General features: G+C 44.6%; 2 protein-coding genes across 3 annotated transcripts; one reads left to right on the forward strand and one right to left on the reverse strand.

Moving 5' to 3' along the window:
• Positions 1 to 11303: 11303 nt before the first annotated feature.
• On the forward strand, positions 11304 to 39052 carry SIDT1 (SID1 transmembrane family member 1). The gene is made up of 25 exons (XM_018074758.1): positions 11304 to 11419; positions 12386 to 12556; positions 12757 to 12802; positions 15610 to 15711; positions 16828 to 16911; positions 17505 to 17598; positions 18242 to 18313; positions 18686 to 18779; positions 20214 to 20257; positions 24137 to 24208; positions 25788 to 25936; positions 26571 to 26644; positions 27185 to 27251; positions 27896 to 27969; positions 28550 to 28673; positions 29728 to 29845; positions 30717 to 30853; positions 32556 to 32664; positions 33061 to 33075; positions 33823 to 33899; positions 35019 to 35065; positions 35800 to 35905; positions 36197 to 36307; positions 37029 to 37142; positions 37538 to 39052. Exons 2-25 carry the CDS (start codon positions 12495 to 12497, stop codon positions 37598 to 37600), a joined length of 2055 nt encoding a protein of 684 aa, XP_017930247.1. The 5' UTR covers positions 11304 to 11419; positions 12386 to 12494; the 3' UTR covers positions 37601 to 39052.
• Positions 39053 to 43140: 4088 nt separating this feature from the next.
• Positions 43141 to 65976, reverse strand: USF3 (upstream transcription factor family member 3). Of its 2 annotated transcripts, XM_018074676.2 has the most exons (8): positions 65793 to 65976; positions 64682 to 64812; positions 63760 to 63824; positions 61808 to 61836; positions 59497 to 59579; positions 57998 to 58094; positions 50375 to 56935; positions 43141 to 46017 (listed from the first exon to the last, which is right to left on the reverse strand). In XM_018074676.2, exons 3-7 carry the CDS (start codon positions 63804 to 63806, stop codon positions 50472 to 50474), a joined length of 6720 nt encoding a protein of 2239 aa, XP_017930165.2. In that variant the 5' UTR covers positions 63807 to 63824; positions 64682 to 64812; positions 65793 to 65976; the 3' UTR covers positions 43141 to 46017; positions 50375 to 50471. The 2 variants fall into 2 exon arrangements, with proteins under 2 accessions (XP_017930165.2, XP_008920786.3); XM_008922538.3 differs by lacking the exon at positions 64682 to 64812.
• Positions 65977 to 70570: the final 4594 nt, after the last annotated feature.

Below are 70570 nucleotides of genomic sequence, written 5' to 3' on the forward strand. Positions count from 1 at the left end.
TTTAGCCTCGAACTCCTAGCGAGTGCAGCATTACCCAGTGTTTGCCAGTTGCCTGCCACTTGTGAGCTTTCTGCTCTTCCTGGTCTTTTCAGTCTCTTCCTGTCTCTGTGCTGATGGCAGTTCAGCCAGAAGCCTCTGAAACCTCGAGGCAGATACCACATGGACTATTAACCTTAGTTACAGGAAAGTTAATTGAATAAAAAGAGCATTTTCCATGTGGAAGGGCTGCAGTGGGTGAGTTTAATTGCTTTCCCTCTGAAGCAAAGTCAGGTCTGGAGTGGTCTGTCTCTGAAGACAGACTTTTTTTTTGTGATGCTGTGAATTCTGGTATTTTCCCCTCTCTCCTACTCTCTCTCATGAGGGCAGACCTACAGAGCAAGGGAAAACTTGGGGCCAAGGACAGGGCATGAGGCTGGCTTGTAACCCGTCAGCCCTCTGTAAGTGTTCTGATTGCTCACGTTTTATGGCTGCCCAGGCACATCTGAAAATGTAGCTGAATAGAGCAGTGCTTGAATGATGGATGAGGGAAAGGAAGGAGCAAGACTATTACTCATATTTGGTGCTTTAAAGACTTCCTGCTTTCTGAAAAGTGTTGTGCTTGCCTGATCTCAGAGGATGTTCTTCATCCACATAATCTTCCTTACTCCTTGGGATACAGGGATGCTTGCATGAGGGGAGAGGTACAGCAAGTCCTATGAGAATACTCACAGGCAGCTGTATACAAGATAAAGAAAGTACAACTCAGGCCTCTGGAGCAGAGCTTTTTTGAGATGGGCAAGTGACTTCTCTTCTGTGCAACTGATCGGTAAAATGAAAATAAGGATACTTACATGCTGACAAAATCATCTAGTTGAAACTTTTATGCGTATATATAATACCAGGTCTCTTCTCTTTGCCTGTGGAGGGGGAAAAACCCTCTTAAGTGCTGTGCAGAAACACTTCACCTTGTGTTTTGAGGCAGGAGAGCTGTCAGACTTTTGTGTGCGAGGATTTAGGCCTTAATTCCTGAAGTGGAACTGTAAAAGTAAAGCTCTGCTGAGGAGAAGCACAGCCACCTCTGCTGCAAGGGTCTTCTAGAGATGGCCCGTGAGCAGAGGGACATGACAAACTCCTTCCTTGTTGTGAAAAGTCTTTGTTTGTAATGGGGTAGTCTTATTGCTTTTTGAATTCCCCTTTCCTCCTTCTAGCTGCTCTTTAAAATTTTCTGCTCTATACAGCTGTTTGTTTAATGTTTAACTGTGAGTGTAAAAAATATAGAATAAAACCAGCTGTTGCAGTTGTTACTATGCTGTCATGCTCTAACAGCAAAGGCAGATGTGCACTGTTAGAAGTCTGGTAAACAATTAGTTGGGCAAACAGGATTATCTTATTTTAGGATTGTTTCAGCTGGAGACATCCAGGAGGGGTGAAAAAAATGAGCACACTCTTGAGCATCTCCAATTCCACATATTCAATATGTTCCTACTTGTGAAGGAGAAAGGAAGGAGAATTGATTTGCTGGAGCTAGCTGTGCAGTGTGTTCCTACCCAGAAGACTGAAAAAGAGTTGTAAAATGTTTCTACTGGATTTATCATTGACTAGAGAAGGCTTTATGTGTGAAGTGAGAGAACATGCTTAGTTCCATGATTGCAATAGTACAGAGGCTTTCAAACAGAGAAGTGTGTGGGAGTACTGAAGTAATTCAAAGTGAGTGACTCCTTCCACTGCTGTAAGCTCTGGCAGTTGCTGATGGTTAATTTGCTGAAAACACAAATTACACTAATACTGTGCACGTGGGTATGTCCTGTACCAGGTCCTAAGCAGTCCAGGAGAATATCAGGAGGAAGAAGACAACGGAAGTTCTTTTTCCTAATTGGAGCTCAGATCAGCTGAATGTATGATTTGGGAGATACTTGGGCTATATTTATAAAACCAAGTATGTCTCAGGAGAACAAGTTTCCAGCTTTCAATATGTAGGAAAGCTGCTGCAATCCAGACACAGCTCTTGGACATTCACGTTGGTTGTGATGAGCTCAAAAGCTGAGCAGTGGGATGCACCTATATGATGAGCTCAAAAGCTGAGTAGTGCACTGTACCTATTTCAGGAGAAAGAGTGGGTGATATTTTCCTCCTCCTCCCTTGCCAGGAGTAGGAACAGAGCCCCAGTCTCAGTTCCCATATGGCCCAGCTTACTGTAAGTTGTGATTGGCAGTAGATTTAGCTGTGGCTTCTCTGCTGAGCAGTTGTGCAGTGTGAGGACGTGTAGCCCTGGAGTGACTGTTTAGTATGTGAAGTTTATCTGAAGGGTGATGAGTAAAAAATTACCCTCAGTCAATGAGTGAGAGGGGCTGTGTGCCACTAGGAAGTGTTGCTGCCATCATTACCATTCCTTTTTTTTGTAGTTGCAGATGGGAGAAAGTTTACTGACCTAAGGGGGGAAGAGGGATATCAACATTAGCAGAATGATCAGAAGTCTTTCAGTTGTAACCTTGTGACCAAGTGCCTTTTCCAGCCCAAAGAGCGTGATGCACTTGTGTTCCTCTGTCCCCTAGTGAACGGGTCTCTTGGATTCTAGGTGTGGATGGCACTTGCACTTGCTTTTTCCTATGCAAGGAGCCAGAACTGGAATTCACCCGTATGTTCCTCTGGGATTCTGTGATGAGTCACTTGCTCAGACCAAAGCCATCTGTCCTGGCTGCAGGGAAACTCCTTGATCTGCTACACAGGGCAACCTGGTTTAATCAGAGGCAGTGATCAAGTCTGTGTTCGCTGTTCTCTGCTGTTTGACACGCGAGTGTAGGTTCTGCTCCAGCAGCACCCATGTCTATTTTAACAACTCTAGGAGCAATTTTTTCACCACTTGTTTCTGAGCTGGTTTTGGATTTCACATGTAGGACCCGTCATGCTGGAACTAAGCTGCCTCAAAGTAGTCCCATGGTCTCCTGCACATATTCTTCATAGTGTTAGTCTTGGCTCCAGCCCAATTTCCGGTCCACAGCTACACCATGCATGCAATAAAACTATAGTCTACTGTTTAGAGAAGGCTGAACCTGAGCTATAGTGAGGGGAATAGGTTAGGTTCTGTCTTTCCTTAATGCTGAGTGGAAGCCCACCAGTTTAGCCACAAAGATTCAGGTAAAAACCGAAGAAACTAGGAAGACTATTTGGATGAGATCTCCTGAGGTCAGTAGAGCTGCTGTTATTGCAGGATCTCCAGGGCCTCAGCACTGTTGCTTTTTGGTTGCTGGCTCTAGTCTGTTCACCACAGTACACTGGAAGGGCCTCAGCATACCATTTCTGGAACCTAATAGTGAGTGCCTTATGAGACAGGAATGTAGGCACAATGTCAAATCCAGAAAAATCAAAGCAAGTTATAGTATATGATGTCTGAAGCCAAGCAAGATTCAACAGAATCCCTTTGGACTAATTTGTGTATTTAATTTATCTTTTTTAAAGAAAATAACCAACCCTAGGAGGTGACAGTGTAGGCAGTGTAGAGCACACAGCACTTGGAATGTGCTTGCTGCTTCTCAGTGGGTTCTCTTGACCACTCTTCACCCTGCCCAGTCACATGGAAAGCCCTTGCTTACAGGGGAAAACAAAAATAAACTATGAGAGAAGTGGTGTGGGGATCTGCTGAAAACACAAGCTTGGCCATTGTTTTTTGCATCAGAAAATACAGTATTGAAAACTGTCTCTGACAAAAGTGGGATATCCTAAGTGAAAGAATGGCGTGGGAGGTGGCTTTGCTTTGAGCTGGGGTTAGGAACATGTGTTCAACTGAGATCCCTTTGAATTTAAATTATTCTTTATCTTTCTAGGATTTTGCTCTCTGTAGGTTTCCCTTCCTAGAGGGGCGAAACAAAGTACATCTTGACACAGGCTATCAGTTTGCAGGCTTTAGGAAAAAAGCCTGAAAGCTGCTCTGGTTTCCTGCAGGGTAACCTGCAGACCTTCAGGTGGTGGCTACAGTACTGGCAAGAATTTTATTTTTATTTCTGATGTGTAACCTAATGCTGTCAAGCTCGATAACTTGTCCTTGAATTAAAGCATCTCTTTTGAATTTGCATGTCGTTCTAAATCTTAAAATCACTCCCTTCTTGTTGGGCTGTCCTGTTGTTTAAAATCAATGCTGATCAGGTTTTGTTGTTCCCCCTGCTGCCCCCTCCCCATCCCTAAGATGTTTAGATTAAAAAAGAAAACAAATTCTGAAGAAGAGTAACTTCATCAAATTGCCTCTCCTCAGTTTGAACTTTCCAAGAACAGTGCAACAATTTATTATACATTTGCATTATAAGTAGAGGCTGAAATGTCCTTAAATAACTTGTGCAGAATTTGTTGGGTAAGGAGGTATGATTTTCCTATATGGACCTCATCTGCTATTTCAGGGGATATTTAAGGAATGAAAATCCAGACCTTAGAAGGTATATTGCAAGGGTGTGCCATCTGCTCAGTTTGAAAATATAGTTTAGTATATTTGCATAAGCAAACATAATTTCCTACTGTGTATACTTGGAGAACCACAGAGGACTTCAGAAATAACCTTCCTTACTTTTTTTAAACTGATGTTTTCCTTTGGGCATAGAAATAGCTACTTCAGTGTGGTTTAAAACAAATGAGAAATGGTTAAAAAAAAAAGACAACATTAATTACAACACGTAATTGAATCCATATCCAAGATGTTACTGAGGTGAGGAACTTGGGAACCAAGAGAGAACCGGGTATCCATGTTCTGACAGCAGTCCCTGAAGTTATTGCTATGAGCTTGGGGTTGCAGCGAATTTGGAAAGGTTATAAATCTATTTGGTTCAAGAGTTGTCCTGGTTCAGAGTACCAGCTGCTGTGGGTTAGGAAGATGCAATTATTGGAGAGTAGTTTGTTCCTTAACTGCCTGTTAAAAAAGGATTTGTTTATTTTTAACATCTTCCTGAAGCATGAGGGTGTTCAGAAACAGGTACCTATTTCATCTGGCATGGCAACGCCGTGTTTTTCTTTCTGACTGTCCTGGAGACTCCCTACTGGCTTTGGTCAGAGGACAAAATTTCAAAATTGGAAAAAGATAAATATTATCATGCTTTGTATTTGTCTTACTTCCATTTCTGCTTCACAGATACTGTTGCAAACAAGTGAACTCACGGGAAAATCCGTGCCAGACTGTAAGGCCACACAGCATGTTTGCACAAAGTGAGACATTTAAATGAAAAATACTAATTCTGGAACAATTACGTTAATGTGTCTGAGGCTGTGCTTGACATACCCAGAGTGTGTTGCTTAGTTTATGCTGCTTTGGGTATTTAATACTCCTGGCAGAAATGCTGGAAGAAAACTGCAGGCTAAGATTATTGGACAGATTGCTTTTGGCAATTAAGACTTATTGACATTGGAGCACGCAGTTAGACAGAGAGGCTAAAAGGGAATGATCCTCTGAGCTCCAGTTATTTTGTTGCCAGACAGGAGTACTGTTTATAGCTCATAAGAGGGCAGAAAAGAGAACTTGTCGCTGTCTCATAACTATTTTCTGTCAGGGTCTCAGCTTCCCCCGGTTGCATTATCAGTGGGAAGAGCAGCCAAGTTCAGCATGGACAGGTACGTGCTTCAGTGTCTCGGTCGCTCCAGCCCATCTGGCTGAATCCTACTTCACTTAATTTCAGGGTTCACATAAATATGAAGTGCCTCTTTCTTGTGCAGCAGCAGGCAGCAGCAGTTCGGTGGCTTTTGTACACATACCCTGCGCTGAGACCTTTCCTTGTGACTGCAGCTGGTGTGTTTGCTTGCCGGATGTGTTCCCTGCCCACTGGCTTGGCTTGGTGCCTCGTCAGGCCCACGACCAAGTGCTGTCGCAACGTGGACTGATAATCCCCAGCGGCCTCGCAAGGAGCGGCTTGTATGTGGGTGTGGTGGAGAACGTGGTGGAGCCCTGGTGTGATTCAAAGGCTTTGCCTAGCAAGAAGTTTTGAAAAGGAACCCACAGTGAAGCTCTTGGAAACCTTTGCTTGCAGCAGAAACTGTTGTTGCAACCTCCTGCCTGCCCTTAAATTCACATACCCACAGCCTTAAACTGGTGTGCAATCTCTGTGGGAAATGCGGATTTAATAATCAGTCCAAGGACTCTTTCATGTCAACAAGAGCCTGGTTTATTTTGCTTAATGTTTGCAGCCATGTTGGTTCTGTTCAACTGTGTGAATTTGGGACCGGCTCCTTTCTCCTGTTCCCATCTAGAGAATAAAATTCAGTTGTACTTTTTTTCCTTTCTTTTTTTTTCCCTCCCCCTGTCTCCATGGTGGTGGTGGAGCTGAAGTACAAATATTTGTCTTTCCTGGTGTAACGTTTTTATATAGTGCTGAGAGCTCTCTCTTTATTCAGCTGTCTTACTGCTCTGTCCACCTTGAAATACAGAAGAAACCTCAAGGTCATTCGTCTGAGAAACAAAACTATCATGATCTTGTTTGGTGAATAGCCTCTGCACATGGCAGAGGCTTGGCGTTGGGAAGGAATGTGAGGAGCAGAAGTCTCTGAAGCAGTCCTGACCCTGCCTCAGCCCCACAGTGCAAAAGGCAGCAGTATGGTTAGTGATGGCAAATATTTGTGCAGGGCCTGGCTGTCAAAGGGAGAATTTGATACACAAGGTTGTTTCCCAAGATCCAGCCTGGACTATCGAGGCTGCGGGGATTTCAGCTTGGAAGGTACAGATGAAATCTAGCACCATATTATAGTACCAATATAGACAGCCTCCTTCTCTGTGTGTACAAGGAAGGGGAAAGTGCAACTAGCTTTCTGTGATGCTGGGAATGGTCTGCTCCAAAATGAAGTCCCTCAGCATGGTAGAGATGCAGGAGTGACAACAGCCTGGTTGACCCTCTTACTGCCCAGGCAAAACTTCCTCCTCATTTCACCAGTGCTGAGTGAGTGAGGATGGATGCAGAGGAGGCTCATAGTCTTCGTGATGATTATAATTTTAAATAAAATTATATAATACTTTTTAGCTGGGGTTTCTCTTGTCTCTACATACGAGATCTCATTTATGTGATGAGAGCCATAGTTCTGTAGCAAGGAGGGGTTCTTGCATTAGAACTGCCTGTTTTTAAAACCTTTGGAAAGGTGTGGAGGGGAAAACATGTTTGAAGTAAATAAATCACCTTTTTTTCCTTCACTTCCTGATTTTTTTCCACTCTTTTAAAAATACTTTGCTTGAGGCAAATGCCAGATGCTGACTTTCAAAGGGGAAGATGGGACTACTAACGCTGGCTCAGAAGTGAATTCATTATATCTGTTGTGTGAAAATGTATATATTGTCTATCAAGATAAGAGAATCTAGAGGCAAAACATGGATTAAAAGTTCAAGGTAGGTTAATTAGAGAAGGCCTGAAAAACCACAAACATCAGTTCATAGGTGTTACATTTTTATCCCTGTTCCTTTTGATGCTCCTGCTAGACAGTACATCGTGCCAGGGAAAATGGGTTTCTCCGAGATACTAATTAGGGTTCCTTCCACTCTGTAGCACTAAATTGGAGAACGAGTGACTGCAGACGAGAGAAGCCCTGTTTGCAGTTAAGTGGTAATCCTTTCTCCACTTTCCCGAGCTTCCTTGTAATTGCACTTAGATTCTGCTGAACTTTGTTGCTCTGAAATCTCTGAGCTCATTTACAAGTGCTGAGAAGGATCTGGGGGGACCATCAGTTGGCAGCTTCTTGCGCTGGCTTGGCCAACAGGCAAATCCCACCTGTTTTATTGCTGTGTTTTTAAGGAATAGCTTTTGTGTCAGAAAGAGGCCCATCAACCAAAGCTTTATGCTGCTGGCAGCTGCTGCTGCTGTATCCCTGAGACCTGAGGGGGAGAGTGGAAGTGCATCCTAAGACTGAATCTGGCCCCTCCACTGGAAGTGCAGGATCTGCTCACAAGAGGCCCTGTGTTACTGTGGTGATGGCAGCAGGGTAAATAACTGGGTGAACTGGAACCTCAATCACCATCTGTCCAACTTCTCAATCACCCTGTTAGTTTCTTGGACTTTATAATAAAGATTTTGGTGGGTTTAGGGTGTGTGATGCTCCTGATTGGTCTGGGTATGTGCAAATGCAGGAGAAGCAGAGGTTATTCGCTGCAAGTGAATTGTTGATATATCGACATGAAATTTAAAGTACACAGGATTCTTCTTAATGAGCTGCTCTGTAAATGCTGCTTCTGACTTTCTGATGTTCCTCTCTGAGGCACCCTATTTGAACGTAGCCTGAGAAGCAGCTTTGCCTGTGTAGAGTACAGAGAGAAAGGTGAGATGGATGAAAGTAATGGGATCACACCTGTGATATCATACTTAGGCTATAGGTGGTCCTGCCTTGATGCAGCTGGATGCTGCCCCAGATATTATCAGACCAAAAAGAGCTCAAGGCCCTTGAATATGGGCTTTCATTGGAACAGGTCAAAGGAGCTCTAACCAGCTGTTCCAGGCAGCAAAGACAGTGCTGAACACAACAGAGAAGTCATGTATAGTAGTAATATAGCATATACGAATTTTTATGTGGGTAAGTGCTTAGATTTAAAAGAATATTGAGGCTTGAGAATCTTGCCTCCCTCCTAGTAATCCTATTTCTTACTGGTATTATAAGATAATGGAATTGGCAGCAAAGCTGAGTAAGTGTTGTAGATGGTGTATAGTCAGCTTAGCTTTGTGGAGAGAGGGAAACCAAATGAGGAATCTGACTACTGGATCACAGCAGAGGGAAAGGACCTTCTCTCCCCTCTCAGGCTTTTCCCTGTCAAAGCATTAATCACAAATGCTCTTTTTTTCCTTCCGTTGTCTTTCTCTGGGATAGATGAGGAAACTTTTTCTTACTGAGAGTGGTCAGTCACCATAACAGGTCTCCCAGAGAGGTTGTAGAGTCTCCATCCATGGTCAGCTGGCTCTAGGTGATCGTGCTTGTGCCAAATTCTGGTCTTCCCAGAACAAGACAAGCATGGACTTGCTGGAGTGATTCCAGTGCAGAGTCACAAAGCCGATGAAGGCACTGGAGCACCTCCCCTATAAGGAGAGACTGAGAGGATTGGGAGTGAATTGTACTCATTTAATGTACTTATACTCCTATACAATTAAATAAACCTGACTATCTGCCACATATGCATAACCCATGTTATGGATTATGTTCTGTATTCGTGAAATCAGTGAAGAAGAGAATTTCCCAATGTCTATCTTGTATTCATATGTAGTTGAGGATGTATAACCCAGTAGTGCTATTTGCTGTGAGCTCCCTGTTGCATTGAGCTGATGTGCTGAGCCCTGGAGGGTTCACAGACTGGTGTTTAACCAGAGGCAGTGAGAATGACTTCACCTGTAGAGGTGGGTGTGCTTTGACTGTTTCATGGGCAAAAAGCTGCTGGGTGCTGAAATGTGTCTTTTCTGCAATGATAGTTGGTTTTCCTGTGGATGGAGAATGGCTCCTTGCAGAACTCTGACTTGACCGTCGTTTCTTCCAGCTCCTTAGATTTGTTTTCTTGTTCAGTTTAGACGTTGCTTCGTTTGTGTCCCTGTTCACAATGACTACAGCAAACACTGACAAACAAACAGCAGCTTGTTCAGCCCAGTCCTGTGTTTCCCAGTTATACCAGCGTGTGCTGGCACGGCTCCCCCAACTGAGCAGGGCTGGGGGAAGACTAAGACACAGAGACTAAGGAAGCCACCAAATATCCCTTCAATGCTGTCTGTTTGTGGTGCCTTCTTGTGTTGATACCTTTAGGTGTTCCTTGTGCATTTTGCTTTGTGATGGTGTTTTTCTTAACTTCATTTTAGCACCCTATGGCGAAATTTACTTGGAAACAAAATCGCGTGTGTGGTTTTTGTAACCAGAAGAAAAAACTGGAAGGCGTGCCAAAGGAGTATTGCAAAGGTTTAGAAGCCAGAAGACAATGGAAAAAGATTCCAGTGTCTGCCCTTCTGTCTCAAAGGGGGTTTTAATGAAATTATTTATTATTTTATTTTTTGTTGAAGCCTTTTTAATTTTTAGGAAATGGTGGCTGTAGTCTCTGTATCATGATGATAATGGCAGGAAATTGATAATGATTATGGCTTTGAAGAAGGTGTTTTGTTCTAGTAGGCTAAACTCCCATGTGAGCTTAGAATTGTTAAAAATAAATAGGACATTTTCTTTTTGACTTGAGATTGCAAATGTAAGCCCTTTCTCTGAAATTGGTGTCCTCGGTGTAAGAATAAGCTGCCATCTCAGGTGGCTTCCCTCCTGGTACCTTGCTAACTTTGTATGTTTTTTCAGAAGGTGAAAAAACTTCTACCCCTTCTACCTTTATTGTTCTTGGAGGGTATAAAGTCAAAATATCTGTGAAAAGTCTTTCACTAATCTGGTGGGAATCTGTTCTAATCTTTCAAGATGTGTTGGGTTTAAAATGTGCGTATCTTACCTACTTAATATGCTTTCATTATTTAAAGGCATTTAATCAAGATGTACTGTCTCTTACAATGAGTTATGCATTCTCATACTCCGTTTTCTTCATTAGTGTCTGCATTCTGGAGGGGGAGCTGAAGGGATGTTCTTTTCAAATGGAAATGGTGACATTTCTATTTGGTGCAGAGAAACTGCTTGCTGGCTTCTCAAAAGGTGAACTGAGGGTGTTATACCCCACAGCTGTCCTACCTCTGCTGCCATGTGGTGGCCAGGTAATGTAAGGAAAAATTTCAGTTGCTGGTGCAGTGGACTGCATTAAAACCCTTGCTCACAAGGCAAAGCAGCCTTCCTTGTCCACTTGAGGGTACTCAGCAGTGTGTTCCTGTTTTGATAGGTGGAGTATATATAGGTTATGGCTATCTGGGTATCATTTACATCAGAGCCAGGTGCTAGCTGCTATCCTGCTTTTTTGTCCTTGGCTATTGATGTAATCTCCGTCATATTTGTGACTTTCCCAGTAAGTTGATAGAGGAGTTGATAGAGGAGTCCAAGCAAGAAAATTCTCAGTTGTAGCTTTCTACGTTTTGTGTGTGTGTGTTTGATTGATTTTATAGCACAAGTTATTCAGGCTGCTCCTAGCAGAAGCTACTGAACTCTCTTCTTATTATGCCTTGTGTATTGGTCCACTGTATATTATCTGACAGTCACTTCTGACCTGAGTGCAGGGCTGTGGTTCTGGGTTACAGCATCAGCAAAGAGGCACTTCTGTAAATGACCTCTGGATCTGAATAACCAGTCTATTGACAGACACTGTTGTCAGCATCTAGGTTAGACTGAGGAAGGGGGACAGGCTCCTCCCACTTAGATTTGGAGCTGTCTTATTCTTTACCTTCAGCTAATACTTACCTGTGCTCTCCTTTCTCTTCCCTCAGGTGGATGCAGTGCGGGTGTATGTGAACAGCAGCTCCGAGAACCTCCGATATCCTGTGCTGTTTGTAGTTCGCCAACAGAAGGGAGTACTGTCGTGGCAGGTCCCATTAATTTTTCGAGGCCTGTAAGTACTGAAGTCTCTCCTTTGTAACACGCTTGCCTGCCAGCTTATCCACCATCAGCTTTCCTCAATTGCTAGGTCTTGTAACCTGTGTAGACTGCAGGGCTTGGTAGCAGAGCGTGCTTGATCACTGTCAACAGGAAGACCAAGATTTGGTTGGTAACCTCTTACTTGGCAGCCTGCTCTTGTCTCTTAGTTTCTCAAATAGGTACACAGAGTACCAGGAGGCTTGTCTCCTGGGAATCTGCCAGTGAATCTACCACATGTCACTGTTGTCATTCCACAGTTGCTTACCATGTGTGCGGGTAGTTCTTGGGCTCTATTTCGGAGCAGGGTTTGAACAAGCTCTTGAAAGAGCACTCTCAATTGTTGTGTTACAGTGCATTTAGGAAATAAGGGCTCTCCTTTGTTTTCCACCCCAGGTAAACCCAAGTGTTAAGTCTATTCTGGGGTGGTTGTTTGGGAGGCGTTTTCTTTGCAAAAGGGACACTGCTTTATACCTTCAACCTCAGAGCTCTTTGGGCTGCAGATATGGAAACTTTACAGGCTCCTTAGACCATCTGAGATTTGGGGTTTTGTCCTGTGACTGAGTCCTGGTGCTGGGCAGCAGATACCCTGCAGTGTTTTACCTGACAGAGGGGATGGTTACAGCAGCAGCTGCTCTGGGCTGTCATTGCTTTTTGCCTCCAGTAAATGGCAGATATTAAAGATCTACAGATGGCATGGGCATCCTCGAGGGAAGTGAAACATTGGAGATGACCAGTCCCTCGTGTGGACCCCAAGAGACGAGTGGAGTTTGAGCTTTGAATAAAATACTGAATGCCCTTGGCCTTTCAGATTACAATTGCAATTATGCGAGCAGGGGAAAAATGATGTCATTCTTAGCACTGCTGAACAACTTTTTAACTGCTCTCTCTCGCTCCCTTTGCCATCCAACTTTCCCTTCCCTCCTTCCCTTGGCTGTTGTAGCTATCAGAGGACCTACAACTACCAAGAAGTGAGTCGCACCCTCTGTCCCTCGGAGCCGACACCTGAAACAAGACCCTCTGACCAGATTATATTTGTGGATGTTGCTTCCATGGCACCATTTAACATTGCCTATGAGCTGCTAGTCACCAGGCTCAAGAACTTCCAACTCGAGTAAGTTGGGATGTGAGAATACAAATGTAATTTCTTCATGGGTCTCTTATACAGGGATTTGGTCCATCTGCCTACTCTTCCCTTCTTTTTCCTTCCCAGAAAAAAAAAATTATTTTTTCTTTTGTTTAATCTGAGGGTACTTTGTGTATATTCCAGCTCTGAAAGTTTTAGACTTCAACATACTGGCATTTGTTTTCTAGGACCAACAGAGCCTTTAACTTCACTGCCAGCCCTTCCCAGCCCCAGGTAAGGAGAAGTCCCATGTAGCATTATTGCCTGTATCTTACCACATCCAAGTGATTGATGTGATCTTTTCTATAGAGATAGAAAAGATCTTATGTGACTAGGTTGTTTCCCTCTTAGGATGCAGGGAACCTTCCTTACTGTTGAATTTTCTGTGGATATAGTGAAGAGGTAACTGTTTCAACCACTCTAGGGACACATTGGGGTCCTCTTGCAAAGCAGTTCAGTGAGCCAAAACCCATGAGCAGAGCAAATGAATGGTATTGGCTCTCCAGGAAATGTCAGAAATGTACAAAAGTCCAGAGGCCTTTGGTCTGCTGCACTTCATGGGAAGTGAGGTGGTGCACACCAGTGTCTTGTTCCAGGCAGTGCTGGTTCAGTTGCCTGACCGTGACTTCTCAAGATGCAATCTTTACTGGGAAAAAAACCAAACCAGAAATAAAGAAGCTGTAAAGGTGCAGCAGAACTCACACTGCTATTCCTTGCTCAGGGCAGCAAGTCAAGGTGTGAGGTGATAAATGAAATGCCTGATATGTCTATAAGTTCAGAAGGAAGCACGTATGTGCGGCACCTCCAGCTGGACAGCCTTGTTTAGAGCCCTGCAGATACAAATCCTCTCTTGAATGAAAATGCTGTTAGCAGTAGCTATAGAGATAAAGGAACTTGTAGAGCTGGAAAGGTATGTAATTTACCCAAGCTGCCTGTTACTCTGTTTTTGTTGTTGCTTGCACTGTTAGTAATACCACTTAATTTTAGGTTTCCTATTACCAAGCATCCCAGCTAATCTTTTTTGTTGTGAAATGTCTGAAGCTGGTTTGCAGATACACGCAGTATTTTATACTATAGAAGTGTAGAGAATGGTGGTGACTCTTTAGAAAAAAACCACTCATTACTTAGGATTTTATCTTTTGAATGTAGACTGTTCAAGGTCTGGCCTGGAATTAACTCTGTGACTCTGGTCTGGTTTTTTTTGTCACAATTAGTAATAAGAGATTTGTGACTTTTAATTAAAAACCAGCTGTATGGAGTAGAAGATGAGTGCTTCTTAATTGGTATAATGCTGAGATTTTTGTAAATCAAAGTACTAAGTAATCTACAGGAGGAAGGAAAAAAAAAGATGATTCAGGATATAGATGGCTGTTGGAAAAAGACAAGTGTAACAATTGAAGGAGGTGTTTTGTGGAACACAGCTCACGCCTGAGGGCAGAAGCAGAAATTGGATATGCTTGTATAGGTCAGAAGTGTTGCTGGATATGTTTATAACACTCACAGTCTCTGCAGCAGAGAACTCTAGGCCTCAGTTCCCCTTGTGCTTTGGTGTAAGTGTGGCTTAGAGAAAACTGTAGAAGAATCCTCATGGGTGACTTCCTCAAGGACCTGAAACTTTCCAAGGGCAGTGTACCTGGGAAACCCAGGAGCTCAGGCTGCCAGTATCCTTGCCTGGTGGAAATAAACCATGCTCAGCTAAAGAAACCGGCTTGGTGAGTTTTCAGTAAGGACTTTCAGTTGGAGCCAGCGCTCCCTCAGCAGCGAAGGCAACCTGCTTGGAGAGGGTGATGGGAATAATACGGCTAACTGGAAAAAAGCTTGGGTGAGTTCTTGCTTTTCCATGCCCTTCCAGTAGGGGGCCTTAATTCCTTGGGAATGGCATGTGGGAAGGGAAAAGGGAAATAGCTGGCCCTTTCTCACTGCCAAGGTTTTATGAGACATAAAGGGAGCTCTACAGTTTGGAAGGTCTTAGGACTTGGGAGCAGGAGCTGTGGTAGCTTCCAGTGTGGCGGCAGTGGCTGCCTGGTGACCATATGGAAGGAAGGAAGGTGGCTGGTGGCAGTCCTCAGCCTTGTGTACCCTCTGAGGTGAGGTGAGGTGTCCGTCAGCCCCTCTTGGTAGCTGTAACAGCTCTCAGAGTCTGGGCTCCAAGCAGGATGGTGGGACCCCTTGCAACAAGCCTGCCTGCTGAGGCAGGCGCAGAAACCCTACTTCTCCAGCAACTGGCTGGGGCAGTACATCAGACTTTTTACTGGAAAAATATACAAATAATGGTATTCCCTGGAACATCTTTTGCCCAAATCTGAAAAAGCCCTTGCCAGGACAAAGAGGGCACTTTCTGACCCCACAAACTGTCCTGTGGGCCTGGTCAAAGCGTGGAAGCACAAGCACACCATTCCTTGCCTCCAGAGGAAAAGTAAGAATATTGGCAGATGTTAGTGTCTCCCAATGTTTTTCAGAGCTACAGATGAGTTATTTGAAAAGCTGAAGTGAGAAGAGAAAACCCCCATTACCGTTTGCATTGGAAACGAAAAAATCCTAAATCCTACAACTGGTATCAATCATTTATTAATGAAACTCTTGACAGAGTTTCAGCCATTTGACCTAATACTTTTCACAGTCTGTCTTTGAGGCAACACATTTGAGGTAAACTCCATGATGTGTTCCATATATAAAGTACGGCCAGCAGTATGGAAACAGCTGGAAATCGCTCATATCAACATAAAATGGAATGCAGTGTAAAATGAAGTCACTTTAGCTTCATCAGGTGGAAAAAAGCTTAAAGGAGCAAAAGCTATGCTGTATCTTGCATGTTGAAGATGTTTATGTCTAATAGCATGATGTGCAAGGGGGAGAGTTGTGTTTAATCTGCTCTTCTGTAGTTTAAGGTCCTAATGTTTGAAATCTGAATTTTTGTGAAGGCCATCCACATTCAACTGCAAAGCCCAGCTAGGCCTGCACAGGCAGTTTAGGAAGGTGCTGAAGCTACTGCCAGGGGTGATTTCTGGATCATAACTCTCAGCTCTCTGCTTTCTCCTCAGTATTTTCTGTACAAATTTCCTCAGGATGTCGATTCAGTCATTATTAATGTGGTGTCTGATGCAGCGTACCCATGCTCGGTTGTCTCCGTCCAGGATATTGTGGTAAGTCTGAGCAGAGAAGGGTAAGGAGCTGCCTGAAGGAGTTCTGTATCCTGTTGTGAGGGGTCTGTGCCCTACAGAGAGAAAAGCCCTATGAAGGACTTCACCCTGGTGGTGGTGGTGAAGAGAGCCCCTGAAAGAGGAACGAAAATTCTGTGGGAAAGAGGCAGAGATGCTGAGTTTGAGCAGCTCATATGGAAATTTTTGTTGCAAATAGGTGAACAAGCTGTTCCTTTCGAGCCTGTCCATAGGGCATTTGTTGTGTTCCCCTTGAGATTTTCCCTGCTGCCTTGTGATGTAAGTCTGTCTCTCCATGGAGTGGCATTGGATGAGATGCTGGTGGCTGAGGGAGGAAACAGTGCTGTTCCCTTGAGTTTCCCCTGTCTCAAGGCAGCTTGATTTTCAGCAATAAGGTCTCTCCTTTCCAATTCAATTTTCTCTCTATGTAGTTACTCATCCACTTTCCTGGGAAGGGGAGAATGGCTGTTGCTTGCAGCTGGGAAATAGCGTGATATTTATCCTCCTTTCCCACGTCCCTGAATGATGCAGGGACCTGCAGTGCAAGAGCAGCAAAATGGCAACAGAGGTACAGGATGCCTTGGGTGCTGGCTCTGAAGCTCTGGGAGTTGGCTTTAATACCTGGGGTGAAGAAAGAAGTGGATGACATCAATTCTTGCCCACATCCTAATGTTTGAATGGTGGAAGGGCAGGAGGGGAGACTGTGATAGATGATTCAATTTTTCAGGTACTGAAAGTAGTGGGAAAGTAAAATGAGGGCAAGCACTTGGCATATAGTACACACTGTGAAGTGTGTGACACAACCAGTGTTCAGCTGAGTGTTTGCACTATCCTGTGGGAATGGTGGAGTGATCAATCTGGCTGAATCCTCGTTTGGCATTAAATTGCAGTCCTTTTGTGAGAACACCAAGATCAGTCAGTGCAGGCCACAACTGATGTCTTCAGAGTAGTCTAACTTCTTAATGGATTCTAGTTGTTTTGTTCCATTTTGATACCTTGGCTGAGGCCTTCTGCTGTTCTGCCCTGTATTCTCCAGCTGGCTTCCTTTGAAATTAGTTCAGATGCTGTCCCTGGTTTAACCCTTAGCTGTGTCTGTTTTAGTGCCCAGTGTATGACCTGGACCATAATGTGGAGTTCAACGGTGTTTACCAGTCTATGACTAAGCAAGCAGCCATAACAGTGCAGGTGAGATGCTGATTTTTGTCCCAGTGTTTTTTGTAGGGTTTTTTTTCAGTGGCTTTTTCTATGCATTCCTAGTTTTCTTTTGATCATCCTCCTATGGGTACCAGCCTTTGCTTTTATCAGGTCAGCTGATGTAAGTGGAAGAAGTGACATTACTTATTACTACAGAAAACTTGCTTACATTTGCTTAGGCAAATATTTTGGGTGCTGAGGCTCTAGATCAGAGTAGCTGAAGCCAGGATTCTTCTGTTTGAACCTTGGCTCTTCTACCACTGAGTGGTGGTAGTAGGGCCTCTATAATAAGCAAAACTGAGGTAGATGGTTTTCACTAAATAAATAAATAAATCAGTATTGGTTTGCTTGTACTGGGGTACTGCTGTACTGCATACTGGTGAACCCAGCTTATTGTCAGCAAGGATGAGGGGAGCATCCCCAGAAGCCAGACTCTGTCCAGAGTAGGTGGGTCTCTGTAAGGCTGGTGCCTGTATAGCAACTAAAACCTGACCTCTGGCCTTTTGGAGCACCACCCGTGCTTTGCATTAGAGGGAGAGGCTTCATGTCTTGTGGATTCTGTCTTGTTCCGTCCTCTTGTGCAGAGAAAGGACTTCCCAGGTGAGCAGTTCTTCGTTGTGTTCGTCATCAAGCCGGAGGATTATGCCTGTGGGGGTTCTGTGCCTTCTTCAATTCATGGTAAGTTGTTCTGGGAGGTGGATTTAGTGCTGCATCTGTGAGATGAAGTGGATGTCCTTTGGGACCTTCCTGTGAGATGACATGGGATGGTCATATAGCTCTGTTTTATCCAGGTAGCTGTGATTTCTCCCCCTGCCCCTCCCCGCCCCAATTTCCCCATGAGGGTGTCTTTCTCTTATCCTAAAGCTGTCAGCAGAGCTGTACTGGCCAAGTTTGCTAAGCCCTGGTGAAACATAGAGAGTTTCTAGCATGGCATCCTGCACGGAAGTGTTTTACTCACAGAGATTTGTCCACAGGCAAAAATGGTGTCCCAGTATCTGTAATGAGAGCATCTGTCCTTTGGGGACTAAATGAATAGAAGAGATGCCTTTGCGATTCAGGCACCCAGATTTCAGCAATGTATGGAAGGCTGAAGCAGGGATTTCTAGTCTGAAAAATAGGTTGTGGATAGGGAGGAGGGGGGAAACATTTGAAAAAGTCTGTATACTGACAAGTCTGAGAGCAGTTTAAAGCAAAACCACACAGAGACTGCAGTGAAAAGCCAGATCCTGTTGTTTTTGCAAGTTCAGAGAATAAAGATCAGGGCAAGAGGACATTAATGTTTGATTGTTTTTATAATTGCTGTACACTTTGCCTCTCACAGGGAATGCCAACCGTACCTGGAACCTGCAGCGGACAAAGAGCCTTCAAGTGACGATTGTACCCTCTATTAAAAGTCAGTGTCTTTGGGCAGAGCAGTGCAACTTTACAGGGGAACTTGGCACTTCTGAATAGAAGGGTATGACTGGGCCAGCAGCCTCTGATGGAATGGTGCTGAAAGCACCAGCAATTGGAGCCCTGGTCCTTTCCAGGAGGTGCTGTGTGGCACAGGGTGATCTCATGGGCACACCAGCTAGCACTGGGGGTGGAGAAATGGAGGGAGATCTTGCAACAGGTTCTGGTAACTTCTTTTGAAGAAAGGAGATGGGTTTTGAAGGGCTGTTTGGGACTGGGCGTTGTCACCAGGTGGTATTGGGAAGAGCAGGACATGAGTGCTGTCCCTGGGAGGTGCTGTCCCGGCTGAGACTGATGTCTTCTCTTTCCTCAGAGTCCGTTTATGTCCAGGCCATGTTCTTCAGCTTCCTGGGTTTCCTCTCCTTTTACCTGGGCTCAGTGGTTGTTGCTTTTGTGCACTACATTAGGTGAGTTGAGGAGTTATACAAGAATAGCCTCTCTGTTTCTCATCATCCTCAGGGATACCTCACCCTGCAGTACATTTGGGGTGACAAGCATCCGAACAGAGCAGCTAAAGAATTCCATGACTATCCAGTGGGCTCCTACTGGCCATCAGCCAGAAAATTTTTCTTCCTCTGCTCTGGGGACCATGGCAATGATGAAAACCTAAAGGTCTGCCCTTCAGATCTTGTGCTTCCTCAACCCTAGGTTTCCTTATATGAGGACACTGGGGCACAGGTGGGAATTGTGATGCGGCCAGTCTGGGATATGGAATGCCAGAGCATTGAGGAACTAAGGTACTTTCTTGCTGGACTGATTACTGCAATAAGTGGCAGTGACACATAGGGGGCCTTGGAGTCCCAAGAGTGCTGTTTTCCTTCCTTACCTGCCTAACCTGCCCCAGACTTTGGTGTCTGGGCTTGTGTTGAGAAGAGTATCTGCATAAGGTGGTGGAGATGGTGGAGTTTGCTGGGATCACTCACTGCTGCCTGCGTAAACAGTGAAAATCATTGAGCAAATCCTTTGTCCAGATGTTTGGAGGCTTGAGAAGAGGGAGGCCCCTTCAATACTCCTCCCTGCCCCTCTGGACAAAGGTTGGCATGGGAAGAAACATAAAGCTCTCATCAAGTAGCAGGTTGGTTTTGTGGGAACAGTGCTTGTCAGCCACCTCTTCAGACCCCAATGTGAGAAAGAGTTCTCAGCCCCTCCAGAACAGGGAATCATTAAGACTCGGTGCTCTGAAACAAATGAATTTCAAGATGGGGACATGGCTTAACTTCAAGACACATTAATCAAACATTTCATTGGAACAATTCAATGAAATTACTTAAGTGTGTGCAAGTGTGCAATCTTCTTTGCTGTTATTTTTTCTTTGTTGTGGGAATATGTCGTTGTTGTTTTTTTCACCATCTCCTGCTTGACATCTACATTGAAGGAGGTGATATGGGCTTCTTAAGCATTGTGCTGATGAGCACCTCTAGCTCCTGCTGCCCTTTCAGTAGATTCTTATGTGCTTGGTTCTCTAAGTGGTGGAGCTGGGTTTGGGAAGGTGGTGTGAGGGTCTCTCCCAACATGGTGAGCAGTGTACGATGGGATAGTCATGTAACCGGTTGTCCCACCTCTGCTGGGTAGGTGAGGGCATAGAAAAGCCCTCTGTTGCTTTGGGAGTCAGAGAGGTGGACAGCAGGCAGTCATGGCTAAGCTGTGTTTCATCCAAACAGTATTTTTCTTTTTTTTCTTGTTGTGTGTTGTTTGTTTCTTTTGTGCTTATTTTTGTTGGTTTTATTTGTTTTTTAGAGCTTGCACCATGTTTACCTATTAGTGTCCTAGATAATCCTGCCATGGCTGGCAGGTGATGGGGTTTGTTGGGTCTCTCATGAGTGCTGTCCGTTCCTTTTCAGGGTTCAAAGGAAGGCTTCTGCTGGGAGATTGAGTCCTGAGCATGGTAAGGTTTCTTTTCTGTTTTGTGACAACTTCAAGCAATTGTAAGTGAACAGCAGAGGTCCTAGGCTAGGCAAGGGACAGGCTGTCAGTCAAGTACCTTCAGTCTCTTTGAGCCATCTTTCATGTACTTGTACCACAGTCTCTGGTGCTGATGAAAGATGTTAGAACTTCCTCACTGCCATCATAAGAGAGGGCATTTGAAGCCAGCTCACCTGAACTTGGTCCTGACCCCTACTCTGAGGAGCTAGCTTTTAAAGGGGTGGAGGAAGGTCAAGCCTTGCTGAGACCTAGTTACAGGCTAATGTTCCTGATGTCAGGTCTGTTGATTTTAAAGCACTTCGGGTATATCTTATGCTTTAAGAGCTCCTCTGCATGAGGTATTTTAATACTCTCCTTAAGCATGAGGTATTTTAATTTTTTTAACTGGAAGTTGCAGACAACCAGGTGAATGAATGACTAATAGTTAGGTAGTGGCATTTGTGATATTTACTTTGGCATTGGATTCAATTTACTTTATGCTGCACCCACATCTCAACATATTGCAGCTTTCTGCCTTACAAAAACATAGCTGCATCTGAGAAGCTACCAGTGAGAGATGGAAATTTTTGTCATGTGGATGGGGAGTACTGGGAGTTTCTGCTTTCTGGTGGTGTGGGAGTCTGGCCTTTTCATTTTGATTAAATATTTAGTGCCTGCAAAGTAGTTCAAAGCATTGGTGATGAGGTCATTTGTACCTCTCTCCTAGAGGAAGGGAGGACATTGTTTTGGCACTATTAAGGTTCTTGATGTATTCCCTTTTTTCATGCCCAGCTTTTTCAGTCTCTCTGGTCTGCTACATATCATCAGATAAGCATACTAGTATAATTGAGCTGTGCTTAAAGGACCAGCAGTGGAACTTCACTCTGACCTGGCATTACTTGGATTAATATTTCTGCCGAGGACCTGGGGGTGTTTGGATTCTCAGGAGTGGCTTCTTGCTTCTTCAGCCACTAAGATCTACATATGCATCCCTGTGCTTGGAATATATGTGAAAGATTTTCTTCACCACATGAACAGGAGACTGTAAAAATGTCCTTAAATGTATTCTTATTTTAAATAATTTGGAATGGATCCTTTTGTAAAACAAGAGCAAGTCTTAGGGCACTGGAGAAATGGGAAGGGCCTGTGTGTTGGGGAGTTGGGGGAAGCTGAAGAGACCTGGCTGAGGCTGTGGAAGAGCTCCAGGGTGGTGACAAAGGATCACTGGCTAAGGCAGGGAGGCACAGTCTCAGCCAGGTGAGACCAGAAGTCCCAGGGAGTGCTACTGGTGCTGCAGCTGAGGTTTAATAGGCTGCAGGCAGCCTAGAAGCTGCTTTCTAAGATGCCCTGGTGAGAGGTGGAAGTTAATTTCTGGTGCTTGGGAAGTTCCCAAAGAAGTTGCAGGGCACAGATGCTGTTCTTAGTATGGACCTGGAAGGCAGAGAACTGGGTTAGTGAGTGGGGAGGATTGCTGAACAGCATCTCTGTGAAGGGAAAGAGGAGCACAGTTCCTGCACAGTTTTCCTCGCAGAGGCACCTGCTGCTTCTGTGAGCTGTTCTTTCCCTCGTAATCCATGCCACCCCCACGTGTCTGGCACTGCATGTTACTGCTGTGTCCTTTCCTCTGGGGAGGAACCATGTTCTACCCATATACTGTTTCTTTCTCTATTGTGTTTATTCAGGGTGTGTCTGACTGATGCCCATAAAATGGTAATTAGCATCTTCCCTGTCTTCCAAGTCACTCAGGACATGCTGGCTTTTTTTGTTTTTCTTTCTCCTCTTCCCACCCACTGGAATTTCTCTTCCTCCAAAGTAACCCTGGGTCTTGCCTTCATCACTCCCCATTCCTTTCCCCTTCCCCACCAAGAAACTGTGGATGGGAGTGTTGAGCAATCTGTCTCTGCCCTTTGTCCTTGAATATCCTGCAACTCCATGTGCCCCTTTGCTCTTGTCACCCATCTTATGTCTGACTTCTGCGGTTCGCTTTTTTTTTTAATCCTGTGGCACACCTTCCCTTCCACATCATCACTATCTGGTGGAGGCAATATCTGGAAGAACCACACCTGGTACATTTACTTTGCTGACTCACTCACGCACTGGGAAGTGGGACTGAAATTATTGGGTGAATTGGATTCAAAGTGGCTGTTAGAGGCAGGGCAGAATGCCTTTTCTCCCTGGCTTCCCTGCTTTGTCCAGATTTAAATGTTCCTTTGGTTACTTGGAAGAGAAGGTTTGACAGCTCATTTTGAGGCAATAAAGCCTGGTCTAAAATTAGGAGAGAGCATCCCTGTGGGACAGGACTGACAGGACTAGGATTTGCACATGTGGCACAAACATGGGGAAATGCTTCTTCCCAGTGATCTGGATTTCCAAGTGATTTTAAAGCAACAGAAAAAACTGCCATGAGAGAGGGAGTTTGCATGGGAGCTGATGAGTAGAAGCTGGATTTTGTTCCTGCAGTGACTTACAACATCTTGTTAAGCTCAGCTCAGGGCTCAAGGGGTGGGCTAAGTTGTGCCAGCGCTTTCCCTCTGGTGCTCAGTCCATGCCTTGTTGTTCACTTCCGATGCTCCTCTGAGCTGTTCCTTTGCCCTGTTAGAGGGATAGGGCAGGAGGGTAGAGGAGCTGAAATGGAGACCAAGTATTAGCCCACAGTGCAACAAGCAGAATGAACATTCCAAAGGAAAGGAGTCACTGGGACTTGAAACATCAAATGTCATTGCTGTAAGGGTGCTTCCTTGATTTGGGCTCAGGCAGGGACAAGTTTTAAGTCCCTTTACATATGTGGCTAATGGAAGTGGTATAAAAACCTACGCAAGGTGTTACAGAAGTGCCCAGAATTTCCAGCTGGAAAGAGGAGTCTGCCTCTGCTGTCTGAGATAGATCAAGTACTGGGAAGCCAGAGATGCAGCTTGAGAAGCCAGGCCATTTCCAGGCTGCAGTAAGGTTGCTTGGCTCTAAGTACTGTGCCACGTTCATCGCTTTGCTGCTGACTGACCACATGGTGTTGTTGCAAGGGTGAAGTTTTAAAGTAACTGAACCTGTCTCATTGTTTGCCACCACTGGAAGACGTGGTCCTGCTCCTGCTGCTCTTACTTCTCTCGGTTTTGTGGAGAAGGGTGTCTCATCCTTCAGTGAAGGGATTCAGCAGGCTCTGTTTCCTGCCATGTTTGTCTGCTGCCAGTTCAGCTGCTGAGCTCCACCATGGGAAGCAAAAAAAGAGGGAATGTGGAGGCAGGAGGGTACAGTCCCAGTGTAACCTGACTGTGAGGTACAGTCCTCATTGCTTCAGATGTGTGGGCAGGAGGTGGGGACTCTCCAGCCCTCGAAGGCTTCTGCTCTTATCATCAGCACAAGATTATGGCCACTTCTTGCATGGGGTATCTTTTGTCTTCTCCTTGCTTGGTTAAAACTATGTTGCAGCTGCCTTGCTAAAGTCTATGACTCTTCCAGGGGTATCTGGAGGTAGCAATATTTGGAGAGGTCAGCTGCATGAAGATGGGAAGGAGAAGAATTAGAAATTCAGAAGAGTGTTCAGAACATCATGAGACTTGTTCTAAAATTTCCCAAGTCTTGCAGCCCTAGTGTGTTCCCTGCATGGTGCTGGAGGGGGGCTCATGCTACCAGGCGGCCTCTCACTGGCAGCCTGTCTGAGGAGGCTGAAGGGAATGGGTTTGCTTCACACTGCAAAACAAGGGTTTTCCTTTTGCACAGTATACTCTAGAGACTGCCATCTGTTTAGAGAAATGTTGCTTTTCCCAAGCCCTTCCAGCTCTTCAAGCTGTTTGTGTTCACCTCAGAGACGTGTTTTGGAGCACTGACATGAAGCTAATGGTCCCTCTTGGGTCTGTTTGCATTGCAGGATCTGGGATTATGACTTCTTCACACCCCATCTCAGCCAGCACTCCTGAGGGAAGCAGCTATGGTGCTATTGGTACAGTACATTCCAGAACTGGGGGCATGGGGAAGGTTCCGCCTGGGGGAGGAGAAGGCACTCTTTTAAGGTGGTTTAAGGTCAGAAAGGAATAAAGCTGCAAGCTACTTTGGGAGCATCTTGGAACTACTTGAAACAAAATAATTGCAGTTTGGGAGGTTTAGGTTGCACTTCAGGGAAAAGCATCTACATGATAAAGGTGGCAAATCCGTGATAGAGGTGCTCAGAGAGACTGTCATTGGAAACATTTGTCTCAGCTAGACAAAGCCACAGTCACCTGAGAAGTGTTGGTGACAATGCTGCTTCAGACAGGACATTTACTAGGGACTGACAAAGGTCCCTCCCAAGCAAGCTTCTAGAAGCCTGCTATTAGCTCATCAAGCCTGCCTTTAGACCAAAGCATGCCTTTCTCTGGAAGGCTGAACAGCTGTGTGCTGCAGTGCAAAACAGGATTGAAGCTTCTTGCACTCCAGAGGTTTCATTAGGGAAGAAATAATGTCATGCTGTCAGCAGGTGAACCATGCCCTGGCAGCAGAGGAGGAAGAAACTTCCCAAGGGTGCTGCTAATCTGAGATGATGGGAAATTAATTCCTTTGCCAGAGTATTTCTAAGTCTCCTCCTTACAGCAGTTTCCCCTCCTGTGAGGGTGTAGGCATTGAATAGCTCAGTGGGCTTTGGGACAATCCTTGAATTTGACAGCTTGTGGACCCAGATTGCAGGGTGAGGCTTTGCAAGTGCAGGGCAGTGTGAAGCAGCTGCTCAAATGAGAGTAGAGCAGCTCTGTGTAATTTTTGGTCCCTGTTCAGGATGCATTTGCTCACTGTTGTGTAATAACAACCCTGACTCTCCAAATACCATCCAGTTGTTGGACTGTGAAGATGTGGTATCTCTCAATGCCTGACAAAGAAACACGGAACTTTTTTTTCATGAGGTTTGGGAAAAATTCAGCAAGATTTAAGTCCTGCAGTAGAGTTGAGGGCTTCAGCACCACCCTACCCCCCCCCTTCCCCAATTACCAAGGAAATGCTTTAAAAGCATTTGGGAAATGAGGAAGAAACTCGTGTTCTGCCTGTGCCAGCATGGGCAAGGGGCTGGGAGCTTGGCCAGCCTGTGAGAGGTGCAGGCGGATCCTGCTGACCCACAGGTGACCGATACTGTGAATGCAATGGAAGCAAAGTTGGTGCTCTGCTTGCTTTGAAAAATCAACTTACTTCTTCTTTGGCTTTTGTTCTACAATATTTTTAGAAAAGGGTATATATATAAATCTTACATAAAATCTGAAGGTTGACTAGATCAGTGTGGTTTTGACCCCTAACAGTCTGCTGCTTTCACTAGAGCTTTTTGGCTTGTCTCAGAATTCCAGGTTTCAGAGCCCAGAGGGGGAGATAGTGGTCTTTGAAAGTGCTCTTAGATTATAATTTCATACTTTTAGGAAGGTTTGGGATCATGGAAAAACTTGTTCCTTGAAATGGCCGTATCAAATCGAGTGCAGCTGGTATCTGGGACAGCTTTATTCTTGCTGTGCATAGAGGGATTCAGCCTTTACCCTGCCTGTTTCCTTGTCCCCACTCTGGTCCAGATGAGTCAAGCTCCAGTGGTGGACGTCAGATGTCCTCCCCTGAGCGCAGGCCACCAGCTGGTTCTGACACAGACAGCTCTGTGGAGGAGGAGAGTGACTTTGACACCATGCCAGAAATTGAAAGTGATAAGAACATCATCCGCACCAAGGTATGGGTACTGCAGCTGTGGCCCTGGTGCTGGGCCATGGGCACATCCAGGCGAGGACCAGCACTAGTCACTTACCAGGATTTTGAAGTTTCCTTTTCCCTGTTGGGTGGATTTAATCTCCTAAAGCTGAATGTGCTTCTTAGCGTTTTTTCAGTCACTGGAAGTTTTCCTGCTGTGCTAAGTGTTCTGCTGAAATGAGTGATTTAATATGGAAAATCAGAATGTATTGGGGACTATTGAGAAAGGAGGAAGAATTCCAGAGAGTGTCCCAGAAAGTCCAAGGAGGTGTGACAGATAGTGAGAAAATAATCTGCAATAGTAGGTAGTTAATCTGGTACAAGTAGTGTGACTACAGTGGATGTACAGAGGGGCTTTAAGCTAGCAGCTCTCAAGCTACCTCCTTTTGTCATCCTGCACTGTTTTGTGTGTCTGGAGCCATTCCTGGAGGTCAGAGGATTTTGCAGAACTCAACTCCATAGAATCAAGGGACACAACAATCTCACTGAATGAAAACAGTCCAAATAGCGCCAAGCTGCGGGTTGTCTGAATACTTAAGGATCTTCTACTGGCTTCTGTAATCTTCATTGGTTTTCTTCTGTTTTCTTCCCTCTTTCCCCATCCACTGATGTTTTAGGTGTTCCTCTATCTATCAGACTTGTCTAGGAAGGACCGAAGGATTGTCAGCAAAAAGTACAAAATCTATTTCTGGTAAGGAGAAGGCAAACTGGTGAGACCCAAGCTCTGGAAACTGTCTCTAGTTGTGGAGTTTGTCCACCTGCCCTTCTTAACCACACTTTGGACGTGGGGATATTCTTTGAACCATCCTGTTACACTTTCTCACCCTGTTCCAACCAGTAACTGCAAATCCCACATACCTCAAATAATGATATTTGTGGACCAGTGCACACATGATCCTGGCAATGGATTTTGTTTTGCATCATTGCTTTTAAGCGTGGTAACAACTGGTGTGCTGGAACATAGTGGGGAAGGGGAGAAACTGGCACTCAAACACAGGAGCTTGTGGTCAACATCCTGGCTTTTCTTGTGCTCTTAGTATTTGCCTTGTTTGCACTAGCACGTGTGCTCTTCAACTTCAGGAGAGCATAATGAGATCGTAACCTCCAAGAGCAGGATCTGTGCCCTTGGGCACTGAAGTGTACATGTTCCTCCACAAGCACCCTGGGCCTCTGTCCCAGGTGTGCACTTGTTTTGGTGTGTGTAACTGCTGCTGCTCTCTCCTCTCCACAGGAACATCATCACCATTGCAGTGTTTTATGCCCTGCCAGTCATCCAGCTTGTCATCACTTACCAGACGGTGCGTTTGACTCTGTGGCTGTCCCCTCTTGCCTTTAAATTTGCTCTGTGGTTGTGCTGTGTAAAGATGACAGTTGCAGTGAAACTGGGATCACCCAGGAATTCTGCTCTGTCTGAGTGACAGTTTACCTTAGCTGCTCTCTCTGTACTGTGTGTTACTGCACGCTTGGCTTGCTCAGCTTGCAGTTCTGCTATTTCTGCTTGGGAAGTCGGAGTCCAGCTGTTTTCCTGCTCAACTGATGTCTCATTTGGGTCCTGTTTCATTTTAGAGACAGGAGGAATGCTGTTATTTGTAAAAGACAACTGAAAGCAAGTAGGGTTTGCTGTGATACAAGTGATTTCTCCTCCCTTCTCCCTACCCTTGCTATCCTGCTGTTAATCAGATGTCTGCAAGAGAATCTATTAGTGGTGGGGTTGAGAGCACACAGTGTTACCTCTGAAGACTGTTGTCAGGTTTGTGGCCTTTGGCAACACCTTATCCCATCCTAAAAGCTTCACTAACAGATGTCAATACTCCCCTGTGCCAGTGGTAGAGCTAGGCTGTGTCCTGGTATACCTTGTGTACATGCAGTGTTTGCACGAAGCAAACCCCCGAGAGAAGGGAGTATTTGCTAATATTGGGTTTCACACCTCCTCTCTGTCCAGGTAGTAAATGTGACTGGCAATCAGGACATCTGCTACTACAACTTTCTGTGTGCTCATCCCCTTGGGGTGCTGAGGTGAGTGAGCCCTATGGCCACTGCATTATTGTCTCATGCTTCTTGAGTGTTTGTGCTGTGCCCACGGCAGGATTTTATCCTTGTCAGGCTCACAGTAACTGTGTTGATAGGACCACTGGGAGTTTAGGACTCTGAGCTTTCTGTTTTTCTCAGCAGTGGCACTTTACTGATGTGAGACACATGCACCCTGGAACATATGGCACCTGGGTGCCCCTACCAAATCTGTGACACAGCAGTGAGGTGCTCCCGTGCTCTATTGGATGCTCTCACTTGTATCCAAGGAGCAGTAGCTCTGAAAAGAAGTTCAAATCAGTCCTTTCAGTGCAGCATTTCTCTAAATTAATGTGAGAGTGCAAAGAAAGTCCAGAGTTGGACATCTCTCAGAGGCAGTGCTAAATTCACTGGGGTAAGTGAGCTACTCGACCTACAATTGACATCGAGAGAGTCAAACTGGCACTTTGGCAGCTGCTGAGGTGGAGGATGGTGGAGGGGGAGCAAAATGGGTTCAGCTTATCATGACCCAGGATTCAGCTTTCTGCTGCTGTGCTGCCTTTGTCTTAAACCTTCTTCTTTCCTGCAGTGCCTTCAACAACATCCTCAGCAATGTGGGCCACATGATGCTGGGCTTTCTCTTCCTCCTCATTGTGCTGCGCAGGGACATTCTCCACCGTCGGGCCATGGAGATGAAAGATATCTATACCCTGGTAGGAAGCATGATTGCATGGGGCTGAGTGGAGGGAGGGAAGACAGGATGAACTCAAAAAACAGAGTGATACGCAATGTGTTTCCATTTGCTTTCCTTGCTGGAGAATTGAATCCTCCTCTTTTTAGCTCCTATGCAAAAGGGTATAGGTGAGATGTTTATGTTCTTGCACACCCCAGTATTTTGCTACGTATAGTACGTCCCCACTGCTGTGGTGATCCAGCCTGGGCTTACGAACACAAGGAGGTTAATAGAGGAACAACTCCCATGGCTGTGGCTTGTCCACTAGTGCTCATTGTGGAGGAACTGGGGTGGTAGGAGTGTCCCAAGATGCTTTAGTTATAGTGAAGTAGTTGATTTGTCTTATACAACTAAGAGTTATTTCTTGGCACTCTTGTTAGCAAGAGGGGATAGAGATGCCTATGATAACTCAGAGGAATTTGGCTGCCTCTACTCTGAAGCAGAGCTGCTTGTAACCAGAGCTTCTGCAGACTCTTCTGAAAGAGGATGGAGAAATCTGCAGCCTTGTGGGCAGTGGTGCTGGTAGTTCTGGAGACAAACAGCTCTGTTTTCATTGTCTTGGTAGCAAGTAATGGCCTTAGCAGTTGTAAGGGTCTGCTGCTTGTGGTTTTCAGATGATACCTTGGCCAAATTGTGATGGAAGTGCCCTCTGATGGGCTCTGCTCCTCAGGTGCTTCTAACCCTACTGACCACAAGAATAATTCTGGGTCCCCAGTCCTCTCTCAGTTTTGGGCAGGATGTAGTATGGCATGAGGTACAGGACAGAGATTTTCAGTCTCATGATGTTGGTACCAAGACACTGAGGTCTTCAGACCAGAAGTTTCAGCATGGTTAGCTTGAGTTTGCTGCCTGTGGATTCACTGGCTGTGCCATGTGGCTAAATCCAGAGCCTGTGGTTGTGCACAGCACACTGTGCTGCACTGCAGACTAAAGGACATGTGTAGGAGTTAGGAGGGATGAAGTGATGGAGGGTGGAAGCTCACCTGTCATCAGGACAGTGAGGGTACTTACTCTGCAGATCTGTTCTCTTCCAGGACTATGGGATCCCAAAGCATTTTGGTCTCTTTTATGCTATGGGCATCGCTCTGATGATGGAAGGGGTGCTCAGTGCCTGTTATCACGTCTGCCCTAATTACTCCAATTTCCAGTTTGGTAAGCTGAGTTTCCTTTCTCCTTTTGAGCTGAAGCTAGGGATTGCCACGCTTTCTCTCCTGCTGAGTTACTGATTTTTCCCATCCCTCTACCCTTGCAAACCTCCCTGGAGACTGCCTGTTTCAAAGCTCAGTCAGGAGGCAGTGAGGCTTTTGATTCTGGGGACTAACACATGTCAGCCTCCTCTCCAGTCCTTAGGACTCTGGTAGTGCAGTGCTGGCAGGATCTCACATTGGTTTTGCAGCTCAGTGCTTGAAGGTAATAAGTGCACAGCTGAGGAGCAGAGTGTTCGAGCCTAGGAAGCCTCTGTGACATCTCAGTGGAAATTTTGCTCTGTGGGCTCCTTCCTGGGGAAGAGAAGATTCAGGCAGAATCTTGTCTATGAGTGTGAATACCTGATGAGAGGGAACAAAAATGAATGAGCCAGGCTCTTTTCCCTTTGAGGGAAGTCACAGACTGAACAGATTGCCTGGAGAGGTTGGGAATTCTTCTGTGGAGATATTCGAAGCCTGACTGGACATGGTCCTTGACAAGCCTCTCATAGCTGACTTTGCTTGAGCAGGGGTTGGACCAGATGACCTCGAGAGGTTACTTCCAGCCTGCACCATTCCGTGATTGCCTGCCTGTTTCTGTGCTGCACTGTGGGCACCTATTTTCTGATCCCCTTTAGTTTTTGTTGCCCCAGAGCATGGTACATGTGCTGCAAGATGGCAGAGCATGAAGTGCTGTACAATGTAGTGCAGCATCAGGGATTTGTGCCTGCCAGCCTTGGGATTGGCCCTGCTGCTGCACTACTTTGTGTGCACTCAGAGGAGCTTTCTCAGCCCACTGGCTGTACCTGTTTTCACTGTTTGTTGTGATCCCTCCACAGACACCTCCTTCATGTACATGATCGCAGGACTGTGCATGCTCAAGCTCTACCAGACCCGCCACCCAGACATCAATGCCAGTGCCTACTCTGCCTATGCCTCGTTTGCTGTGGTGATCTGTCTGGCTGTCCTTGGAGTGGTATGGCTCCCTCTTACCTGCTTCTCTGGGAAGGAGATGGTGTGGCTGGGAACATAGCTTAAGTGGGGAAAGCAGCAGAGTAGGATAAGAGTATGTTAAGCAGCTGTTGGCATTTGAATTCTCAGTTCTGTTGGGTTTTCCTCCTCTCTTCCCCTGGGCTTTCAGGAGGGGGAAGAGCAGAGCAGTTTCCTCTAGGTGGCGTCTTTTTTGGACTTTTGCTACCACATACCATCCTTCTCAAGAGAAGAAATTCACACATCCAGGTGTCCATGTCCCAGCATGCAGATGGTCTTCCTGTGAGGTGACTTACATTGTTGGGGACCGGGATGAGGCTGGATGAGCTTCCAGGACAAGTATCTGATACCTAACTGCTTGTGCCTATTTCTCCCCTTGGGAAAACTCCAACTTGTTGGGCACAGCTCCTGCAGTTGGCCTTGCAATCTTTGGAGAGATGGGAGACTAGGATAATGTCTGAGGAGCTCCCAGGTAAATGTGTGGAGTACCTGCCTATGGAAGGGCACTGTAGCAAAAAGAATCAACCAGAGTTGCTGGACTGGTACAGGGCTTTGCCTGTTAGCTCACAGCATTGCAAATATTGAGCTGGGCTCACCCGAGTCCCCATCCTGTCCTTTACTTTGGAGGTCTCTGTTTCCCTTCTTTTGAAGGACTTATTTTTGTTCATCAGTAACCAGGCAAAATCCATTGAATTCTTGATCTGAACTAGCAGCTAGGTCCCACTGGGCTGTCAGCCCCTCACTACCACACATAATGTGGAATACCAATTGATACTGCAAAGGTCTCTGGGTAAGAGACTCTGGGATAAAGCATGCAGGAGCAGCTGGTGAACTTGGGACTTCCCAAAAATCTCTTGATAGGTGTGGTAGATCTTGACAGCCAGGTTCAAAACACTGGGGCTTTATTATGGATTGCCGTATCTTTTCTTGAGGAGTGCTTTGAAGCTGTTCAGTGGAGCATATAAGCTACATCTCCCTTGTTTGGTTCATGTAGAGGTGGCTTTTCTGATTGATTTTGGTGGTGTCAGGGCTTTTTTTGATGTTTTTGTTTGTTTGTTTCTTTTTTTTCCCCACACACATAAAGGGGAAAGTTCATGCAAGTGCTTTGCCCCAGGGAAAGGGAGTGCTCACAACCAGATAGATCAGAGTTTCTGGACTCCTTAATGTATGACTGAAAGATTAAGGTTTTAATACAGCTTTAACGTGCACTTGTAGGTCCCTTCCAGTCCTTAAATAAAATGAAAATATACAGTAGGAGCAGTTGCCTGCAGAGCGGTTTTCTCCTTTTTGTTCTACAGTACACTTATTAAAGTAATAGTTGGTTCCCTTACTGCCTTTGTGAAAATACAGCTCCTGGCCAGAGAGCTGCTGCCCAGCTCAGCAGAGAGAGCTCACCTGGCCTGGGTGTCCCTGCGTTTCTGCTCCCTGGGCCATCTGCAGCCCTTCCAAGCTGCTGCTCTTATCTGAAGGAGCATTCAGACAGAATGGTCTCCTCTCCAGAATGCTGAGCTCCTCTTGCCTCTCTGGACTTTGTTTTGAACTCATAGATATGTTTTCAAGTGGGAAGATTTATGGGGTTCTTTTCTGTATTCAGTGAGGTTATCTAATGACCCATGGTGATACAGGACGGGAAAGGATTGTCCTGCTGCACAGGGCTCAGTTTGCTTTTAATGTGTCTTTGCTTTCAGGTGTTTGGGAAAAATGACATGTGGTTTTGGGTTGTTTTCTCAATAATCCATGTTTTGGCCTCGTTGGCTCTCAGCACCCAGATCTACTACATGGGCCGCTTCAAGATGGGTAAGTGCTGTGACTGATCCATCTCCTCCTGGGTGTGCAGGTGCCTCCTGTCGTCACCTGCGTGTCACCTGTGCAGCGTGTCTGTCAGCACAGTCCTGTGGCCTGTGTTCTAGGTTACCCTGTCCTCTCATCCATCCGATGCCCTTCCTGGCCTCTGAAATCCTTGTGCTACTGCTTCCCAGACCAATGGGTCTGTGGAGGCAGGAGAGCTGGGCTTTGAGGGAGCCTGTCCTTCAGCTGTAGCTCTCCCTAGTGCACACTCCCTAGTGCTGTGCTCAGAGCAGAGAGCTACACTCGGTCATAGGGTGAGGGGGAGAGGGTCTGGTGGGGAAACTGTGTCTTGTGCTCTGCTTACAAACATATTTCTCCTTCTTCTTCTGCTTCTGTTTGCCTCAGATGGCCCTGACTCAGGTAACTGTCTGCAGCTCTCCTTTATCTCTGCTGAGTTGTGCAGTGGTGTGGCAGCCAGGGCTTGCATGGATGTGTGTGGGGAGGCAGGCTCGGGTGCCACCTGGGGTCAGCTCTCCAGAAGTGAAACCATTTTGCCAGCAGCACTGCCAGTCCTGCTCCTTGGCAGGAAAGGGGTGATACAGCACAGGAGAGCTCTGATCTTAGCACAGGAGCGTTTTCAAGCTCTGCATTTATAGCTAAAGAAGGGCATGTGTGTGCATGTATGTCCATCCATCCCCACTGCCACTGATGGCTCTGCAGGGAAGCTTCTGCAATGATTTTGAGAGCCGGAGTGTCTTGAGTGCACTGTGTCCCTTTAGGACCCGCTGAGGGCTGTGGGATCTGTTTCTTCTGTTTTCCTGCTCTGGCAGCTTGTTCCATGGAAGGTTTTTTCCTGTTCCTGCACACACACATCTCTTTTCCAGAGATGGGGTTGCAAAGTCAGCCTGTTTACACGTACAGACAGGGCCTGTTTGAATTCTGGGTAGTGCTAGTGTTGAGAGGATTTTTGTTTTGATTTTTTTTTAACCTGTTGTTCTGCCAAATGCCATCCACATCCTGTGGTGGCTGTTCTGCTCAGCACAGACTGCTCCCAAAGGGCAAGAAGTGCATCTGCTGACACCTTGGATTCTCTGTCAGCTGGTGGGTGTCCCCATTTTGGGGCTCACTCTGCTGGTGGTTCTGGCTTTTTATCCTCTTCTTTGACAGACCTGGGCATATTTCGACGAGCAGTGATGGTGCTATACACAGACTGTATCCAGCAGTGCAGTCGACCAATGTACATGGTAGGTGACTTCTTATCTAAGCAATTGCTCACCCTTCAGGCAATGTGCAGAGGAAAGAGTCTGGTCTATTTGAAAAAGTGATGGTCCCCGCTTCCCTTCTTCTCCCTCCCCCAGAATGGTTGGGGTAAGTGTAGATCTCTGCTACAGTGGTTTACCCCCAACCTCCAGACTTCCCCAATCTCAAACTTGGTGAATAAAACATCAAAGCAAAGGTGATACAAGCATGACAGGATTTGCCTTTGCACTTGCTCTGTGGGGCATCTGTTCAGAGGAATGGGTACGAGGCTCTGTGCAGTGCAGCCTCTCTGGGGAAGGCAGCAACTGTTTTGGCTCTGTGGTTTAAGCAAAAGCAATTGCCATTTCTGCAGCACCTTGGGGCAGACAGCAGAAAAGTAAGAAATGGTGGCTGTTACCTTGTGTCCCACTGATGGCTTTCTTCTTGGCGCAGAGTGCTAATTAAGGATTGAAGCCAAATGGGGTTTTTATCCATGAGCATCTTTTTTCTTTCTTTCTTTTTTATTTATTCTCCCACCTCTGAATAAATAAAGTCCACTCAGGCAGGAAGTAAGCCTTGCCAGCCTGAAATAGCTACATCATGAAAGCAGCTGTAAGCATAAATGCACATGTCCCACAAATGTAAACCTCTGCCTGCTGTAGTTACAGGGCTTCCCTAGCTAATGGTGAGATAGGAGAAAAAAAGTGTCTCTAAATACATGTGGGATGCTATCCAAAGCTTCCCCTGCTGCGTCTTTCAAGCAAGTCCTTGCTCTCTGCAGTACTTTTTCTATAAAACGGTGGGAGGGAAAGAATCTAACTAGAAGAACAGTAGAAGTAGTCAAAGGATTTGCAGAACCTCCTGAGGCTGATCCCTTAAGTGCTGAGATTTTTCTTTTTTTGATGTTCAGTCTCCTTCTTGCAACTCTTTCTTAAAATTTATGAGAGTCAGAGCAGTTTCCATCTGATAAAGCTCCCACAGAGCAAACTACAGAGCCAGGTACACGTGTGTTTGCAGGAACCAGACTCCAAATCCTCACATAATGATATCCTGAATTTCTGAGGCAATGGCCTCTTTTTGCATACCCTTCTGATTTTATATGATCATCAGTGCCTTTCCTCCAGGACAGGATGGTGCTGCTCATTGTTGGAAACCTGGTCAACTGGTCCTTGTAAGTAGTTACATCTTGGTGTCCTGTGTATTTGTGCACGTGGGCAGCAGGATTCAGTACTGGAACACAGGGGGCCTGGAGTGATGAGAAAATGCAGCAATGTCTGTGCAATAATCCTGTGCTGGGGCCCTTCTGACACGTTTTGGCGGGGAGCTTGAGCTGAGGAGTGCTGACAGTAGGCAGATCCGTAGGATGCAGCGCAGCACTACAGAACAGTGTGAGGCATCCCTAAGTGTTTCAGCTGGGGCTGTCTCATGGCTCGTCTCTAGGCAAGCTTGTGTAGGGCTGGCTTGGTACTGTGGTGCTGTGCTGTACACCTGCTTCCCACATAGCTGGGAAGTCTCTGGCACAGCCAGGGTGCAGGAGACCTGACAGACGCTCATTAGTCACAGAGCCTGGCTGAGCAAGGAGGTATTAGCTCTTAGATGAGACCTAAAATCATTGCCCCAGGCTCTTGCTTTTCACTAAAGCTGCTTAGGGACATGCTTTCTGCCAAATGTATAGGTCTGGGGCCAGCTCCTACCCAGTGAGATGTGTTTGGAAGCAACCCAGGGCCTTTTACTGTCCTCTGTGGTCTCAGTTGCTTCAGCAGCTGACCATGGCTAAGTTTCCTTGGCTCGGGGCAGTGTTGCTGTGTCTGTGGGGCAGTGGGTGGCTGTACCTTGGCAGTTTGGGAATGTACCCTGTCCCCAGTGAAAGAGGCTGTCTGATATCCCTTCTTCATTCTCTCTCAGTGCTATCTTTGGGCTCGTGTATCGGCCCAGAGACTTTGCCTCCTACATACTGGGCATCTTCATCTGTAACCTGCTGCTGTATCTGGCTTTCTACATCATCATGAAGGTAGAGGGAGGCAGCTGTAGCTGTCTCTGGGGTGCTTATCTCCAAAGGGGAAGGGATGGGCCTCTTTTCTGGATGCAGCTGGGGTTCCTGTGGTGCTGCAGAGGGACGTGGAGGGGCTGTTGTGGGGCTCAGGGTGGGACAAGGTGTTGGGGAGGAATGGTGTGTAGCCATTGCAGGGGTGGCTGGGTTGGGCAGCCCTTCCCAGGTGCAGATGGTGTGTCAGCCCTGTGTATAGCTCTGTCCCTTGTGAAGAACTCAGGGTGTGTTGTGAGGCTGTGTCCCTGTCTGCAGCTCCGCAGCTCTGAGAAGCTCCTGCCCATCCCCATGTTCTGCATTGTGGCCACAGCAGTGGTGTGGGCAGCTGCCCTCTACTTCTTCTTCCAGACCCTCAGCAGCTGGGAGGTAAAGTTCCCCTTTCACTGTCCTTCTGTCCATCTCTGTCTCATCCTCTTTCCTTCCTGTTGTTTGTTTTGCACAAAATGTACTTTGGAGAAGAGTCTTGGCCTGCTCGTGGAGAGCTGCTTATTTTCAGCAGACTGTGAAGGGAATGTGGGAAGCTGTGCTGAGCCAAAAATGACTGTATGCATGTATCTGTGTAGAGGCTATTTATGACCCAGTTATCTGGAGGTGACTGGTCCTCACCAGGGGACAGAGGACGAGCTGGGGATCTGAAAGCAAAACTGGGCAAATCGTGACTAGTACTGGATGGAAGACTTATCCCTGGAGCAGATGGCCAATGGGGGGGTAACTTGCCTGGGATTGTGAGGGCTCTCCATGACCTGGGAGACTGAATGTCTTCTAATGGGATATCACATCCATCTCCATGGAGGTGAGGGGCTTGCTGCAGAGTGGTCTGGTAGAGGCTGTGCAGCTTGTGCTATGCAGGACCTCAGATGTGGAGAGCAGAGGGTTCTCCCCAGCTGTGGGTTATGGCCCCAGATCCATTTTCAGGTCTAACATTGCATTCCTGGCCTGCCCTCACCCCATGTCTGGCCAGCATAGCACCTTTTCCTGGGTTCTGCTTGGAGGGTTAAGATGGCTTGATCTTTAGAGGGTCCAGTGTGATCAGCAAGAGCCCTGTCTGAGTGGGTATCAGGTGCTGACCCTCTGCCTGCTCCCCTAGGAGACTCCAGCAGAGTCCCGGGAAAAGAACCGGCCATGCATCCTGCTGGGTTTCTTTGATGACCATGATGTCTGGCACTTCCTCTCTGCAGCTGCCTTGTTCTTCTCCTTTTTGGTGAGTCTTGCTGAGTCTCCCACTCTGCTGTATGGCCTCACCCTCTCCTCTTCCACCTTGCCCCTCTCCATCCACATGGACCTGTGACTGCTCCAGGACCCCACAGAGGTGCCCAAACTCCTCTTCTTGGCTCTATCTCCAGACATCCTTTACAGTGGGATGCTCTTTGCCAGAGGGATCAGGTTTTCTCCTTTGCCTTATTTATCTCCCTATGCCTCTTGGCCTCAAATTCCCTTTGGGGCTGTGGGTCACACAGCTGTTGTGGGACAGCTGAGGGGCTGCTGCTGTGACTCATGGATTTCGGAAGACCTCCCAGGAAATCAAGACCTGAAGGTCTGAAAGGTAGAGCTGCCTGGCCAGCAAGACCTGAATCTGCCTTGTACTTTCTTCCTCAGGTCCTGCTGACCCTGGATGATGACCTGGATACGGTGCGCAGGGACAAGATCCCGGTGTTCTGAGTCCCCAGGGGACGGGGCGCAGGGGCGTCCCAAACTGCTCAGCCAAAGGCACTGGGCCACTGGTATCTGTGGGGAATGAGCCTGCTTCCGTGGCCAACAACACAGTAGGAGCAGGGGAGCTGGATCCCACAGCGAGCATGAAGGGGTGCTGTGGTAACTGAGGCAGGACCAGAAGGGAAGACGACGTTTACTCCTTTCCCACCGCATCCTCTGGGGCAGGCACGACCCAGCAGCCAAGGCCAGTGCACAGCCCTCTGGCTCACAGGTGCAGTGGGTGCTGGAGCCAGTGAGGGGGGAGGAAACAGGAGGGAGGTGTGTTTGAGACCTTTGCTTCCCTTCCTTCCTGCTGATGTGCTCCGCTTCCTCTCTGGTGAGCAGGCTTGAGAAGTGCAATGCTGCTCCTCCTGCATTGGGAGCTGATGCCTGTACCCTGCAGGCTGCTGCCCTCAGAGAGTCCCTTCAGCAGCACAGGGAGAGCATCTGGTTCCTGTCCTGCAGCCACCGAGGGAGCAAAGGACTCCAAACTGAGGTGGCAGTGGGGGGACAGTTTTCTTCTTTTCTTCATTTTGTTGGAGAGACTCCTCTGGTAGCTGGTGGGGAGCCATGGTAACAAGACTGTGGTGTTGGAGGGAGATGGTGGACTTAGAGCTGCCGATGCGTGCTCTGCCAGAGCCTCCTACCTTGCTCCTGAAGGCTCTCACTCACTCCTGTTGAACAGCCACTCTTCCTCTGGCAGCTCTGGTGCTGGCTCTTGTCAGCGTGATGGTCTCTCAGGGCACTAGAAGTGCTGTCCTCAAGCAAACCTGAAAGAGATGGCACAGCAAAGCCACAACCTTGCATGCCGGGCAGCTCTTTGGCAGCCCCTTGGCTCCTACTGCCTGCCTTGCCAAAGGGGCAAGGTGGAAGAGGCATGTCGTCCAGCAACCTCAGACTTTCTCCTTCAGTGAGTCTGTTTTGGACAAACTTGGCAAAGCAGGTTCCCTTATGGACTGGGAGTGTGGAAGAGTTTTGGGGACAGTTGGGGTTGAGCTCTTTAGCTAAAGATCTGGGCCAAACTTTCTTGTCAAACTTTGCTGCATCTGAAATAAGTTTTTAAATGGCTTCTGCGTTGTTTCTAATTTCTTGGTTGTTTAAAAAACAAGAATGAGGTGTGAATTATTTCAGACCTTGCATCTAAATATGGGACCTGTTTTGCTAATTTTGAATTAAAAAGTGTTCTTTCAGGCCTGCTGTCCTTATTCTTGCCATTGTCTGAGCATTTTTGCTTCAGTGTATGTGCATGTACCCAGTGATGGGAAGGTTTCATTCCACTTCTGCTTACTAAAGCAAACAACTATGGTAATATTTTACTCTGAGGGTCTGTATCTCCTTGAAAAGTTTTGCACCAGCTGATTTTTATTTTTTTCTAGTTGGAGATTGTCAAGACTGTCAATAAAATGAATGTTCCTGGTTCCCTGCTCTGCAGGTTGATGTGAATTCTTCTTACTCCAGCTCTCAGCAGGAGCAAGGAGAGCAGCTGGGGCAGAGGGGTGCCCAGTGGTGTCACACAGCTGCTGTCATCCTTGGGACTGTCACAGACGTTTCCTGAGCATAGGTGCAGATGACCTGCTTGTTCTCTTACAATTGCCTTTGTGAGACTAAATAGAGTGAAGAGCAGACACTCTTGTCAGTGTAGTCCCTTTGGCAGGGTGGGAGAGGACTGGAGGAGGAATGACACAAGTGGCTGCTACCTGTTACCTTCCCAAGCAGAGCTGTTGCCACTCTGGAGGTGTTTCAGGCAGGGTGTGCCAGAAATGAAGAAGGTGGAGGTGGTCCTGGTGTGCTGTGTTGTATGACAGTGCTTTGGGCGTGACTCAGAGGTTTGCCATGCAGATGGAGTTGTGAATGTTTCATCTTGGAAACGGGTAGCTTTCTCAGGCTTGTTGTAAAGCATGAGCTTCTCTTGCTTAACAGTATCAGCAGAGGCTGCAGGGAAGGGGACGACACTTGTTTTTGTCTGAGTAGCATCAGCAGAGAAGTATCAAGCTGAGCATAGTTCACGTTTTCCATTCAGCCACCCTGCAGCCCTGCCATATGTTCTTTGTGCATCTTAAATGTCTGAATCCAGTATTAGCTACTTGGGCTTGCCTGCAGCTTCCTTTTTCTTCCCATAAGGAAGGACTGCCAAGAAGTCTGGGGTGCAAAAGAACCACGAAACAAACAAAACACAAACAACCCAAATCCTTACTGCTGAGTGCAGCAAGACTGAGCTGCCCCCATGGGGGACTCTGTGTGGGACTGTGGTGCTCTGCCAGCATGGTTAGAAACATGCTGGGCAGATGGAACCACCGGGGCTTCTGTATCCAGGAATGTTTGACCTGACACTGTTTTTATAACATGTGCTCTGTGCTGCCCGCCTTGCAAATGCAAGGGCCGCTATAGGAGCCCCCAGTGTTGTGCCAGACTGAAGAAGGGCTTGTGTGCCCCCAAATCTGTGCAGTGTTGGACACACATTTTCATAAAATATATTATTTTTCCCAGTGTCTTTCATAATCTGTAGTCTCAGACCTTGCTCCAAGCTCATATTTGTTTCTAGCCAGGAAGCTGGTTATCTTCAAATTGGAATGTGAGAAAAAAACTAACGTTGAACAGCAGTTGGAAGGCTCAGTGTAGGAGGTAGAACAACATATGGGCTCGCTGAGCTAAGCAGAGATGGAACACAGTACATGCAGGGTAAGGCAGTAACAGTGAGGGAGAGAGAGGTTGGAGAAGGCTGGAGAACAGCACAGAACTAGCAAGAAAACCATGAAAGAAATTAAATACAAGGAAAGGCACCTCAAGCCTGAGAGATGGGAGGAAAGGTTAGAATCGTCTCCCTGCTGCTTCTGTGCTTCCAGCATGATGCATCACTTTTTAAAACTTCCTCTTAGCTTTGCCCTGCCTGCTGGTTTCTGTTTGTACTTCAGTTCTCCCACCTAGTGGCTGCAGAGCCCAGCCTCACCCGACTGCTCCAGGGATCCCTCCGGCTGCTGGCGGGTCTGGCTGGGCACCCGGGCAGCTCTGTGCCTCCCAGCTGTCCTGGTCACACTTGGCTGTGTAGCCCTTGGACCTGGAATGCAGCTTGAGTCCTGCTGTCCTTGTCCAGGCCATTGCCCTTGGGAAAGGAAGAACAGCTTGCTGGATAGGTGGGGGACCCTCATTCCATGATTTGCAGGTCATTGTTTTCTCACCTTTCTCTACTCACTAAGGAGCAGAGGTGTAAAGGGAGAAAAGCAGAGCAGCATTTTGGAATTGTGTTAGGAGGTAGGGGGGCCTTTCTGCTGCCTGCAGGCCAGTAGTGGGGTCCCTGCTTCCCCCATCACATGCTCAGCATAAACTGCTGTCACAACTCCTGAAGGGAAACAAATGGTTCACTTTTCTGGTGAATCCCCTCCTCAGCTTATGGTAGGGGCTGTGAGGAGCTTGAAGGAAGCAGGAGCTGGTCTGGCTGGAAGTGGCTGCCAGAGTACTTCTCTATACATTATGGAAGCTGTACCAGCCCAGGAACACCTGGCCAGGTGTTATTGCAGTTGGTTATTCACTACTCAGGCTTATTTGCCAAATCATGAGCTTTGCTGTTTTTGCAAGAAAAAGAGCTGCTAACACTCAGCTCTGTATCATTTGTGTTACACCTTCTGCAACACCTTCCCCAGGCCTCTAAACATTTTCCCAAGTAAAAGCCAGTGCAGTGCTGCAGATGGGTCAGATGATTTTGGGTGGTGCATGGCCAGAAAGTTGCTGCTGAGCAGCTTCTGCTTTACCTCCCCTGTAGCAATGTGACCTGTCTCTTGCCTCTGCCTTGCTCTTCTCTTTTCACAGGTCCTAGCACCTGAAGGGTGTCTCCCCTTTCCCATAGCTCTGTTGCCTTAAGCCACAAAGAGGAGGTGGATAGAACGTTATCACTGAATCATGGAATGGTTTGGGTTGGAAAGGACCTTTAAAAGTCATTTAGTTCCAACACTCCTGCCCTGGGCAGGGACACCCCCCACTGGACCAGGTTGCTCAAAGCTAGGTTACATCTACCCTGCCCTTGAATGTTTCCAGGGACAGGGCATCTGCCACCTGTTCCAGTTTTTTACTGCTCTCATTGTAAAAAACTTATATTAAAACCCCTTATATTCCATATATTCCTTGTTTTCTTGGGAAATGTAGATAAAGTTGTTGTTCTACCCAGTACAACACAAGGGAGAAAGAAACAGCTTCTTTCTCCATAACACTAACACCCAGTCAGAGGTTAGGAAAACTAGTGGGGTCAGGTGAGCTGACAGTCTTACAATTACCACTCAAACCTCTGGGCTGGTTGAAGACAGCCAAGGCAGGGGGAGTACTCTGCATTGTGAAAGGGGAAGGCACAGTTTTAGGAGAAAGGTGAACTTGTCCACAAGTAGATTTTGAGCCTATTAAATCAGCAGCACCTGTGTAGATGCTGGGGCGGGGAGAGTGGAGGGGCAGTTATCAATGACAGCAAGAGGGGGATACTGAGTTTATCCAGGACACTTGCAGGGTCTGTTTGAGACTGAGGTACGCAGCCCCTGGCTGTGCTCCACCTCTGGCTTAAGATGAGAGAAGAAACATTGAGCCAGTTTCACTTGTGCTTTTATCTGTGGTTTTCCTTATGTGCAGGTGGCCACACCAAGCGTTTGTATGAGCCCATCAGGCCCAAGGACGCCCTGGCAGCTCTCAGGGCCAAGGAATGCCAGAGGGTGGCCAAGCAGGACCTCCTTGCCCCAGGGGCATTGCTGGGGCCTCGTGGAGCCCTGCTGCATCTCCCACAAGCAGAAGCACCTGCACCTGTGGCAGCTAGCCAGCAGTGAGGGCACCCACCAGCCCGTCCTTGGAGGTATTCACCTGCCTTGTATCCTGTTTCCCCTCCCCTCTGCTCTGAATGAACTACACATACTGGCTGTCACTGAAGTAGCAAAACAGAAGGTCCTCTGTTTTAATATTAAACTTTAATTAAAAAAAACCACTAAGGCCTTTCGTACAGGCATTTTCCGTGTCTGTGAGAATTTTGATCTTTACAAGCAAGTTTTTCTGGAGCCCCTGAAGACAATTGTTTCATAGTATTTCTGTCAACTTCTGTTGCAGCCTCCCAAAAACACCTTTACTTTACCTTGCAACATCTCTGTACTGCTCTCATACAAACCACATCCTTTAGCTTCAAACTGTGACAAAAGTACTGTCTTAGAGCACTTCAAAACCAATGCAGCAGGCTGTGATGAGAAGCATTATATAAAGCCAAAGCTGTATCTCAACTCAGTAAGCACTGTCACCTGGGCAAGGACAGCACCTGCCATGCACTATTTTGATACTTCATTATCAGTATGTTTCTTCTGAATTGTGTAGTTTTATAACTCCAAATAATGCAGTGCATAACTCTGGTCTATGCAGAGAATATACATCACTGGAAAACTGTAACTGTAAATTCCCAAAACTTTTATTTTTGCCTCTCTTGAAGAGTGAATGGCATGACTTTCCATGTGGAAAGAAGCTGTATCAACAAGAACACAGTATCCAAAGAGTGTTTTTCTCTTTTTTTTAATAAAATACTATTATGTTCATATCTATACAAATAATTATTACAACTATTAAACAAAGTATTACATTTAACAATAGAAATCTCAGAACTCTGAACAAGATCATGGTTTGGGATATTTACACCTGAATGTAACACATTTGTTTGTAAAAAGATGTCAAAATAAACAGAGTAAGATCTTATTTACAATTGGAAGATGATGTTCCTGTTCATTCATTATAGATTTCTACTGCAGAGTTCCTTTTTTCCATTACAAAATAGTAAGGACTTTCCACTGGGACTGTATCCAAGTCATTTACAGCTGTATAAAACAGAAGCACAGCAGAAAACTCTGGACTGAATATAAATAATTTACACGGTGGAGGGCAACAGCATCTTTGATTAATCTCCTGTGGCAAAATCCGTATTTGCTTCCCTTCTCACAGTGAGCAGGCAGGAACAGGGCCCAACCCACCATGAGCTCCACTGTTTCACACTTGTGATTGCTGGAACAGCAGCACATATTGCAAACTTGGAAACCTGCTTGTAAAGATAATTTTGGTGTGGCAGAAAGAAATGCCTTTTTTTTTTTTAAATTTATCTCATAAAAACTGGTATCAGTATGTAATAAATGGCTTTTGTGTAACTAAGCAGAGTTTGTTTGCAGAGAGAATATGAATTTGTATTGTCATGACCAAAAAACTCCACTGCATCTTTTACCAGTTCATAGAGTAACTTGCTCTCAGTGTAACTAGTGGCAATAAAGTGTTGGTGCTCTGAGGTTTTAGATTTACTTGGTATTGCAGAGGCAGTAGAAGTTGAAAACACCCTCACATGCAAACCTGTCTCTGCACTGGCACTCTTGTCCATGAGACTGCTACCCATGCTGGATCATGGCAGCGGGAGAAAGGACCAGTGGTGGACAATAACAGGCCAGGTGATGATAAAGAGTGGAGCTCCTTATAGCACTGTATCAGAAAACAACCCAAATTTGACTGATTTGTTATAAATAGACTCAATGCTATTCTGTCTTGCCAGGTAAAGTGGGATCATTATTAAAGTGATGAGCATGAAACTTATTAGGGGAATGGCAAAAGCTGACTACGCTCAGTCATCCAGAAACAGCATGAGTTTGTGACGGAGTCCTGGAACCAGGGCTGCACAAGTACCTCAGAATAACGTAAAAAGACAACAGGAGACCAGAAGTAATGAAATGGCCCATTTTCTCCAGCAATGCCCTCTACCGTTGCCCTGCCACACAGTCTGTTTCCTGCAACAGCACTACAGTTACCAACCACAGCAGCACCAGCGCAGTTTTAAAGTGCAGTAGGAAATCTGTGCAAAATTCAGGAGGCTCTGGACTAGCACAGTATTTATTTTTTTTCAGAGAGGTGCTCTTCCACCTGGGCAGCAGCATAGTGACTGGAGCTGGGAGCAGGAGCTGGAAAACCCATTCCAGTAAGGCTCAGCCACCAGCTCAAATCACTTCAGTTCTCATTTCCCTTAGCTGTTCTTAAATGAGGTCTTTTCTCTCAATGAAAAGGTGTATAAATATTAATGCAGTATTAATACTATTTTATTGCCTGCTTTCAACTTAGCCGGTCTCTGTTCTTATTCCTAGGCTGCTTAAGGGATTGATCATGGACTACACTGACATACATGCAATCCAGCCCAGTACTATTTGTTGAAGTCATTTAGGCCAAGCTGAAAGCCACAGCCACACAATGCTTGTCAGCTTGGCAATCTCACCCCAGAGGTAGTGCCCAACCTTTCCCTTCCACTGCTTATTTTGCTAAATTAAGCAATACTGAGTATTTTTCCTTCCTTCAAAGCCAAAACAAACCCCGTCTTAATATAAGTAACCTTCAAAAACATATTATGGAAGAGAAAATGGCATTCTCAGGCTAACAAATTGCAACTTTTCCAAGTATAGTCTTTTACAAATATATCTTGAAAACCAAGGGAACAGGTAATTCTTAGGAGAAAAAGGTAAATAACTGTTGTCATAGATGTTTGCTGAAGAACATGTATTTGCTTATCAAATTGTTATAACAAGTAAAACAAAATCATTCAATCTGCAAAACTTACAGAAGCTCCTTTTTCAAACTACTCTCCCAGGCACAGATTGAGGTAAAACGAGCCTTATCAACCTGATAGCTAAACACAACAGGTTCAAGGGTAGGAGAAAGGAAAAATAAAGAAGCAATTGTTTCCACTCCATGGTAAAGATGTTGCAATTGCTCCTCTTCCCCAGAACAGAGCCCTGCTAAAGGAACTGAGCCACTGACCCGTCAGTGGCACAAACTGACCTTCACAACTAAGTGCAAGAAGGCTGGTCGATATGGAATGGCAGGTGGGATTAATTTATGGTGATAAGGAAAAAACCCAAAGCAATTTAATAATTAAAATCTAACAGAAATTACTTAACATCTAATTCCCTCTCTTTTGATGTGAAATATCCAGTCCCTCCACTGTTCTTCCTGAAGGCAGAAGAGAATGAACAAGAGAAGCTGAAATGCACAGGCTGATCTCAAACCAGCGGACCAGGTCAGATTCAGCATTCAAAGCCCATCTTGGACAGGCAATTAGACCAAAAGACTGCACAACAGAGCCAATCTTTCTTTAATAAAGTTATCTAAAAGCCAGTCTGCAGTGCAAATACCAGAATTTGGACGAATGTGTTCATACAAAGCTCTCAGCGAGTGGTCTGCCTACCTTTCTCTTCACAGCAGCCTTCCTGATCCCACACCAGGGCCACAGGATCATTTAGCATCACTTATGGCATGTAAAAAGACTCACACAGAACTTCAACAGAAATTGCCATGTTCAAGGAGGGGAATGAAATATTTCTCCATCCTGGTCTCGGCAGGGTTCAGAAAAAGCCCTGAGAAGGACGACAAAGTGGTGTGGTGACTACACAGGAATCGCCATGCCCTGTCAACACTGCAAGGTACAATCCTCTGGAGAAGACCAAGGGTCACACAGTAGTTACTTTTGAGCCACATACCACAAAAATGTGCAGTTCCTGCAAAATGGAAATAGTCTTCATATGGTTGGAATGCCCATGCTGCGACTACCTGCACTACAGGTGAACAAGGGTGCTATTTTTGGTCGTCTTTGTAAACAGAAAAGGGTGAAAGTTACTGACACAGTTACTGCTTCAGAAATGATGTACAGCATGAAAAAACCAAAACAAAACCACAGCTGACATATTCTATCATGAATACTCAGGATTGCATTTAACCTTGACACACCACCAGTAAATTAATAGTGAAATCAACATAAAGGAATAAGAGAATAGAATAGTCCAACTGCCTGATCCCTTCAGGGCTGACCAGAAGTCAAAGCATGTTGTTAAGGGCATTGTCCAAATGCCTCTTAAACAGCGATGGCTTGGGACATCGACCACCTCTCCAGGAAGCCTGTTTCACTGTCTGACCACCCTTCCTGATGTCCAGTCTGAACCTCCCTTGTTGCCCCTTTGAGTCATTCCCATGTGTCCTGTCAATAGATCCCAGGGAGAAGGGATCAGCACCTCCCTCTGTTCTCCTCAGGGAGCTGCACAGAGTGATAAGGATGAGCCTCAGTCTCTGTCTCTCCAGAGCAGACGAGCCCAGAGCCTTCAGCTGCTCCTCACAGGACACACCTGCCAGCCCTTCCACCAGCTTTGTGCTCCTTTGGATTCATTCCAGGAGCTTCACACCCCTCTGAAATGGTGAAGCTCAGAACTGCACCCAGCACTCCATGTGAGGCCACACCAACACTGAGCACAGTGGGATGTTCCCCTCCCTCTCACTGGCTGATGACGCCGTGTTTGATGCTCCCCAGGATTTGCCAGGTTTTCCCTTGGGGCTGCCCGGACACACACTGCTGACTCACACTGAGCTGCTGCCCACCAGCACCCCCAGGGCCCACTCTGCAGGGCGCTCTCCAGCCACTCCTCTCCCTATTTATACTTGTGCCTGGTGTTACTTTGTCCCATGTGCAGAATCTGGCACTTGAACTTATTAAATGTCATCCCATTAGTCACAGTCCAAGGCTCCAATCTATTCAGATCCCTCTGCAAAGCATCTGTCAACAGCTCCTCTCAGTTTGGTATCATCAGCAAACCTGCCAATGGTGTGTTCAACTCCTACATCCAGATCAGTGATAAATACATTGGACAGGACTACCCCTGGAACTGAGCCCTTAGGAACACTGCTGGTGGCTGTTCATCAGCCAGATCTAGCGCCATTCACTACAGCCCTTTGAGCTCTGCCCTTCAGCCCGTTCTTCACCCAGCACACCATGAACCTGCTCATCCCACAGCTGGACAGCTTGTCCAGATGGATGCTGTGAGGGATGGTACCAAAAGCCTTGCTAAAATCCAGAAACATTCCATGCCCCACTTTCTGTTCACCCACTAAGCGGGTGACCTTATCATAAAAGGATATCAAATTGGCTGGATAGGACTTTCCCTTTGTGAACCCATGCTGACTGTGCCTGATGACTGCAATATTCTTTAAACTCGTTTCAACAGTACCCGGTATAATCTCCATAATTTTCCCAGGAACTACAGTTAGACTCACAGTCTGTACTTCCCTGGGTTCTTCCCTCATACCCTTTCTACACATTAGAATAAGGTTGGCTACCTTCCTGTCAGTAGGGACCTCCCCAGACCTTTGGTAGATGATCAAGTGGGGTCCTGCCATATGTCCTGATTGCTTCTTCAGTACTCTGGAATGAATCCTATCCAGCCAAATGGATCTGTGGACATTGAAGTGTTGCAACAGGTATAAGTTGATAAGGTCCTTCCAGTTTTCACAGATATGAAGTAATGTAGTTTTCTCAGCAGAGAAAACTAATGTGGTACTGTGTGAATGTTTGGAATGAGAAGGATTAGCATCTTTATATGTAAAGAAGCCAGGGCTTAATTTTTCACTAGTTTGTCTTGAAAGCCAAACCCACCACTGCACACACAATGCCATTTGAAGAGAGCAAGAATGGCGGGTTTGCCTCCCCCCTCAGAGTCCAGACAAACATGTAACGCACAGTGTGGCTGCTGCTTTGATCCCCGTGTATTTATCATCCAGAAACCATGGAACCACTCACTGTTATGGAACTCATTTCACCAGTTGAGGCAGCCCCTTTGAGAGCTACTGCATTAAGGAAATCAATTTGATCAAGGGTCTCACCACAGAACACCCAGACCTGCAGTTGGCTTAGTCAGCTTGAGCCTGAGGACCGACTCATTCCTAACCTTCCTGCTCTCTGCACAGCCCAGTGGCTGCCACTCCATTGGTAACTACACTTAGGCAGAGATAAGCCGTGAACTGAAATAAATATGCAATCTATTATTTTTAAGAAACACAGAGAACTGATGCACCACTTAGATTTAGTGTCCTAAGATAAGCTCCATCTGAATTAAAAAGTGATTCCCAATCAGAATCAGAACCATTTTACTTCACCTTGCAGGAAAACATCAGACCACAGGTTACAAGAGCAGAGACACTGTTAGGACAGACTACAGACAAAGCCCAATTATTTTTCATGTCAAAGCCTCCTTACTTTTCTGGACCAGTGGAAAAGGGCTTAGCAAAAACAACATCTGGGAAGTCAATCTATGGAAAAATGTTTCGGGTCTGTCTTTGAGTGTCCTGTTCTTAAGAGATGGAGGAATATCTTCCTTTCCACCTTTCAAAGAAAAAAACCCCAAACCATAATAAAACAAAATCCCAGGGAGCCTGCACCTCCCCATGCCCTCACCAGGGGCCTGTGACAGGTCCCAGGAGCAGCAAGACAATGTGCTGGTGGGCAACACACAAGCATTTCAAGCTTACCCTGCCCAGAGGAGAGGCCCTGGAGCAGGTTTTGTCACTCTACAGCTGGTAGGGGGAGGATTGCATACAAGGGAACCTGAAGTTACTATGTTATTTGAAGAATCAAACACAGAATGGTATTTCCAAGCACATAAAAATAAAAGACAAATATTTCTGCCTTGTTTGAAGAAAAAGCACAGTGCAGAGCCATTAAATAAATAAAATTTACCTAGCTCTTCCCTTTCCTTTAAAAGAAATGGGACTGAAATTTGTGAAAATACTGGAGACTCAGCCAGTGCACACACATTCACTCCATATCTCACACATGAACAAACACATTGTCCTTCCTTGTGGTGCACAAATCCCAATGTCTTCCTGGTATGTTTCACTCTCAACACATCCATGTTCCTCCTTCAGCCACAATCACACAGGTTTAGATAAAAGGTGCATTCAAGTGCAGAGTACTGATAATAACTTGGGCTTGATCCGGTCAGCAATATCAAGTGAACACTGCCCCCAAGGATCCCCACTCATTTTGTGGGATGCCATAAGCTCAGTCCTCCTCCCATGTGCTGCCTGGTACAACAAGGGGCTGTTGGGCTGTCACTCACAGAAACCAGAAAGCTGGTGTTTGAGCATGGGCCAAAGAAAAGGAGAGGGGGGAAAAAAAGAAAAGGACATTAAGAAGGTGCTAACCAAGGTACAGAACACACCCTGAGGTAACCTGCGGCAATGAACAATGAAATAGCAACAAACACAGTTGCTGTCTCTGCTGACTGCACTAGAAAGAGTCGTAAGCTATGTTAAAACATTGACTGAGTTCAGCAGTAACTGAAGCCACTGCTAAAACAGATCCAAGCAAATTCTTCTTAGAAATTTCATTTCTAAGAAGTTATAGGTTAAAGAGATCTGAATTTTCTAAAACAGTATTTTTAACTGCTGACCATGTGAACACACAGTAATTTTAACCAGGTAAAGTCAGCTTTAAATCAAGTGCATACGGCAAGCTTAAAACAGACAAAAGCTGCACAACAAATGCCTTTTTCAATTAACACTGGGTTAACACAGACTTGACTTGTGTTGAGGCTCCTGAAGATATTTTACAACAGAGAAACCCAAGCCATTTCAAGTTCCTCTGCAGTTTCAGGTAAACGTATCAGAAACAAACTGACACCTGTAGCACTTGTTTCCTCTCTCCCGTACGGATGCTCTCACTCCTTTCTTTACATCCATGTATTACTGAGGGCGGCCCTTACCTTGGAACAATCGGACATCAAACTTGATTGTTGGAAAATCAACAACCAATATTTGCACAGCTCTTGATGTTGCATCCTTACTGTTTACTAGTAAGTAAGCATTGCTTTAGGCACTGGTGCTTTAGAGTTAGTAAGGTGGGTGGAAATACAACATGTATATAAATACAGAAAGTACCCATATACATACATTTAGGCAAATAAACAGTGATGCTATGAATGGTCTCCACTCTCTTCTTCTTAAATATATAAACAACGCATCAGACTAGAAGTCAGTCTATTGGTTTTCATACAGCTGAGCTGCAGTCATGACCTAAAATATGGCTTATGTTGTGTGCAGGTCGGTTTGAGGACTGCTTGGAAGAATCTGAAGCAGATGTGTTTGCAATGGAAAGCAAAGGCGACATTGCTGAACCATCTGGAGGAAGAGCTGTGGCTATTTCTGGAAACAAAGACGTTAAGTTAAAATTGGATAAGTGCGACGTGTTGGTCATGTGCATTGGCGGCATATCTGGAAGCAAAGGAAAACTTGGCTGAGCAAAACCAACAGGCCTGGGAGGAGACAAAATGGATCCAAATCGATTGTTTAAACTTCCACTACTTGGCTTCTCTGTGCTTGGGTTAGGAAACATTTGATTGGGAAAGTAAGGGATAGAAATGTCATTGGAGAGGGTAGGGTGGGCAGGAGAGTAAGGTGGATAGAAGGACGGCAGTGTATTCTGAGGATCAACTGGGATTAGAGCTGGTGTTCGAGTGGCACTAGGTTGAGTGACTGGTGGGATGAAAGAGGCGTTGGCATTTATTGGTGGATTCATGCCACCCTCTGGAATAAAAGGGAATCCAAAATTCTGAGAGAGAGTATGTTGGTCAGGGGCTGTGTTATCGTTAGACACTTGAGGGCCATCAGACATAAATCGGACAATGCTTCCTCTTTTTTCTATTGCGGACTGCTGGCGCCCAAGGATCATACTGCCACTGGTGGACAGGGGAAGATGGGGAAGACTAGGGTCAAAAACATTTCCATGTCTTTGATTTCCAGATCGATTCCTTTCAGGTTGACGTATTTTAGAACCTCCATTGTCTTGCAGAGGATGTCTTGACCGCTGAGTAACTGAAGAATTTGGCTGACGAACAGAAGGCTGCCCTTGCTCACCATTTCCGTGAGAAACTGCAGGGTGAGGGTGAGTTGGCCTCACGACTCCATGCATGTTGCTAGAAACGGGCGTATTCATGTGGCTCTTAGTTCCATGACTGTCTGTCATCCTCATGGGATTGGACTTCTGCACAGAGATGTTTGGGCTTGTATTGCGACCCTGAATATCTCCCGAGGAAGAAGAACTCGAAAAAGGAATAGTCAAAGAACTGTTCCTTGTGTTAATTGCCCCGATAGACATGTCACAGCTTTCCCTACTCTGGCCATCACCGTCTCTTCGGATGTGGACGCTCTCTCGCGCTGGGGGACAGTTGTACTCTATTGTGGAGGAGGCGCCACACTGTGTGTTCCTTTGATGTTCTGGGATTGATCTTTGGCTTCCACTGACTTGATCTCCAAGGTGAGGGGCGAGCAAACTCTGCATGAAACTTTGGTGGCACGTGTTTTCGTTTTCCCTTGATGGCAGTGTATTCCCCGTTGGAATACCCTGTACTGGCTGGTAGGGCAGTCTCTTCTGTCTCTCTATGGAAGGCCCAGTATTTTGACCGATTCGGAACGCTTGCGACTGCATGCCCCTGAGGGATGACACAGAATTGCCAATTTCACTGTTTCTTGAAGCCTGAACATCGAAATTGCCCGTTGGTTGTTGATTGGGTCCAGAGGGCTTAAATGTTTGGCAATCAGAAAGACGCTGCACATCTGAGCCAACTGTGTGGTCAACAGATAAGCGGCCCTGCATATTATGAATTGCCAACCCCTTATTTCTAGAAACATCAAGATAACTTCTCATTTCAAGCTGGTCAGAAACCCTAGGGCCTTGAAGAGATATTCCTATTCTCTGCTCTGAATTAGAGGGCGTTTTCCCAATGAGGGCCTCAGCAGAGTAGCTGGAAACTCTGTTTCTTTCCTGCCTGTGAGGGGTGCATGCCATATCTGATGGTCTGGTTACGATGCTTGCCTGGGACACCATTTGCTGCTCTAAGCCCCTTGAGGTCATAAGTCTTTGCATCTGATTGTGCCCTGAAACATGTTCAGAAGCGGAACCTTGCTGCCTGCTGCTAACATCTTGTTGCTGCTGATGCATAATATCCTGATTTATATGGCTCTGGGGGTGGTTATGGTGGTTTCTGCTTGTTGCAGGATTTTCACAGTTCTTTTCAGGCTGGGAAGCTCCGAAGTGCTGCTGCATCTGCTGCTGCATTTGTTGGTGGTGAGGATGAGGCTGACCACCCTTTTGCCGTGTTTGATCACTTCCATGGTGTTTCTGCTGTAGGGAAAGCTGTGTGGCTTGTGTTCCCTGGATGAGATTCCTTTTCTTTTGCATTTGCACCTCCTGCTGTATTGTTCGCTGTTGGTGGACACTGTGGGGTTGAGAGTGGACTGAGTTTTCCCCGTGAGTGACGTGGTGCTGCAGCTGATACAAGTGGTGCCTCTCTCTTAACTGACCAGCCTGCTGTTGCTTTAAGTATGGGTGATTACTGTGAAGGTGAGAGATGCCTTGAGAAGGAACGTGTTGAATTGGCTGCAAGTGCTGCCCTGACTGGCCTGGCTGCTCTGAAATTGATGGCTGAGAACCACACTGAACCTCAGTTTGCCTCAAAGCTGGTGTTACAAAATTGCTATTGGATGGAAATAACCTATTGAGACCATCAGCGTGTCCTTGATTGCTTACTGACACCACCGAATTGGAAGAATTAGGAGGAATCTGACTGACCAGCATCTGTGTTTGATCAGCAATACTTTCTGGTGTCCGGTTCATCAATGCCATCCCCTCAAGCCTTATGGGTGCTGTCTGGCACTGCTTTTGCCTCTTTGCTGTAGAAAGCAGAAGGTCATCTTGAACGGCCCGCTTGGCTGAGTCTTTGCGACCTTCATGACTCTGATGCTTCAAGTGTGACTCCTGCAGCTGGGGAGCCTGCATGGTGCTTGCCCTAATGGCATTCAGTTGTTCCTGAGCATATTCACTCATCATAGCGGGTCCCGGAGACTGATTGATATATGTGCTAGATGGAAGGGAGAGGCTCACAGTTGCAGGGACACTTGCAGGCTCTGAAGGCTGGGATAAACTTGAGCAACTCACCAGGGGATGGACAATGCGACTCTGGTGTATTAGATTATTGACGCTTAGACTGGTTATGCTTGGTGTCTGGGAGGTGGAAATCTGCAAAGAAGGGTTCGATGTTTCCACACCTCCTACGGAGCAGCTTGGCTTTTCAACCTGCCTATCAACACTTGCTGGTGCTGTATCGTGAGCACCAAATTTGTTTGGTGCCGCTTCCAACGGCCCTGCATTGTTTTCTTTCACTGACTGAGGTTTAAAAGGCTGTTGCTCTCTCTCCAGCGGTGCAACCTCAGCTGACTTAGAGACAGCATCCCTCGTGTTAACCTGTATTCCTCCTCCACCTTTCTCAAGGTTTTCCTGGTCAAAAATAGCTCTGGCTGCAAGAGCTACAATGTCAGTCTGTTCTGAAAATGTGCAGCTGTTACAGGTACTGGTTGACGTGCTGCTTGTGACATCTTCTCTGGTGGTGTCTGGCAACATAGATGCAACTGAGAAGCCTCGACTGCTGCCAGAGCTGGTTGACATCGGGGAGTCTGCCTGCCTGCTAGCAATAAGGGAAGCACTGACTACTTCTGGATCAGAGATGCACGAGTGATGCTGGGAGAGAGTGTCACCTTCAGAGTTCATTAGCAAGAGTTCCTGCTTCTCGGGCAAATCACCATTTGATTCTGCTGATTTGGAGTTTTCCATAGGAAAATTAGAATGCTCGCCCTGAACAGTAAATGAAGAGGTTTTTTCCACAGCTGTTCTTTCTTTTGTGAGATCAGACAGCATTTTGGTCAGACCCTGTCCTTCTAACAAGTCTGCATCTTGCATTACCACTGAAGAATCCTGCTCAATGTTGCAAGATTCCGAAATCATTCCTGCCTTGGAACTTGCTGTGCTGCTCTGTGCTGCTGATGTCCCAGCAACCTGAGACTGTGTCACCTGTGCTTCACTACAAGAGGATGTTAAGGTGCTGGGGGGTTCACAAGGTTTGGGAGACTCCGACAAGGCAGAGACAGTTGGTGGGTGGTTCTGAGGTCCAGGTGCCTGCTGGCGAGGAGCAGCATCTTTGGGAGCCGAGGGGACAAGTGGCAGCTGCTCTGGCACCATGGACTCCAGTGGTGAAGAAGCAGGTGTCTCTGCTGAGCTCAGCTCGGGAACAGAGGGCATTTTCACTGCCTGTTCAGAGCTTGCAGTCTCTTTGGAATGAGAGTCAGAAATGCTGACACCACTCGATGCTGCCACACCGCTTGCCTGTGATGTAGTTACAGCTTGAGATACTGCTGGAGTGTTTTCAAGCAGCCCTTCACCATTTGAATGCTTTGCCACTGTTTCCACAGGAACACAGTCCACCTTCCCTGCATCTTTGCAAGGAACTGCTGGGCAAGACACTTTATTATTGACTGCTTGCTGTTTCTTCGTACTCGGCTTTTTGTTTGTCCTTTTTGATTTTGCACTGGATGGCAAGCCAGCAGATGGCTTTTTGGGGGAAGCATTTATTGAATTAGATGCACTGGTTAGTACTGAAACCTCTGCAGGCACTGAAGATGCCACAGAAGTTGGTAATGACACACAATTAACTGTGGCAATCTGGTTATTGATGGTTGCGGGATTGGTGGGGTGGCTGAGAGACAAGTGTAAGCAGCTCTGCCCAGCCATCTGCGATATGCTTTGATTGAGGTTGGCTAAAGCACCAAATGTATTGAGGGCAACATTGGTATTTGGGTCTTCGCTGGTGGTGGGTTGAATAATTTGCATAGGGGCTTGATTTGAAGCTCCAGATGAGGACATCACAGGCTGCAATGCAAAAAGCTGCCCATTTAATGAGATAGTCTGAGGATGCTGTTGACTGGACATTGTAACTGAAAATGTTTGCGTAGAGCTAGAAGATGGCAAAGAAGATGGTCTTGGTAATATATGGACAAGGTGTTTCCCTCCAAAAGTCTGTGGAAGAGAAGCATTTTGCATGGAGTTGCTAGAGTTCGCAACTGCAGTCGGCCCGTTTACAGGAACTCTTACAGAAGCAGAAGGCTGAGCAGAGAGGAGGGGAAGAGGATTCTGATTAGCAGCCTGTATAATTACAATTTGCTGACTAACATTTTGGCTGGGAACTTCTGCTCTCACAATCGGAGGGCACGGAGTGGGGTTTGGAGGCTGGAGGATGATGACATTCTGGTTAGCTGGTGCTCCTGTAACAGCTGACGCGACTGGCTGAGCCATCTGAATCACCTGCATAGCTGAATTTAATGGAAGGATATTTCCTGCAGCCTGAGTTTTAACCTGTGGCTGGCTGATTAAAGGCTGCATAGGTAAGGGTGGGCATGAGGGCAAGGTAACTACAATCTGTTCAGCTGCCTGGCCATCCCCAGGCAGAGAAGCATTCAAACTGATACTGGTAGTCAAAGGCCTGCTCTGAGCAGAAGACACAGTACCAGCACCATTAGCTGGCTCGTTTAGTAGTGCAGTCATTATACCAGATGGCGTTTGGCTTAGTGGCTGGACAGTATTTCCCGCCAGCTGCAAAGTGGTCCACGTGGTCTGCGTGTTTCCAGTTGAAGGCATCCGTGTAAGGCTACTCATATTTTTCAAGTCTGAAGTGCCAACACCTGAAGAGCCTGAAAAAGACCAGCAGTTCTCTAAGGGACTGGCAGCCAGAGTGCTTATTGCCGTCACAGCCTTATTAACTCCTTCTGCTGCAGAAGTCGCAGGCACTCCAGCACTGCTCACTACGTCCGTGCTTTTGAGGACATTTACAGAGGAAAAGCTATCTGCAGTAGACAGTCTCACAGGTGGCACACAAGCTGTGTCTGTGGCTGAAATGACACAGCTTTCCTGGAGGTCACTGGAATTGTTTGTATCTGAGCAAGTTGCATTCACCCGTTGAACTTGGGAAGCTTCCACAGAGGCACTGGAAGGAAGGCTGATTCCCTGCAGGAGCGTTTTCTTTGTTGGTTTGGTGACCTCCTCATTATTTTTACTTTTGGGGAGATTTTGATCATTCTGTGGTGCATTACTTGAAGAACACTGTAATTCCTGTTCTGTCCCAGACTGAGATGCACTCTGTGAGCTCGCAGCAGCACTGGTGAGCACACCTTGCTCACTCTCCGGAGTGGAAAGCTCAAGAATGTGCCCTGCTGGAGCTGTCTGAGCAGATGCCAGCGGAGAAACTGTAGGCTGAGACCATGGCTTATTTTCTGTGGGATAAATACCAGCAATCGTCACAGGAGTCACTATGTTGCAAGTTCTCTGAACTGGCACAACATTGGCTGTTTGCTTTTGTAAATTATGACCAACATTAAACGTTATTCCCTGGACAGGTGCTCCTTGGTTATTTCCATTGGGTTGACTCCCATTAGAATAGACAATGATGTTCTTTTGAACCTGATCACTGGGAATAACAACTGAGACCTTTGCATTTTTGAGATTTCCTTTCCAGTGGATTGTAGGGTCATCATACAGGCAAATATCATTTGCTTTCAGTAGTTCGATGTATCTCCCATTTTCCTTTTGCAGTTCATCCAACTGTTTCCGGAGTTTTTTTATCTCTTCAGCTACAAAACAGTGAGAGCACTCCATTACATCAGCAGCAGAACAAATAATGAAATAATGTTACCACATGACTTAGAGAGTAAATACTGTGTAGTAATGAAATAAATCGTTGAAATAAATTGAATAAGTTGTTAATAATGTATGCTCTCTTCAGATGGTTAACATAATTTAAGTGAAGACTCTTATCCTGATAAGCCTCTCTACTAAGTGGGAAAGTGAATGAACTTCACAGATTATTCCATTACCAATAGCAGGGTATGTCACATTACTTACTTAGAAAAAACGTCAGGACTAACTCAGATGAAACTGAACACTAAACAAAATTATTTAATTGCTGAAGGAAAGACAAGCACATTAATATTTTTCTTTTCCCTACTCTTTTGCAAAGACAAACACTGTTTTTATTTAATTGGTAATCTCATGGCTTTCCAGGAGAATTAAGTTCCGTTACATCTAAAAATTATAAGCAAAATCTAATACAAGGCACTTGTGTAAATCCATAAAAACTGGCAACACACTTGGGAGAAGGCTCACCTAACTAGGAAAACCACCTAGGTTTTCCAAATCTAATTATATTAAAAAGACAAAAATAAACTATTTAGAATTCCATTCTATGGGTAGAAAATAAAAAATCACAAACCACAACATTAGCTTTGAGATTATTTCTGTCATACCTTCATCACTGTACTTTTACATATCTGTTCAAGAAGATTTTATATGATGCATTGTATTTTTAGGAAATGGGTCACTACAACTTCTACAGTTTTTGAAAGAAAACAAAAAAGCTCTATGAACAGAGGAAAGTCCATGTTTTGGATGAAAAAAATCTAACAAAGTTTGTCAGAAATCATTCTGGTCACTACGGTAGCATAAACTGGGACAGGAGTTACTAGATGATGTCACATCACCTTGTTTCAAGATATTCTAAGCAGCTGTTATTTTTCCTGTATGTGCAAAATGTCTTGGGATTCCCGTTTGTTGATCCAGGCTTTGTTAGTCAGTACAGAGACACAGTGGAAGTGAGTGACAGAAGTTCTAGAGACTCCAGCAGCATCTGTACTTACCCTGTTCATTGTTCCCTCCATTTAATAGCAGCTCATCATTCTGTCTTTTCATTTCTGTTATGTACTTAAAGGCCTGATCCAGGATCATGTTCTTGCTCTTTAAAAGAAAACATACGTATAAAATTAGGAGAAAGGTCTAGAATTGGTAGATTCAATAATGATGAGACAGCATTTGCTCCAAGAGGTCTTTACTTTAAAAATGTGCTACCTTGAATGACTCTTTATGGCTGGGTAGGGTTTGTTTTGTTTTGGGGCTTTTTTGTTTGTTTTTGTTTTGGTTTGGGGTTTTTTTTTGGTCTTGTTTTGTTGGTTTTTTTTCTTTTTTTTTTTTTTTTTAAGATGAACTACAGGTTTCATGAGTGACACTGACCCTAAAATGCTGTGAGTTTTTACAGAATAACATTTTCAGTGCTGGAGCTGACATTTTCTGATGCCCAAAGGTAGATACTATGGCCACAGAACCTGAACAGCCAGCAATCACTTCTTGCAGATCAGCCTAAAATTTGTGTTCACTAATAAATGCATATATCACATGAAATTTCCAGGATACTCTCTTGTAAATATTTTATTAGGAAAGAAACAAACATGGAACAACTACCCAGGGAGATATATGCATAATATTGAAAGTAATATACTGGAAAATATGGGAAGAGAAAATAACCCCTCCACCATCATCTTTTTATGAAACTATGCTTATTCTGCCTGCAAGGCCTTTGTTCACTCCTTAATTTCTTCTACTGTTCAGTAGGAACAGTCTCTGCTGGAGATAGCTTTGTCTTTGAAAAAGATGCTTCTGTGCATCAACCTCAAACCATTTTTCTTGCTTCATCTTTCACAAGGACAGTGTCTTAAATTACTACTATTATTTCAGTTTCTGAATTGCTTTCATCCCATTATATCAAAGATGACAAAAATAAGCATGCATGGAATTCTATTGACATCTTATGACATTAAAGTGATCACCTGCAAAGGGCTGAGCAGGGATTGGAGAATGACCTGAAAAGAGATCTTGCTTGATCCATAGCTTTCACCACTCAGTCATCACACAGACTACATTCAGCAGCATCAGTGGAAACTGGCTTCCCAAACAGGAGTTGCACAATGTAACCAGCAACCCACTGACCTGATCTAACCCACTTCTGCCCAGCCTGTCACCCCTTCTACAGAGGAAATACTGCATTTATGAGTTGAGGAGAAACACATCCAGTCACACGTCCATCTCATACTGTTTCGTTCCTTCAGCAGTCATATACAACACTGCCAGATAAAACACTGAAAATCTGTGTAATTACATTAACACGGCCGTGCACTTGCAAAAAGGAATTCTATTACAAATAGTTTTTTTAATATAGCTAGTGAGTTTTTTGAGAATATTAATTCAGACAGCTTTACCTTCTTCATAAGACAAATGGCACAATATGTATTTATAATTCTACAGACAAAGAAACACTTGAGCATTTTACAGGAAAGCCTGTATGCACCTCTGGGTGGACACTCACCTGCTTAAGTGCTGGAGAGCAGGGAATGAGTTCTCCAATTCTGTTTATCCCAGCATTAATCTTCTTCTTTCGATGTCTCTCCACTAACCAAACATAATATGTACTGTGTCATCTGGTTGGGCAAGTCAGCACAACAGCAGCACAACTAGTACAATGTTAAGGGCTCATAAATACATTTTTGCATTGCACATTGAAACCTGTAGTAACTTGAGAGGAAAAAAATTCCACTAAAGTAAGCCTCAGTTAATTAATGCTCAGTGGAATTGAGAACTATAACATAAGCAGCAATATCTTTAAAAGGTGGGAACATTCTGGACCCCTTCATGGAAAAGAAGAGTTACTGCAACTCAAAATTCAGGTTTTGGTACTGCTTTCTAACTGAGTTTCCTGCCACTTTTTTCACAAGTCAGATTGATTAAATTTAGGCATGCAGAAAGCATGTGAACCAAGATTATGGAAAGAATTAGTTTCAGGTTTGGGAAGAAAACCCATATCTCTTAAATACTGAAGTTGAGTTTAGCATAAAAGGAGAAATAACTTGGATTTTATTAGTCTTCAGTCTTAATTTTAAATTTATATTGATGGAGAAGCCAACATTAATCATAGCTGAAGCTCTACGTATATGGACTACCAGTTACTCTACCTAGTTTGGAGAAGGCCAGAAAATGCTTCATTTATAGTCATTTACCTCTTCACAAGGCCTGAACAGTGCCATAAAGTGTCTACACTATAAGTCTAGGAGTGTAGATACCTTTGGGTATGTTTTTTTCAGGTAGTATTAATCTTTGTTTTCTATCCGCCATAGTCAGCCTCTTCCAAATATAGTTCACTGTCAAGTAGATTTTTTTTTGGACTGAAATGTTTTCATGTTCTACATGAACTAAAACTATTAGATGTCTCTTCTCAAGAAAGCCAGAAAAAAGGTTCTGTTATGGCTTTGTCAAGATTCAAACCAATGTTCATTGTGCTGAACAAACCTTGTGGTTCAAGCAGTTGGGCTACTCTTGGTGGAACACAGAAACCTGTCACTGTCACACAGTGACCTGCAGGTCCTTTACAAAGGACATATTAACTTAATTTAAACAGTTTTATTCCAGTAGTCTGTCACTTCAGTTTACATTTCTCAAACAATTAAATTATTTTTTTTGTATTTCAGGACAGACTGATGGTGTTGAGAGACACAGGCCTAAATACACTAAACACAGCAAGACAAAGCCTCTTATGCAAGAAATCTACTGTATAAATTACAGCAGCTGTATAAACATTTGAACATATGATACCTGGGACCTAGTTATTATATGTCTTAGTAATACATACAGACATCACAGTGGTTGTGAAGTGCTAATCTTCTGTTTTGATATTTGCCATACTCTACTCAGCTTGTCCAGACATTAATGACTAAGCAAGCTATATGGCTGGAGGGAACTGGTCCCCACATCTTGCAGAGTTCAGCCCAGTAAATAAAGATTTTGGAAAGCTATAGGCAAGTAAATCAGGAACTGAGAATTAGAATGAGGCCAGTAAACTCAGAAGTAAACTTGATAAAACTATTTAGTGATACTTCTTAATTCTTAAGAAATTGGCCACACCCTGAGCACAACCTGACAAGCACTATATTCCACAGCCTTTACATGGAAACTACTCAGTGTTTTTTCCAGTTGAGTTTGTGAAGAACACACAATAATGCTGTTTAGTGAAAGAACTGTGATCAGTTTCTTAGGATAAACCAGGCCCAAATCTGTCAGAGTCCTCCCCAATCCCTCTTTCTGTTCATACTTGTAAAAGATGCCGTTGTAGCTAAGCACTGACGAGTTGCTGCCTGAGGGATGTGACTCCTGCAACAGAGACAGCCCCCATTTGCACAAATTTTCTGGGATGTCAGCATCCAGGTGGGTGCCTTAGTGACAGGCTACAGGAATACTTCTAATCCAGGGAACCTGCAAAACTCTCAGGTCAGATAAGTCTCTGTTTTGAGAGAGGTGGATATTAGTTGGCTGTCAATGCCAATGCATTTATTTTCCTTTAGAATTGAACACAACTGAAATTGTTTACTTCTTAATTTACTAGCATTGGAACGCCAGAGGCATGGTCCTACCTTTAACCTTTTACTATGGAAAACAGCCAACTAGAAACAACCAAGAAGCCCTTCTGCACAGATATTCTACCCAAAGACCCTGAAAGGTGTTTGACAGGGTGTTTTTTTAAGTGTAGTTCCTCCTGTGGAGGAACCTTCTCCATGGAAAACACCTTTTACTAGTTCAAAACATCTGTGCTTATTCCCAGACCAAATAACAAAGTATAATGTTTCTACCTGCATTATGTGTCTCCCGGTTTTTCTTTCTGTGAAATATAAAGGGAAAACAATGATGTGAAACAGAAGGGAAAAAAGCTGCATATAAACAAATATTTACTATCTCCATTACAGCCAAAAATACTAAATATTATAGTCTGCTCTGTGAACAAGAAAATAGCAGAAGTCAAAATGATGTTCTTAGACACTGATATTAAATAATTTTTAACAAAAATTCGTTCATGTTCAGACTTAAATCAATTTCAGTATAACAAGGCACAGCATAATGTTCCATTTAATTATTAGTACATATTTATAGGCAAAGTTGGGTTTTTATGTTTCTGTTCAGCAACAACTGCTATACTAGGCAGTGTTCAATAAAGCCAAATATTAAAAAACTTAGTTCTGTTTCTGAGGAACAAGGTAGTTAAGTGTTTGAAATGTTGCTTCTACGTTCACTGGATCAATGTTTTTACATTACAGAAAACAGAAAGAAAATGTTACCATGCAAATTCATGTTTCTAGCCCTATTATCTTCAAACATCATACCTTCTGGTATCAAAAATGCTTCCTTTGTCAGAGAAACCAGAAATACTGTTCCTCAGCAGCTGTTCTTTACTGTCTCAAAATTCTGTCTAGGTATAATTTGGGCATGTGAGGGTTGTCTTTGGTTTCAGATGTCGACCTGAAGGTCACAATCACTGTGTAATGCTTCAAATTGCTTTGCTGGAAGTCAAAAAATCCCAAATGGGTATCCTACTTATATAAATCAGAAGTACTGTATACATTAAATAAGATAAATACTTTCAGGAAGTGTAGTTAAGCAAAGCACCTATTTTCTGGAAAAAGAAACATTCCAGAAAAAGAAAATCTTCTAGAAGATTTCTGTCCGGCAGCACACTCTCAGTCTAGATGTGTGCCAAAAGCAGAGATGCATCTTCTGTTCTCCTTTTTGACTGTCACAGCACAGTCCAGATATAACAAGGAATCTGAAGTGAGAATGCAAGATACATGTGGATGATGTGTGATTACTATGAGGCACGTATCCTTTTTATTTCAAGTAACTCACCAAAAGTAGAGGGCATCCAGAGTAATTTAGACAATGATTACAGGACAGTAGTGTTACTGCAGATGGTCAGACCTGGAGACATCCACTAAGATGATCATATATACTAAATATGCACAAGAATATAAGGATTGAAGAGACCCAGCTGCCCTTTGATTCACATTACCAATACAGAATACAAAATGCTCTATTAGTGGGGTAAGAAAGAGTGACAAAATCCATAAAGACCAAAAAACTTTCTGTAGGACGAATCAGTGTTCTCTCTGAGCTTTTCCTAATCATAAATCATACTCTACATGGTCACCTAGCATAAGATGAACGTTGCATTTAACTGTGGACTGAAGCACTTCCCTACCAATCAGGTATTAATTAGATCAACATGCTACTAAAAGGAATGAAAGCCAGGAAAAGTTGTAATAAGTGCCAAGTTACTTTGTTACCAATTTTGGTCATAGAGTTGCTGTACAACCTCAAGATGTATTTTGAGTTCCAGCAGAGGTTTGAGTGTAAGATCCAGATTCCACTGGGAGCTGAGGAAGAGATCTAAGTTACTCTGTCAAAGTGAGTATAGTTACCCCCTAATATCTACCAGGAGCCTCTGCAATAACACAGGCTGCACTCCAACCAGGGCGGCGACACAACAGAGTAGTCAGTGTAGTAATCAGAGAATCTCTTTTTTCAGGTGACCCAGGTAGACAAGTCTTCTGCAAATAGTTTGGCATACACAGGGCAAGAGAGAAAGGGAGTTTTGCAGCCATAATTGCCAAACTTTTGGATCAACCCTAGTCAACCTTCAGAACTTCTTGTCAATACCCTTACTGCCAAACTTTCAGCTGGAAACTTCATAAGTGCATCATGATCTCAGACTACCAAACTACAAAACAGTCATTTTCCCCCAGAAACTCACCGATGTTGCTTCTTAGTAGGTGTCTCATTCTCTGTCATCTCTGGCATGGTTCTGGAGAAGAGAGCCTGAGGAAAATCATGAAAGGAATTAACAACTCCTGCACTCTTCTGAATTCTTAGCACATGACATTTGTAACATCACCTTGCCTTTCCCCACAAGAACAGGGCTGTCCTACAACGTACACAAAAGTCCATCACCCTGACTTAGAGCAGCTGATTTCATGAGCATTACAAATGAAGCATGTTACCTATCTGGGTGCTTTGTGAAACCTGTTCATGATGAACTGGTTTCCATTTCCTCAATTACTTTAAATATAAAACGAATTGTAATCCAAACCACTTTAAGGAAACAAGAAGGAAAATTAGAGTATATGATTGTTTTTTGAATGGGAAGAAGAACAGCTGAACTCTCATCAGCCCTTTCTAACTGAAAATGCTTTCAATTCCCAGTTCTAAATAAAGCATAAATGCTAAGCAAAATACAAGTTACAACGAGGACATTTTATTAACTACAAATTTAGAGTGCTATTAATGTAGCAAATTTGAAAACTTACTTGATATTGAATTACTGTACAACTTAAAATGGCCAAAATTGACACCCTACGTTCTCGGATATATAAAATTCAGTTAAAAATAAAGTTATGAAATAAAGTTACACATAACAGTTTAATAAGTTGCACCTAACTTGTCGTCAGCTTGAACACATCAGTAGCCTGTATTTAGACAAATAAAACACTATAAAAATAAACAAAAGATGAGACTGAGTAAATGACAAATGAATACATATCTACCAGAGAAATGAATTCTAGAAAGTAACATGAAGTGTACTGTAGATGACAAGAGGAAAAAAAAAAATCTGTTTTTTGATATAGCTGAGCTCCGTATTCAGTTTCACCATTCTGCTCATTCTCTCACCAACCAACCTGTTCTTGAAACTCTTCCCATGGGCCCTCAGCCTCCTTGTGGCTTCACCTCTCCCTGGCTCCTCCTGGAAAGCTCATCGGCTCGTTTTAACAGGCTTCATATCTTTAGGGTGTATTTTTGTTTGTTTGTACTGTAAGGAAGTGGGGGTGGTTTTTAATATAACTTTCAACACCAAGCAGTTCTTAATGTAAACTGAGCCTACCATTACTGACATCAAAAAAACCCCCAGAAATAATCTCCTTACAAACCAGAAAGCCCCAAAGCTCCCAAAGCACTGAAGCATATACACTTCACAAAGTGCTCTGTGCATACGCTGTGTGTATGTGTGTGTCAATAATCTGTATTGTACTAGAACTGCATTCAGATACTGCTTTCAAGTCTTTACACTCTAAAAGTCAGTTGGATGTAGTGCTCTCATTCAGTAAAGATTAACAGGAGGAGAAACATTAGGGCTGATGCTGTTTACCACTCTAATACTTCTTTAAGTACTTTCTCTACTCCTGTGAAGATATGGGAAATGTTAGCAAATCATAAAGTAAAGCAAATAGGCAATATCCTGCAAATAGATCCAGACTGGGGAACTCAAAGTGCCTGAAGTTTTCAGGAACCTAATTCAATTCCACCTACACAACAGTGTTCACACCATCACAAAACTGGACCCAATCAGCTCAGTTACAGCATTATACTGCCCCACTGGATTTTACATACAGCCTACATAGTCACCTCAGCCCTCCCTAGCCCATCAGTGGAAGCACATCACTTTCTATTTACATGCCTCCACAGACTTTGCTTTCTCTATGCTCACCCACCATCCTCTGCATAAATTATGAAAACACCTGACTGAGTTAACAGTCTTTTACTGTGGGAGAAAGCAGTGGTGCAACTTCAGCACTTTCTTGTGCTCTCTTACAAATTACCTTAATTAGCTCCATTCCCTAAGAAATTTGTTTTCATTTATACATGGTAAGATTAATCCAGTAGGTACCTCAGGTCCTCCAAGTTAGTGAAAATTCACAACTCTGAAAGCCAGGGAAGCTAGTTTCCCATGCAAGGCACCTACAACTTATTCCTCCTGTGTACAGCTGGTGACAGTCAGTAGTACTTACTCACTTGTTCTAGCTGCATTCGTTGTATCAGGTGATGAGGAAGGGGTTAGCTGGGAGAGTTTAGCAGATGTGAGATTCTGATTATAAAAACAAAAATAAAAAAAAAAAAGATCTGGTTAGAGCCCAGGCATCTTTGATGCTGTTAGCAACCAGAGATGTTCACATGAACACTAAAAGACTGAGGTCAGCACACCTCGATTCAGCAGGGTTTTTCCAGTTGTGTCAAAGCAGCCCAGCAGAATTTATACCCATTAAGGCTACCAGAAAAGCCAGGAGCAGCTACCTGGTAACACTGCACTCTCATGTATCCATCACTGAGACAATACCTTGTGTATCAGGTGAAATAGCTATTCAAGGGGGCAATTTTATTTAGTGTATGCTAAGTACTGTTTCTATTTAGTGAGGATGTGAGCACAGAGTACACGGACATAGTTCTGGTACAACAAGGCTCACAAACATGCTTAGAAAAAGGAAGATGCTGGATTGCATCTTGTGGCAGTCATACCCCCTGTTTCTTGACTTCTGCACCATCTATACAGACAGAGTGATGCATCTGTTATTGTGCATCACCAGACTATGGCAAATATGCTGGAAATCAGAACAAAAAAATAAAGGAGGTCTTAGTTTTGGAAAACTTAGCATTTTTGAAAGAATAATGTATTCATCAAGCAACCATATTTTTTTAATGTTGCAAATTCATACAACTTGAGAACCAAATGACTATATCTGTATTACAATGTATTTAATATAGAAAACATTAATGTGATTAGATGGCCAGTTACCATGCAGGGCTACAGATAAAGCACAACTGTGTGAAGGTAAAGGGTGTAAAAAGCATCCACCCAAAAATACCCTCTTCCAGAACAGACACAGCTGCTCTGACTCCCCTTGCTTCTCCCTGCACAGTCCAGAACACATTCACAACTCCATCTTCCCCCTGCCCTGAGTCACAGCACCCACTTCTCCCTCCTGACATGGGTTCTCCATACTCCTATATTTAGGTTTCTTCTGCCCACAGTCTGTGTCCCCTCAGCAAAGTTCTTATTCCTCACAGCAGCATCCCTTTCTGCCAAAGTCACGATCTACACAATTTTCCAACTGCCTTGTTTCTTTCTCTGAGCAGATGCCTAAGTGATTCAGCAATACATTGTAGATAGTATTTAGGAAGACAGACAAGTGGAAGTTTATGTGGAAACTTATTAATACAGCTTCTAACCATTTTTTGATCCTGAGAAAGGATGGGCAGTCCTTATTACATGTCAAAGATCCCACTTCTTTCTTTCTCCTCTGCCCTTTTTTTTAAATTATGCCAATAAGCTTCTTCCAAGTGATGCTGTTCCCTGCACATTTCAAGCTAGTTGCTGACACACCAAGTGTATAAGCCTCACAAATATAAACAACTTAAAGTCTGTATTTTATATGCTTCAAACCCACTGGGATCTACAGCCCATTTCATACAGAAGACAGGGCATAGGAATGCAATGACTGTTATTCTAACTTCACTTTACTGTGGAATTACTTCAAGTCAAGTTTACCAAAGTTTGCCATTCAACCAATGTTTCCACAAAAGTTTCAAAGCACTTTTGTGGGACTGGTAAAAAGAAACAAGGCTATCTAATTAACCATTTACTTTATTTCAAGTTTCACTGAAAAGAGGTGGTTAAGTTTGTTAAACAACACTTGTATACAGCTCTGGGGTTTCTACTGATAGATTGTACCGTAAGGAATACGGTGAACTTGTTTTTTGCTATTCTTATACTGTAAAGACAAAAATCTTTGCATTTTACTTGATACTCCAGAGCTGGCAACACCAGGAAGGTGGTTTTCTTAAGAGCTGCTAAAAATATGGGCTTTGCAAATTGAAAAGAAAAATGCTGCCTAGGTGGAGACTTCTGAGGGCTAATGAATAATGGTCACACTGTCTCCATTTCTTCCCCTCAGCTGTTGTATCACCAGAGCTTTGACAATGGCTTCTTCACAGTGAGACTCCACTGATTCTCTAAAGCAAAATATGTGTTTTTGCTTTATAAGCTCAGAGGCAAGTGTATTTTAAGTTTCCTCATGAAATACGCTCACTTAACTCAGCTGAATGTCTTCTGCAGAAAGTATGTAGCAAATCCCAAATTCTAAAGACAGGTAAAGAGAAGCAAGTCAACACTTATATTTATTTAGTATCAAGGTTTCCTCAAGCTTTATGTAGTTTATAGCACTTACAATGTCAACCTAAAATATTGATTTTAATTTAAATGCAATGTCAACCGCAGAAATAGATACTTTGTGAAGATTTAAGTTTAACATAATTTAATCTCCTCTATAGTTCAGAAACACAGGGTATAAAACTTGAAACCAATTTGTTTAAGTATCTTCTTTTCTACCACCCATCTTTGCAGGTATTATTCACCAAATTTTATGAAATCGTTTCATCAAAACATGCACTGACCAGATTTAAGAAAAAGTTAATTTAGATTATTTTATTTGGCATTATTTTTCACTCCTTATTTAGGAACTGTTTCCAAACTTACTATTCATTTTTAAAAAGAAAATAATAATTCCAATCCATTACCTTTCAACCCTCCTCAAATTAGCAAAGCTATTCCACTCTTCTGCATGAGGCAGAAAGAACCTCTTTAATATGCAGCTGCACATATTCTGTAAAACTACCAGCAGTCCAAATCTTTCTTCCTCCTAAAATACTTCAGGAAGTTTATGCTGTTACATTGCTACAATCTCACAGTTCTTACTGGTTTGGTACACCTCGTGAAGTTAGCCTTAATTTACAGCTAAGATCAGTTCCAAGACACAGAAAATAACTACTCAAATGCTTTTTTCCTGCAAGACAGTGTCTTCTTCATTCAAGCAACTCCTGGAGCTCACTTTTGCAATCCTCCCTGCATGTTTTAGAACAAGGCTAGCTTCAATCAGGGACTTAATCCAAGCTTTTAATCACAAGCAAGGTGCCCTTACGATCAAGACACACGATTTACTGCCTTTTTTTTACTCCCCCCCTTGGAACGCTTCTATTTTAATTTTGTATTTACCTAATAAAATGATTGCAGGAAACATAACCCAAAGCTTACTTTTGTGATTGTTACCTACCTATACCAACTACTGTTGCCTATCACATTAATCGGTTATGACTACCACACAGGAAAATGAAAAGGGCTATTACTCCTGGTGAAAGTCCCTTGGATATCTTTCAGTTTGGTTTCTCAAAAAATCAAGGTTTTCTTGCTACTGTGTCCCTTAATCCACTCACAGCACAGCTGGGCCCACTGACTGACCTAAATTGAACCCCTCAAAGAGATGAAGTCCCAGATGTTTACAAAAACCTGGGACTGAGCAGAGAAGGAGAAGTGAGGTCAGTGCTGACACTGCAGATCTGGATACAGCTGGGTCTGTGACCAACTCTGCAGCACGTGTGCACTGGCTGATCAGCTGGCTCTGATCCAGCACAACATGCTCCACCTTTTGCCAAGGAAGAGGTATGAGGGATTAAAGGGCAGGAGGGAGCTCTCTTGATTTTTCATAGAATCCACTTTCGTGATGCAAACCAGCTGAGAGTTTCCCAGGGCAACCAGGCTGTTCTGAGAGCTTCTGCAAAAGTTAGGAAAAGTAAACCAATACAAATAAGCTAAAACTTATTACACAGGGCAATTTTTTTAAAAAGATGTTTGCAAATAACTAATAGAAAAAAACTTCACTGCTTTTACAATTTTTTCTCTACTTCTTATGTTTGTATTATCTAAACTCAAAAACACTGGTATTTTTCCTTCTGCTGACTTAAAGCAATAAAGTTTTAGTAAGGCTCACAGGTAAAAGAATTACAAAGAAAATGTCTTTTTTTTTTTTGTAACAGCATTGAAGGAAGAAGCAGGGTTATCACTCAAGTGATATTCCCTTATATCTACATTAGGTTTTGTTTTCATTTGTAATGTTCATAATATCAAAGACATAATTGCTGGTGGCCATTAACTAACATGCAGTTTCAGGACAGCATAGGTGTAGGGTCATTCTGAGGAATCCTGACCAGATCTGCTTAAGAAACCTCAGAAGGAAAAAAAAAAGAAACTTTTCTAACTGAAGATCCACCTCTCATTTTTATTCTTCTTGGTCTACTATTGTTGCCCCTCAAGTGTTCCTAAGTAATTTATTTTTAAACCTTAGAGGAGAGGCAGAGAGAGATCATGTCCACTGAACTAAGTCTCTTACTTACTGATTATGGTCTGGAAAGTATTTAAGGAGAGGTATCTCCAGATATTTTGCACCCAGATGTGAGCTGCTGCCACCCTCACACATTATGCAGATGATCTTGGTACTTACTACAAATAGACTGAAGTGGCACAGTGTAAGCAAAGGAAGATGCCTCAGTGAACTATCTCCTGTGTCATCTGGATGAATTGTTATAGGGAAGCAGGCATTTGGGAGCTGTAATTACGCAACCAGTACACAAGCTAGAATCACAAAGACCAGAGCTGTCACCCCAAAGAGCATCTTCAGCCACTTTAGATCAAAATAAGGGGAACATCACTCTTTTCTTTAGGAAATTAAAAATGAATGACCAGGGAAATCCTCATGATCTCCATGTAGTGTGTTAAGATTCACAAGTTACCACATGCCAATTCCATGAAGGAAGTGAGAAAGTAAGAGGACTGTCTCTACATTGCAAGACAGTGCTCATCTCCCTGGCTTTCTACACCCAATGATCCACAGTACACTTCAAAATAGTAAATCATTTTCAAAGAGAAGACAGGTATCTAATTATGCTCTGCTTGACAAAGGAGT

The sequence above is a fragment of the Manacus vitellinus genome, unplaced genomic scaffold (assembly GCF_001715985.3).
Source record: "Manacus vitellinus isolate BGI_N305 unplaced genomic scaffold, ASM171598v3 scaffold_28_pilon, whole genome shotgun sequence".
Lineage (NCBI taxonomy): Eukaryota > Metazoa > Chordata > Aves > Passeriformes > Pipridae > Manacus > Manacus vitellinus.

Coding starts and splice junctions, on each gene's coding strand:
- SIDT1 (XM_018074758.1), top strand. CDS start 12,495: ATGGCACCATTTAACATTGCCTATGAGCTGCTAGTCACCAGGCTCAAG. Junction 27,970..28,549: donor CATCCCCTTGGGGTGCTGAG/GTGAGTGAGCCC, acceptor TCTTTCCTGCAG/TGCCTTCAACAACATCCTCA. Junction 30,854..32,555: donor GTCTGGCTGTCCTTGGAGTG/GTATGGCTCCCT, acceptor CTTTGCTTTCAG/GTGTTTGGGAAAAATGACAT.
- USF3 (XM_008922538.3), bottom strand. Junction 61,837..63,759: donor CCTACTAAGAAGCAACATCG/GTGAGTTTCTGG, acceptor TATATTTCACAG/AAAGAAAAACCGGGAGACAC. Junction 56,936..57,997: donor TGGAGGGAACAATGAACAGG/GTAAGTACAGAT, acceptor ACTGTTTTGTAG/CTGAAGAGATAAAAAAACTC.